This window comes from Salmo salar, chromosome 11 (genome assembly GCF_965601325.2).
Source record: "Salmo salar chromosome 11, fSalSal1, whole genome shotgun sequence".
NCBI lineage: Eukaryota > Metazoa > Chordata > Actinopteri > Salmoniformes > Salmonidae > Salmo > Salmo salar.
Window position 1 is genome coordinate 105,849,482 of NC_138301.1, and position 71,687 is coordinate 105,921,168.

The window sequence follows — 71,687 nt, forward strand, 5'->3', positions numbered from 1 at the left end:
CTGAACAGTTTTACTGCATGTGAAACTAAAGTCACAACGTGCTGTAATGACAGTAGGACTAAATAAAGGAAGGGAAGTGTTTACTTAATGGAATTGACTATATATTGCCTCCTCATGCATGTGCACACGCATGTACATACACACAGAGTGAACTCTACAGAAAACTAAGGCCTGTTTGACTATGTTAAATGTCTTCACAAGTGCATACAGTAAAGAAAGGCAAATACATTTTCCAAATCTCATTCCACAAAAGTGTGATTCGTAACACACCAAGACAACATAACAAAAACACTTCCCTGGACTTTGTCCTCTGGAAAGCTTTCCTAAACACCAGCCACGGTGAAGCTCTTTATCTTCCCTGGCCTGACACCTGGAGAAGGGCTGATGACAACAATACCAGGTCTTATGTCTTTATTTGGGGTTGGTGCTGCAGGCAGAATCTTCACTAGGGGCCAGAGCAAAACGTGTCACACATAGCTCAAGGGCTTAATTTTAATGCAGGTTTGACTCACCGATGTTCTGTAAACATAGACAGCATGCACTGGTGTGTGTGTGTCTGTGTGTGTCAGATTAGTAGAGAGAGAGTGTGTGTTTCAGGTGATGTGTAGCAATGTGTGTGTGTGTGGGGGGCTCACTCCTTTTCAGATATAATGTCTGTGAAATGTTAAAACCAGGCCAATTTTGCACGTTGCCAAACACATCACTCTTGTTGTTTGACTACAGTAACACAGTAGTAGCCTTGGCCTAAAATTGTCTCTTGTAAATTCATAGCTCATGAAGAATTTCTATCACTATGTTCAGATGACAAATTGCCACACTGGTTGCTTGAGGATATAGGCTATCTTAGAAAATTGGCTCAGCACAGTGTTAGGATTTTGTTTTGTTGCACTCTATGCATTGAATGACGCCGAGCATGTCGCCGCCTAGTGGCGCACACGAACACAGCGCACAACACGACGACCGACACGACTTCACAACCAGAGTGGTAATAGTGTCAAGGCAGAAAGACCGTACCGCTACCCAGCGCCTAAACTCTCGTGTTTGAACCGGATTCTGCTGTCGCCGACCTTTCAATCTGTCCACCGATCTGAAGGCTGTAAGTGCTGTCATCGCTTCTGCATCCACCCCTCCTCTTGTGTAATCTTGTGTGATCTCAAGGCATGGATGTCACGGTGCGCCTTGGCAGAATAAAATATTGTAATCCGAATTGAGTAGTCTACAGTCTGCGACGATTTAGCACTGGTTTACACAATCAACTAACTTGACATTCAAGTTGCAGAGGAAAGTGTAGCCTAGTGCAATTAAGCTGTGAAAAGTGGAAACCGACCTGACCGTAACCGCAACGGATATGTTTTGACTGGTGAGGGTCCGACTTCGGAATGAAGGCGGCGGTACAGACAGGGAGACGGCGGCCCTTCCAGCGGTTCTGCTGCTGTGGAGTTGGGCTTCTCGCGGTCATTTGGCTCGCACAGGTCGCGCACGTGACAGGTGAGTTTTTCCACAAGGAATAATGATGGGTACATTTTGCATAATGTAAATTAACGTATATTATTGCTTGTAAATGTGGGGTGTTTTTTAGCATCACATATTTTTTACTATTCCTTTTAAAGTTGATAACATTTTAGGACATTTTCATATCTTCACAGATTGTATTATAATACCTAAGGGTGGAAATGATCGATCTGTCAGCTCATTCACATTCTTCATTCACTAAATGTACAATTAAATACTGCCATCGGCTAAATATGCAAGATTATTTAATTTCTCGCAAGATAATCATTATGTAACCATATTGATAATAGGCTGTATGGGATGAAAGAGAGAGATTTGGAACCAACAGATTGGATGATCCCCTCCCCTGTCCCATCCCCCAATATTCTGCACCTAGACTGTGCGTCACATTGAATCTTCAGCATAATTTTTTTGTTAACCCTTATTTTACCAGGTAGATTGACTGAGAACACGTTCTCATTTACAGCAATGACCTGGTGAATAATTACAGGGGATGAATGAGCCAGTTGGAAGCTGGGGATGATTAGGTGGCCATGATGGTCAGATTGTGAATTTAGCCAGGACACCAGGGTTAACATCACTACTCTGATGATAAGTGCCATGGGATCTTTAGTGAGCACAGAAGTCAGGACACCAATTTAACATCACATCCAATAAACAACACCCTACACCAGGCGATGTCCCCAATCACCGCTCTGGGATCTTTTTCTTGTCTGTTTGACCAAAGGAAAGAGTGCCTCCTACTGGCCCTCCAACTCTACTTCCAGCAGCATTTGGTCTCCCATCCAGGACTGACCCTGCTTAGCTTCAGAGGCAAGCAGTGGGATGCAGGGTGGTATGCTGCTGGCATCACCCCCCTGCTCCAGCCTGGTATCCTCTCAGAACCTCTCATCTCAGGCAATCACCTGCACAGAACCTCTTAGAGTCTAACCAATTACTCTGAAGGGAACCCAGAGAATACATATCCCTATCAAGCATTGCATTAAGTAACATGAAGACGGATGATTGGAATTGCACCACAGTGAGAAAATAGATAAGCATATAAACTGTGTGTAAAGGGATGAGTGTATGAACTAAAGAGAACATTGATGGCATGCAGTTATTCATATCCTTTGTATGAACAGTGCATGGTCAACATCTAGCTCAACTCTTACACTACGAGGTCCGGAGACTGCTGGTTTTCTGTTCTTCCTGATGATGAATTGCACACACCTGGTGTTCCAGGTCTAATTCAGTCCCTGATTAGAGGGGAACAATGAAAAAATGCAGTGGAACTGGCTTCGAGGTCCAGAGTTGAGTTTGAGGGATCTAGCCTATAGGGGCCCTATTCTCTACAGACCTGGTTCTACTGCTCTAGGTCTCCTGGTTTCCTCTTGGAGGATGGGTTAAAATACTCAGCTATGAAACAACAGATGGTCAGGTAAAATTATTTAATCAAGAGGTGTGTGTGTGTGTGTGTGTGTGTGTGTGTGTGTGTGTGTGTGTGTGTGTGTGTGTGTGTGTGTGTGTGTGTGTGTGTGTGTGTGTGTGTGTGTGTGTGTGTGTGTGTGTGTGTGTGTGTGTGTGTATGTGTGTGTGTGTGTGTGTGTGTGTGAGATTGTATGTGTGTGAGATTGTGTGGGCCAGTCCTGTGATTTTCAGGTTGAGAGAGTATGAGTTCATGTAATGATTCATAGATTAAGCTATGACACAAACCTTCTGACAACCAGTGTTCTGATGTTTTTCATATTCTCCTTTATTAGCTGTCATATTCTTCAGTTTTCCCGACTAAACTTTCACTATCTCATAACTACCATCACTGTTGGTTAAGGGCTTTTAAGTAAGCATTTCACGGTAAGGTCTACACATGTTGTATTTGGCGCATGTGACAAATAAAGTTTGATTTGATGCATTTAACCCATATATTAATTAATAGGCCTAATCTTGAGAAAAAATATGAGAAATTATTTAAGGTATCTTTCTAATGGCAAATGGCAAGATGTGTATTACTGTATAAATGTATTCATTTGCCATGTTCACCATACAGCATCATTCTAGTGGCAGGCCTACTAGTTGCTATAGTAGAGCAATTGTTCTTGAAGGCTTTTTCATTGATTGCCAGTTCCAGCTTAGTTCGAGGCTTGACCATGCAGATGCAGGAACTTAATTTGAGCCAGTTTGATAAAACAGGAAAATCATCCTGCAGAACTAGGAAATGTGAACTGTTATGTGGATTATAATGAATTAAGATTTTTTGTAGGGGTTGATACAGTTTTCCTTAGGGCAAATAAAGTCTGCAATTGTAAAGTGGAAATTATAAACTTTTGAAGCCTTTTTAAACCTTGAATACACTACAAGTTTAGATTTCCTACTGTGCAAGAAAATTCTCAACAACAATGCCTACAATGCACCAGACAGCTGATCTTGAGGAGTGAATCCCACATCTTCTATAGAAAGAGACGAGACTCAGGCCAAAGTCTTCGTCTGGGTCTGGGTTGGAGCCCTGTGTTCTGTGATGTGTGGTCGTGGTGTGAGTGTGATAATGGCGGCACCATCTGTGACAGAGGCCCATTTGAATTTCATATTACCCAGGTTCCTCTTGACAGCTCCACATGAAAGCCTCCGCATCCCCACTCTCAGACCTAGTGCAACACGTTGATTGGACTGTAGAGTAAAACAAAGCGGAGAGTGATCATGAAACAGACTGGACACAGAGAGCGATCAAGCAATCTCTTAAACAACCGGAGTAGAGGGTAATGGCCCCCACCTGGCTGGCTGGCTCTGGTCTGGTCTGCTCTACTCTGGTCTGCTCTACTCTGGTCTGCTCTACTCTGGTCTGCTCGGGCTCTGGTCTGGTCTGCTCTGCTCGGGCTCTGGTCTGGTCTGCTCTGCTCGGGCTCTGGTCTGCTCGGGCTCTGGTTTGCTCGGGCTTGGACTCTGGTCTGCTCTAATCTGCTCTGGTCTGGTCTACTTGGGCTCTGGTCTGCTTGGGCTCTGGTTTCCTCGGGCTTGGACTCTGGTCTGCTCTAATCTGCTCTGGTCTGGTCTACTTGGGCTCTGGTCTGCTCTGCTCGGGCTCTGGTCTGCTTGGGCTCGGGCTCTGGTTTGCTCGGGCTCGGACTCTGGTCTGCTCTAATCTGCTCTGGTCTGGTCTACTCGGGCTCTGGTCTGCACTGGTCTGCTCTGGTCTACTCGGGCTCTGGACATAGATCTCAGTGAGTGGCAGCAGTTATCTCTGTGTTTCAGGTGACAATGACACAGATACAGTACATCAGTGGAGGTCTTCACTGTTGATGCTGTCCTTCCATATATAGTGGTTAATAGCTGAAGTCCAAATAAAGAGATAGGCTATCAACAGAGAGATACAGAACAGGGATTTACTCCGTGAGGAGATTGCAGTGCTGACATGATGAATGGCTTATGAGTGTGCTCATAAAAGATGACATGATCTCCTCTGCTGACTCTCTCCGGTTGCTTCCTCCAGCCTGTATTTTTATTATCTGTCACATCTGCACTAAAACACAAAGCCTTTCAATGTTGTGTCCAATAAGATAGTGTTTTGACTTTGGACTGGTCTTTTGATGAGTCTCAGTGCAATAAAATACTCAAATTACAAATCAGTTGACTAACATTTCAACAGAGCCGGAGTCGTCCGGGTCTCAGCCAGAAGAGGGGGGTGTTCCAGTTCGTTCTAGACGCAGGCTGATGCAGGAGGAGTGGACAGAAGACAACCAGACACTGGACCTTCCTAGACCAGGTGAGTCAGCCTCACAGCCCCAAACCTCTCTCCCACCTCAACCTCCACTGATCCCCATTCTAGACAAAAGTGTATGTTCCCTACCATGTCCTCTGGCACACAGCGTTATATGATTGTCTCCTCAGAGAATAACAGCTGACAGGGACCATTCAAACTGTATAGTATCTCTGTACTCAATAGTCTCCTTAGCATTAGCTGATTATGTACAGATTCCATAGGAGGCCTACAAGTCCTGAAGACACATCGATGCACAAACTGTCTGTTGACTAAATATTTATTTCCCAAACTGTGTGGAACACTTGAGGGGCTCCAGGAGTGTCTAAGCTGTGTAGATGTGACTTAGTGTGTTAATGTGTGTGTGTGTGTGTTTTGGGAAGGCGGTTAGTGAGGGTATGCTGTGTGTATGCTGGTGAACCTTGGCTCTCCCCTGCGGGTTAACTGAAAAGGTAATGTGGGCTGAGGCAGCAGTGCAGTGGTTGTCAGGAATCTGTGCTCTGTAAACTGTGCGTCTCAAACTTGGCTGCCAGACCAGAGGAAAGGTTCTGTATGGAGGGGTTAGAGCGCCATGCCAGACTTGTGCAATGGAAGAATCAAGGAAATATATAAACAGTAAGTAAACACAGTGGAGGACATGGGGTTGAAGACAGATAGGGAGATCTCTGCAGCAGGACAACAGGACTGAGCAATGCACAGTGTAGTGATTTCAGTCTGCGATATGAAAATGTATGAACTGCATTAGATACCACTTTCTCCCTGAGGACACCTGCCACAATCGTTCTAGATTTCCACTTGGCAGAAGAGAACTATTAATGCAATATGTGCACCTGCAACACCAATAAAGCAAGCACTTGATGTGTGGTCTTTCTGTTACAAACAGACCTCCCTCAGTATCTTTGACAAGGACACAACTCCCTTATGGGTCATAGGGTAAATGCAGGTCATAGAACAAGAGGCTGATGGATCTGTGGGCAGGTAGATGACATTAGGTCTTTCAGGGCTGCACTACTCCTAGGTTACAGAGCACAGGGCAGGCTACTCATCTTTATCTTCACATAAATCCCCTATTCTCTGTTTACTCTAACTGCTAATGATTACATAATCCAAACGGCCAGCTCAGACAGACCTCTAGGAATATTATCTTGGGGATAGCGGAAGTGAGGTTTCAGTACCCCCTACCCCTTATCTCCCGCGGTTTCCCCGTCTATTGCTATATCTTACTTTATTTCTCCCTCTCTCAATCGCTCCCTCTCTTTCTCTCTCCATCCCCCCGCTGTGTAACAAGACGGAGATGGCAGCGTCTGCCTTCAGTCGACAACCCTTTGAGGCCAGCGTTGCTAAGCAACTGAATGCTACATTTTGAAACCCAGATAATTCTGTCTTTCAAGCATTCAAAGTGCCGAGGCAGAATGAACAACCAGATCGAGCTAAAAATAAACCGGGGGGAGAAGATAAGCCCATGCATTTTAATAAGGGCTCTATTCAATCCGTATCGTGGAAGTTCAGCGTTACAGCGTGATTGACATATACAGACAATGTTCCCGTATCAGCGGAGACTGCATTCATGGTAAATGCTGCAGATGTCGGCTCAGTCGGAAATGACCTTTACATTTTTATTGTGCTCGAATAAATAACGATGGCACGTGTTTTTTATGCATTCGTTTTTTTCGGCAAGCAACAGAGCCAGTCGGTTTGAGGATTCTTTTTCCTCAGAGATATTTTAGTGGTTGCAGGAGAGAACTGAAAAAGAGAATCTGATAGATACTCTAATGATATTTCCTTTCAAAAGACCTTGAGTTTTGTCAGGGGAGTAATTTATTATGGCTGTCAAATAAAGCAAATGGTCACTAATGCAACCATTAAACATGGGAGTAGTTGTGTTTTTTTCTGAAGTCTTTGTAAATTGGGGAGAATATCCTTAGCTCCCGTCCCGTCTCTCTGGAATCCTTGTTCTCTCTGAGTTCACATTGGTTCCTGATGATGACTTAAAGGTCCTAGGTTAAGGGTGGAGATCACTCACCGACAGCTCTGTGTGTGGTTGAACATAAAATGTGGCTCACAGCTACCCGTCTTCATTTCAGATAGGGTATTAGTGGTGGCATTCTAATTGTTTTACTGCAGTAGTGTCCTTTGTTTCCCAGGCCACCAACATAACATTGAGACTTGACGCTTTAAGACGATGGATAGTTGCATGTGATGTGTATGAACAGGTGGAGTAATCTCCTGTGAGGGACTAAAGTTTATTGATTGTTCTCCCACTGTAGGTCTCCGGTGGATTTCTCAAATTATTTCAGCCAGTGTTTTGTCCGATGAAGGAGGGGTTATTGAGGTTTGGTGAGATTTGTGTGGTTGGATTAACTTTGACTATTTTTGCTCTTGTCGGCCTTTCGTGACTATGTCATAAAATCAAAGAAATGTTTTGATTCGGGATAAAAAATGCAAGGTTGTTGTAGTGAGAGCCTCCCAAGTGGTGCAGCGGTCTAAGGCACTGCATCGCAGTGCTTGAGGCATCACTACAGCCCCGGGTTCGATCCCAGGCTGTGTTACAGCCGGCCGTGACCTGTAGACACATGAGGCGGCACACAATTGGCCCAGTGTCATCCGGGTTAGGGGAGGGTTTGGCCGGCTGGGATTTCCCATCGTGCTCTAGCGACTCCTTGTGGCGGGCCAGGCGCCTGCAAGCTGACAACAGTCACCAGTTGTACGGTGTTTCCTCCAACACATTGGTGCGGCTGGCTTCCGGGTTAATTGAGCAATGTGTCAACAAGCAGTGCAGATTGGCCCCTTTGCCTCTCCTGAGTCTGTATGTGAGTTGCAGCGATGGGACAAGACTGTAACTACCAATTGGATACCATGAAAAAGGGGTTAAAAAAAGGTTGTTGTAGTGGTTTCAGTCTATGTAGTGGTGCTGTTTCTGTTGGTGCGTGAGACTACTTTACTCTGTGTTTCACTCAATACCTTAGCTTGACTCCAAGAAAACCCTGCAGCTTTTTCAATCAATAACATCTCTTTCTTTCCTTCCCTCTGCCTGCCATTCGGTCACACTCTTAAGTCCCTTGCGGCAGAGTGACTCAAGTGGAGATCATCTCACAGCTTTAGCGGTTTAATTTAGTTGGGGGTTCACTTTTAATCCGGAATGATATGGCATTAAACACACACTCAAGCATACTTATGGGTTCGCACACACGCAGGAACACACACAGATTACATCACATGTCCATTTTGAACCCTTCTCTAGTTACTTGATTGGATCATCAATGAAATGAAATAAGATCAAGCCCATTCACAGTGTGAATAAAGATAAGATCTAGTGTCTCAGAGAGAGATCTATGCAGGTTTGCATTTATTGTCATTAATCTTGCTCTTGAGGCAGCTCTGCAGAGGGGTCACTAGCTGTCATAGCCACTAAGTCACAAAATCCGATGTAAACCTAACCCTAACCTTAACCACACTGCTAACCCTAATGCCTAACCCTAACTTTAAATTAAGACCAAAAAGCTCATTTTTTGTCTTCATGAATTTCTACGATAATATAGCCAATTTTGCAGAAATCTCTCAGTTCTTCCTCAAGGGTAAGATTAATGACAATAAACATCACCCTGTGAGATCTATAGGAGACCAGGCACACAGAGATGTAACACTAGTAGATGTAATGAGAGGGTGCGTGGTGCAGAGCGGAGCCTGTGATGCCAGAGAAGAAACACGTGAACGCTGCTGCAGCTCCACGCCCCGCCCTCGCCCCGCCCCCCAGGCTGTATATTTTATGAGAGGTGATTATGTCCTATGTCCAGTATTGGAAGCCAAGCTCAGATATAGTAAATCATCTTACGGCTGGTCTAGTCAATCAGTAGTCCCGTGACAAAAGCCTAGTAAATGGAACAGAGGATGAGCATCCTCACAAATACAATTCCTAGCCAACACTGTCTCGTATGCTTTCGCTCTCTCAGACCTCTCCTGAGGGTTGGCAAGGAAAAATACATATTTTTAGAAATTTCTCTCCAGAGCTGCCTGTCATTTCTCTTTTTTCATATTTCATAAGCCAATTCCATGGTAAACACACATTCCCCTCCCTCCCCCTTTCTCACCATTCGCGCAGCCGTCATTGGCTTCCCACTGCCGCCCGTCAAGAAACCACAGTCCCCAGGGAGAGGGTCTCCATGGCAACTGCTTTCACCGAAGCAACCCATCAAAACGTTCATCTGAGCCGCGTGTTTCAGCACGGCATTTGCATAGACACGTTCAACTGGGGCCTTGTGTATTGGGGCTAGATGTCCTGGGGACCTGGGGCAGGATCCAGATCTGGCCCGCTTTCCAAAACACAGCTATAGGATAAGGAACACAGAAAATGATAATAATACCACAACTACAGCACAGATGTCCTCACACTGATAAGATGCAGATGTGTACCCACGTTCTTTGGTGAGATGCTGCCTCACTCTTTCTCATGATAATCTGACAGACAGTTGACATGCTAAGCTGGGATGGTTTAGTGAACAGGTCCTGCCCCAGTGCAACAGCTGGCCAGAAAGCAAAATAAGCTCCTTTCCCCACAGTTCTCTGGGAGGTGGAAGTACAAGCCGAGTAGAGGCAGAGAAAGGGACCCTCACCCTCTGAGGCTCAGATTCAGAATGTTGATTACATCATTAGATGTACATTATTTAAAAAAAAAAAAATTATTTCACCATTATTTAACCAGGTGGGCTAGTTGAGAACAAGTTCTCATTTGCAATTGCGACCTGGCCAAGATAAAGCATAGCAATTTGACACGTACAACAATACAGAGTTACACATGGAATAAACAAAACATACAGTCAATAATACAGTAGAAAAAAAAAGTTTATGTACAGTGAGTGCAAATGAGGTAAGATAAGGGAGTTAAGGTAATAAATAGGCCATGGTGGCGAAATAATTACAATATAGCAATTAAACACTGGAAACATTAGATAACCATATGCTGTACACATACACACACAGTATAGAAGGACATTGTATAGAAGCACACTGTCATCCTACAGACCTCTAGACCATATGGTACCCTCTCCTCTCTGCTTCACACTACAGATTCAAGGATCAAAATCGAATAGCCTTGATCACATGAGAGGTGTGCTCTCCTAATCTACAGGGAGAAGCTTCAGAATGGCATGCTGTCATAGACTTACAGCACAGCTGATGGCATGTAGTGGGCATACTGTGTAGTATATGTCATGAAGCCTATGTTTGGTAGTGTGTGTCATACATCATGTGATGTGTAGCATGCATATTATAGGAAGTGTGTTTGGTGTAGAATGAGTTGTGCAGCATGCGTCAGACAGCGTGCATTGTGGGACTGGCTCTATAGGCTTCCCAGGGCTGCCTGCCTCAGAGCAGCAGGTCTATTAATAGGTTTGGGCTCCCCAGTTGTTAAAGTTCATTTTCCCCTACGTCTGAGTACTGATTTAGCTGCAGTGCCCTGTGCTCTCCAGGCTGCAGCCTCCTCTCCTCTGCTCGTCACGCTGGGGGGAACCAAGGGGAAGCTTTCACTAACACTCTCACATACACCTGAGGACTGGAGGAGCAGAAACCAGCTGTTCCACACACCTCCTCCTCAGAGCTCTGCTCCTCTGCTCCTCTCTCTCTACACGGCCCAGGGGGCAGCATCTGCTAGCCTGTACAGGTGTCTGGCTGCATGGAGGGAGCAATTCCATAGATCAGTTATAGGCTGCTGTGTGTCAGGCGGATAAGTATGATTTCTTGGAGTCTGAGCGAGATCCTGACGCTTAGCTGCAGCAATTCCTTTCGGACCGTGGAGGAACAAACCCTCAAGGTGCCTCCTTCAGCTATATACTGTCAAAGACTCCAGTTACCCAAGTCATAGACTTTGTTTTTACACTGCTGCTACTCACTGTTTATTATCTATGCATAGTCAATTTACCCCTACGACTAACATGTACCCCCACACATTGACTCGGTACCAGTGTCCCCTGTATATAGCCTCATTATTGTTATTTTATTGTGTTACCTTTTGGATTTTTTACTTTACTTTATTTAGTAAATATTTTCTTAACTATATTTTCTTAAAACTACATTGTTGGTTAAGGGCTTGTAAGTAAGCATTTCACAGTAAAGTCTAAAACTGTTGTATTCAGCACATGTGACAAATACAATTTAATTTGATATAGCATTGTATTCCTTCAGAAAGGATTGGACCTGGAAAGCAATTTGGTGAAATTGTCATCCATTCTTCCAGAAGGCCTGCTGTGCTATTACGGTGCTTGTATCTGTCCTTTACGATAAGAAGGATGATGATATAGGGACAGGAAAGCAATGTTATTACAAACCAATGTGCCAGTTTGATGACTGTTCTGCTTTTGGTCTTGAGCGGCATGACATCCATTTAGTCAGATTAGCGCAAGACTCTGATTTCCTTCCCCCTCTGCTGTTGTTGTTGACTATCCTTTTCCACCTCCATTCTCTCTCTCTCTCTCTCTCTCTCTGTGTCTGTGTCTAACTGTGTTGTACTGTTATCTCTCTCCCCGAGCCGTCCATGAGTTTCCAGAAGATATCTTCACCAAGGAGGAGCTGAAAGCAGGAGCAGTGCTGTTACATGTGCTGTGTGTGAGTGTCCCATAACACACAACGCAGAAAACACACCTGTTTAACACACCTCACAACAACAACCATGATACCATGATACTTTGCAGCCACACAGTGCAATACCATCTGTTCAGATGCTTCATAATATCATTTATCTGCCAATCACAGTGAAGTACACCTGCCTAAATGAACTGAATAACTTAAACACTTCCTTATCACATCCTGACGGATTGTATCTCTATTTTCATCTCTCGCTGTACCTTTTAGGCTATCTACATGTTCTACGCTCTTGCTATTGTCTGTGATGACTACTTTGTCCCTTCCCTGGAGAAAATATCAGAGGTGAGAAAACCAACAACACCAATTAACGTACAGGATACAGGAAGAAGGAGGCACCATGTGCTGCCTTTTATCACTACATTATTACTACTTTTAGTTGACACATTTAAAATCTAAACTTTGTGCAAGACAGGCTGAAGAGGATTTCTGTTATCATGTATTTCTACAAAGACATAGTGCTTCTTGATCATGTATTATGATTGTGTGAGAATGTTCCCCTTGTCTCTGTCCCTGTCAGAACCTGCAGCTCAGTGAGGATGTGGCTGGGGCAACCTTCATGGCTGCAGGAAGCTCAGCACCAGAGCTCTTCACCTCTCTCATTGGTCAGTTCTTAATCACTCTGTATTTCACCTTATATTTCCTGATATCAGTGGCCAATATTGTGTCAATGAACACTATACATTATGCCCAACACTGACTGATACAAATGGCCCATAACTTTCACCATCTTGCCATGGAGCTTCAATCCATCCAAATGAACATGTTTGTGTATCATGTAATGCTACAAATATCCATATGATGTCAGCAGATGTCAATATGAATAGTCTTTCATTCTACATCAACCTATAGAACACATTGGGATAACCGTCGGTTTCATCCACTAAAATGTAATTGTCACTACAGCCCCTCCCACACCTCTCTTTCCATCTCAGGTGTGTTCATCACTAAAGGAGACGTGGGGGTCGGCACCATCGTGGGATCAGCCGTCTTCAACATCCTGGTCATCATTGGTGTTTGTGGCATCTTTGCGGGCCAGGTAAAGACCTGTCAAAGACTACACACCTTTATGGTCTTAACAGTGTAGCTAGCTATGGCTGAAGAGCTTATGAATACATGGAAACGTATTTTAGAAATTATTCTACACATGCACTGGCTGAGTGAACCTGAGGACTTCACCTTGATTGAGCTGTGTGTTGGTTGTCTGTTAGTGGAATCTCTCTGTGTGGCTCCTCCCCCTCTGCAGACGGTGGTTCTGACATGGTGGTCTCTGTTCAGGGACTCCACCTACTACATCTTCTCTGTGCTGGCTCTCATCCTGGTGAGGCAGACAAGGGAGGGAGGAGGGGAAATTAAGACCACACAATCAAATGCATTTAGAGACCAGTATACAGTAGCTTACTTGTGCTCTACAATTACGGTGCTGTATAATCTGCCTGTACATAGTGAAATGATGGCATGAAATGCAGCTGTGACTATTTTAATGTGTTAACTTTCTCTTTGTAGGTTATATACGATGCAAAAGTTGTCTGGTGAGTTTTATCATGATTAATGCTGCCAAAAGTCTCAATGTTACACGTCAGAATTGTAAAAGTACAGTAAAATAGCAGTTTGCAGGTTTTAGGTGGTAGTTGAACTGTTTACTGGTTTTAAGTGGTAGTTGAACTGTGTATTTCTCTGATTGAGCTGTTTACTGGTTTTAGGTGGTAGTTGAACTGTTATCTAGTTTTAGGTGGTAGTTGAACTGTTATCTAGTTTTAGGTGGTAGTTGAACTGTGTATTTCTCTGATTGAACAGTTTACTGGTTTTAAGTGGTAGTTGAACTGTGTATTTCTCTGATTGAGCTGTTTATTGGTTTTAGGTGGTAGTTGAACTGTGTATTTCTCTGATTGAGCTGTTTACTGGTTTTAAGTGGTAGTTGAACTGTGTATTTCTCTGATTGACCAGTTTACTGGTTTTAAGTGGTAGTTGAACTGTGTATTTCTCTGATTGAGCTGTTTACTAGTTTTAGGTGGTAGTTGAACTGTTTACTAGTTTTAGGTGGTAGTTGAACTGTTTACTAGTTTTAGGTGGTAGTTGAACTGTTTACTAGTTTTAGGTGGTAGTTGAACTGTTTACTAGTTTTAGGTGGTAGTTGAATTGTGTATTTCTCTGATTGAGCTGTTTACTGGTTTTAGGTGGTAGTTGAACTGTGTATTTCTCTGATTGAGCTGTTTACTGGTTTTAGGTGGTAGTTGAACTGTGTATTTCTCTGATTGAACAGTTTACTGGTTTTAGGTGGTAGTTGAACTGTGTATTTCTCTGATTGAACAGTTTACTGGTTTTAGGTGGTAGTTGAACTGTGTATTTCTCTGATTGAACAGTTTACTGGTTTTAGGTGGTAGTTGAACTGTGTATTTCTCTGATTGTAGGTGGGAGGCCGTGCTCCTAATGACCATGTATGGAGTTTACATTGTTATCATGAAGTGAGTATGCTGAAACACCTCTCACAAGAGTCCTCAACCCACAGAGCATGTAACTAGTGTCTGCTTGTGCTGTGTTTCACATATGACAGCTGTTTTGTGGTTTCAGGTTCAACTCCCAGATCAGGGGATGTGTGCAACGTCGGTTTGGGGGCCCGGGTCAGTGCTGCCTTGTCAGTGAGGGACTCAGAGACGAGGAGATGGCAGAGGACGGACTCACCTGTAATACCAACATGGTGCTGCTCAGGAAAGGTCTGTATGGATTGGAGCTCCTTACAGCTCTCACTGTCTGAGTGTTAGAAGCTGTGGCTGTTATTGATTTGTTGTGCTCATTACAAGTCTCACATTATAACCGCATCATAATGCATTATACCTGCCTGTTGGCTTTAGGTAAAGTGTTACCCCTCTTCCCATCCCTCCCTCACCCTGCAGGACAACCCCAGGGTCAGGAGTCTCCTCCAGTGGTGATGGTGGACGAGCTCCTGATCCTCAACCCCCACCAGCTGTCCTTCTCCGAGGCCGGCCTGCGCATAATGATCAGCCCCCACTTCTCCCCTCGCACCAGGCTCACCATGGCAGGCCGTGTGCTCATCAGTGAGGTACTGGACTCAGACTGGAGGAACATCAACAAGGGGCTACATAAGCCACTATGGAGAACTAATGTGCACTCTCACTCGCTCTCACACTCTCTCTCTCTTTCCCACACAGAGACAGAGGTTGATCAGGAGTCCCAACAGCCAGCTGGACGGGGATGCCAGCCCAACGGCAGGGGGCACCCCTCTGAAAGGGTTGGGCTCTGGAGGTCTGGAGAATGGGGGCAGTGTGGAGAAGCAGACCCCTGACGAGGCCAGGGTAGGAGACGCAGGGGGGGAGAAGCCAGGAGCGGAGGGCTGTCACACTGAGGAAGAGGAGGAGGATGATGATGGGCCATTCAGGCCTCTGCATTGGCCAGGTGATATAACAAAATCTGAAAATACTCTGGATACATTCAGTAACATTATAAAATGTGGGGTAGTTGCAACATAAGACAAAACCAATTACAAGGGTTTGAAGTATCTCTAAGTGGCCACTCGCCTCTCCAAAGTGTGCACAGTTCCAACGCAATTTCAATGCACTTTTATGACTATAAGGTGCTTTTTTTTAGCTCTCCTAGCTGTGCCGTTGAGAAACTAGAACAAGCACACTTGTAGTAGTTGAATTTGGAACACAACCCTGCATCCCCACCAAAACACAATTACGGTTGTTCACAATACTGTTCAGAAAAACCACGGGTATGACGCCATGTAATCTTGTAACTCTACATCAAACATAGGGATCATAAACGTTGACACGGTATATGACATGAGTTTTAGGATTTGAAAATGTGAAGTACACATTTGGACTCACAGGTGTTTGGATTGCTTTTCTGCCATCAAAGCGGTATTTATTGTAATCCTCAATGCCTCATCTTTCAAAATACATTGCGTCATCTTAATATACAGCATTTCCCTCACTCAGACAACAAAACATTTGTAAAAGTTGCCCAATTAGCGGGAGGGATGGGAGCAACTTCTTGTCGTGCGCGGTGCTCAAGTTCAGAACAGCTGTCAGTCAAAACCCATTCAGAGCTGTGAAGCGCAGAACCAGACCTCTGACGTCATGTATAACAAGTTACTGTACAGCCACTGCTTTCCAATTTTAGGGCTTATTAGTGCCCAAATATGCCATTTTCAACCCGTATACGGGTACGGGTGTAAAGGGCTGCAGACAATTTCCCTGACATTCGCTGAAATTGCATTAGAGGAAAACAAAGTGGGTGTCAGCTCTGGTATGTTCTGGTCTGTGACCGACAGTATATTGTTGTTCATGTGTGTATGGCAGGGGGATGCTGTGCGCGGGTCAAGTGGCTGATCTCGTGGCCCCTGGGCCTGCTGCTGTACTGCACTGTGCCTAACTGTGTGTACCCACGCTGGCACCGCTGGTTCATGGTCACCTTCGTGGCCTCCACCCTGTGGATAGCCATCTTCTCCTACCTCATGGTGTGGATGGTAAGGACCCACAGCAGAGCCGTAAGGCCATATTGGAACTTCTCCTTGAAGTTTTCCAGGAGTTGTAGGATAATATTGAGAGGGTGAGTGTGTGTGGTGTCTCTGTCTCTGATCTAGCTGTGTGTGCCCACCAGGTCACAATCATCAGCTACACACTAGACATCCCAGACTACATCATGGGCATCACCTTCCTGGCAGCGGGCACCAGCGTGCCAGACTGCATGGCCAGCCTCATTGTAGCTCGGCAAGGTACCCGTCAACCTCTCTTTTCAACTTCCTCTCATCTTCAGACTCCTGACCAGCCTCTTGACGTCCTGGTGGTGTAGTGTAGACTGCTTTAGTTTGACTTTACTCCCTCTCTCCTCAGGTATGGGGGATATGGCGTTGTCTAACTCCTTTAGTTTGACTTTACTCCCTCTCTCCTCAGGTATGGGGGACATGGCGGTGTCTAACTCCTTTAGTTTGACTTTACTCCCTCTCTCCTCAGGTATGGGGGATATGGCGGTGTCTAACTCCTTTAGTTTGACTTTACTCTCCCTCTCTCCTCAGGTATGGGGGATATGGCGGTGTCTAACTCCTTTAGTTTGACTTTACTCTCCCTCTCTCCTCAGGTATGGGGGACATGGCGGTGTCTAACTCCTTTAGTTTGACTTTACTCCCTCTCTGCTCAGGTATGGGGGACATGGCGGTGTCTAACTCCTTTAGTTTGACTTTACTCTCCCTCTCTCCTCAGGTATGGGGGACATGGCGGTGTCTAACTCCTTTAGTTTGACTTTACTCCCTCTCTCCTCAGGTATGGGGGACATGGCGGTGCCTCCGGTGACACCTCCTCCTCGGTAGGGGGCTGGCGGTGCACCCGTTTGACTCTCCCTCTCTCCTCAGGTATGGGGGACATGGCGGTGTCTAACTCCTTTAGTTTGACTTTACTCCCTCTCTCCTCAGGTATGGGGGATATGGCGGTGTCTAACTCCTTTAGTTTGACTTTACTCCCTCTCTCCTCAGGTATGGGGGATATGGCGGTGTCTAACTCCTTTAGTTTGACTTTACTCCCTCTCTCCTCAGGTATGGGGGACATGGCGGTGTCTAACTCCTTTAGTTTGACTTTACTCTCCCTCTCTCCTCAGGTATGGCGGACATGGCGGTGTCTAACTCCTTTAGTTTGACTTTACTCCCTCTCTCCTCAGGTATGGGTATGGGGGATATGGCTGTGTCTAACTCCTTTAGTTTGACTTTACTCCCTCTCTCCTCAGGTATGGGGGACATGGCGGTGTCTAACTCCTTTAGTTTGACTTTACTCCCTCTCTCCTCAGGTATGGGGGACATGGCGGTGTCTAACTCCTTTAGTTTGACTTTACTCTCCCTCTCTCCTCAGGTATGGGGTATATGGCGGTGTCTAACTCCTTTAGTTTGACTTTACTCCCTCTCTCCTCAGGTATGGGGGACATGGCGGTGTCTAACTCCTTTAGTTTGACTTTACTCCCTCTCTCCTCAGGTATGGGGGACATGGCGGTGTCTAACTCCTTTAGTTTGACTTTACTCCCTCTCTCCTCAGGTATGGGGAACACGGCGGTGTCTAACTCCTTTAGTTTGACTTTACTCTCCCTCTCTCCTCAGGTATGGGGGACACGGCGGTGTCTAACTCCTTTAATTTGACTTTACTCCCTCTCTCCTCAGGTATGGGGGACATGGCGGTTTCTAACTCCTTTAGTTTGACTTTACTCCCTCTCTCCTCAGGTATGGGGGATATGGCGGTGTCTAACTCCATTAGTTTGACTTTACTCCCTCTCTCCACAGGTATGGGGGATATGGCGGTGTCTAACTCCTTTAGTTTGACTTTACTCTCCCTCTCTCCTCAGGTATGGGGGATATGGCGATGTCTAACTCCTTTAGTTTGACTTTACTCCCTCTCTCCTCAGGTATGGGGGATATGGCGGTGTCTAACTCCTTTAGTTTGACTTTACTCCCTCTCTCCTCAGGTATGGGTGACATGGCGGTGTCTAACTCCTTTAGTTTGACTTTACTCTCCCTCTCTCCTCAGGTATGGGGGACATGGCGGTGTCTAACTCCTCTAGTGTGACTTTACTCCCTCTCTCCTCAGTTATGGGGGACATGGCGGTGTCTAACTCCTTTAGTTTGACTTTACTCCCTCTCTCCTCAGGTATGGGGGACATGGCGGTGTCTAACTCCTTTAGTTTGACTTTACTCCCTCTCTCCTCAGGTATGGGGGATATGGCGGTGTCTAACTCCTTTAGTTTGACTTTACTCCCTCTCTCCTCAGGTATGGGGGATATGGCGGTGTCTAACTCCTTTAGTTTGACTTTACTCCCTCTCTCCTCAGGTATGGGGGACATGGCGGTGTCTAACTCCTTTAGTTTGACTTTACTCCCTCTCTCCTCAGGTATGGGGGACATGGCGGTGTCTAACTCCTTTAGTTTGACTTTACTCTCCCTCTCTCCTCAGGTATGGGGGATATGGCGGTGTCTAACTCCTTTAGTTTGACTTTACTCCCTCTCTCCTCAGGTATGGGGGACATGGCGGTGTCTAACTCCTTTAGTTTGACTTTACTCTCCCTCTCTCCTCAGGTATGGGGGACATGGCGGTGTCTAACTCCTTTAGTTTGACTTTACTCCCTCTCTCCTCAGGTATGGGTATGGGGGATATGGCTGTGTCTAACTCCTTTAATTTGACTTTACTCCCTCTCTCCTCAGGTATGGGGGACATGGCGGTGTCTAACTCCTTTAGTTTGACTTTACTCCCTCTCTCCTCAGGTATGGGGGACATGGCGGTGTCTAACTCCTTTAGTTTGACTTTACTCTCCCTCTCTCTTCAGGTATGGGGGATATGGCGGTGTCTAACTCCTTTAGTTTGACTTTACTCCCTCTCTCCTCAGGTATGGGGGACATGGCGGTGTCTAACTCCTTTAGTTTGACTTTACTCCCTCTCTCCTCAGGTATGGGGGACATGGCGGTGTCTAACTCCTTTAGTTTGACTTTACTCTCCCTCTCTCCTCAGGTATGGGGGACATGGCGGTGTCTAACTCCTTTAGTGTGACTTTATTCCCTCTCTCCTCAGGTATGGGGGACATGGCGGTGTCTAACTCCTTTAGTTTGACTTTACTCCCTCTCTCCTCAGGTATGGGGGACATGGCGGTGTCTAACTCCTTTAGTTTGACTTTACTCTCCCTCTCTCCTCAGGTATGGGGGACATGGCGGTGTCTAACTCCTTTAGTTTGACTTTACTCTCCCTCTCTCCTCAGGTATGGGGGATATGGCGGTGTCTAACTCCTTTAGTTTGACTTTACTCTCCCTCTCTCCTCAGGTATGGGGAACACGGCGGTGTCTAACTCCTTTAGTTTGACTTTACTCTCCCTCTCTCCTCAGGTATGGGGGACATGGCGGTGTCTAACTCCTTTAGTTTGACTTTACTCCCTCTCTCCTCAGGTATGGGGGACATGGCGGTGTCTAACTCCTTTAGTTTGACTTTACTCCCTCTCTCCTCAGGTATGGGGGATATGGCGGTGTCTAACTCCATTAGTTTGACTTTACTCCCTCTCTCCTCAGGTATGGGGGATATGGCGGTGTCTAACTCCTTTAGTTTGACTTTACTCCCTCTCTCCTCAGGTATGGGGGACATGGCGGTGTCTAACTCCTTTAGTTTGACTGTTCTCCCTCTCTCCTCAGGTATGGGGGACATGGCGGTGTCTAACTCCTTTAGTTTGACTTTACTCCCTCTCTCCTCAGGTATGGGGAACACGGCGGTGTCTAACTCCTTTAGTTTGACTTTACTCCCTCTCTTCTCAGGTATGGGGGATATGGCGGTGTCTAACTCCATTAGTTTGACTTTACTCCCTCTCTCCTCAGGTATGGGGAACACGGCGGTGTCTAACTCCTTTAGTTTGACTTTACTCCCTCTCTCCTCAGGTATGGGGGATATGGCGGTGTCTAACTCCTTTAGTTTGACTTTACTCCCTCTCTCCTCAGGTATGGGGGACATGGCGGTGTCTAACTCCTTTAGTTTGACTTTACTCTCCCTCTCTCCTCAGGTATGGGGGATATGGCGGTGTCTAACTCCTTTAGTTTGACTTTACTCCCTCTCTCCTCAGGTATGGGGGACATGGCGGTGTCTAACTCCTTTAGTTTGACTTTACTCCCTCTCTCCTCAGGTATGGGGGAACACGGCGGTGTCTAACTCCTTTAGTTTGACTTTACTCCCTCTCATCTCAGGTATGGGGGATATGGCGGTGTCTAACTCCCTTAGTTTGACTTTACTCCCTCTCTCCTCAGGTATGGGGAACACGGCGGTGTCTAACTCCTTTAGTTTGACTTACTCCCTCTCTCCTCAGGGTATGGGGGATATGGCGGTGTCTAACTCCTTTAGCTCTCTCCTCAGGTATGGGGGACATGGCGGTTCTAACTCCTTTAGTTTGACTTTACTCCCTCTCTCCTCAGGTATGGGTATGGGGGATATGGCTGTGTCTAACTCCTTTAATTTGACTTTACTCCCTCTCTCCTCAGGTATGGGGGACATGGCGGTGTCTAACTCCTTTAGTTTGACTTTACTCCCTCTCTCCTCAGGTATGGGGGACATGGCGGTGTCTAACTCCTTTAGTTTGACTTTACTCTCCCTCTCTCCTCAGGTATGGGGGATATGGCGGTGTCTAACTCCTTTAGTTTGACTTTACTCCCTCTCTCCTCAGGTATGGGGGACATGGCGGTGTCTAACTCCTTTAGTTTGACTTTACTCTCCCTCTCTCCTCAGGTATGGGGAACACGGCGGTGTCTAACTCCTTTAGTTTGACTTTACTCTCCCTCTCTCCTCAGGTATGGGGGACATGGCGGTGTCTAACTCCTTTAGTTTGACTTTACTCCCTCTCTCCTCAGGTATGGGGGACATGGCGGTGTCTAACTCCTTTAGTTTGACTTTACTCCCTCTCTCCTCAGGTATGGGGGATATGGCGGTGTCTAACTCCATTAGTTTGACTTTACTCCCTCTCTCCTCAGGTATGGGGGATATGGCGGTGTCTAACTCCTTTAGTTTGACTTTACTCTCCCTCTCTCCTCAGGTATGGGGGATATGGCGATGTCTAACTCCTTTAGTTTGACTTTACTCCCTCTCTCCTCAGGTATGGGGGATATGGCGGTGTCTAACTCCTTTAGTTTGACTTTACTCCCTCTCTCCTCAGGTATGGGGGATATGGCGGTGTCTAACTCCTTTAGTTTGACTTTACTCTCCCTCTCTCCTCAGGTATGGGGGACATGGCGGTGTCTAACTCCTTTAGTTTGACTTTACTCCCTCTCTCCTCAGGTATGGGGGACATGGCGGTGTCTAACTCCTTTAGTTTGACTTTACTCCCTTTCTCCTCAGGCATGGGGGACATGGCGGTGTCTAACTCCATTGGCAGTAATATCTTTGACATCCTGTTGGGGCTGGGTTTCCCCTGGGCTCTGCGCACTCTGGTGGTGGACAACGGATCATTGGTGGGTTCATTAAAACTCTCTCTCTATGGACATTTAACAATCATCGACATCAGACCCCTCTCATCCTCCTCTTCCTCACAGGTCTACATCAATAACAAGGGCCTGGTGTATTCTGTCGTCCTGCTGCTGGCCTCTGTCTTCCTCACAGTAAGTGTGTGTGCATGCGTTTGTGCCACCATCAGTTACTGTTTCACTAGACATCTGGTTCTGAGCATCATTTAACCACATACCAGGCCATGCCACACACGTATCACACTTCTATTGGTGTTTCACTTTTTACAAGTCTTTTCTTACACACCACAAACACAGTACGATCATAGTTTTACTGGTATTTAAGGTTTTTACAAGATATTTGTTATGGACCACAAGCAGGATGGCGGCAGACAAGACAGAGTATAGTACAGTCTTTCTGGAGCCAGTTGTGGTTCCGGTCTTATGATACTGATGGTTTGTACCATTGTGGCTACCACAGCTCCAACTAGTTGTCGGGGATTAAAGTTGTTGACAACTGTAGCATTTTAGCTAATCTAACTATAACCCTTTTCCTTACCTATACCTCCATCTCCTAACCTGCCACATTAGTTCTCCTAACCTGCCACATTAGTTCTCCTAACCTGCCACGTTAGTTCTCCTAACCTCCCACAGTTAGTTCTCCTAACCTGTCACATTAGTTCTCCTAACCTGCCACATTAGTTATCCTAACCTGCCACATTAGTTCTCCTAACCTGCCACGTTTGTTCTCCTAACCTCCCAAGTTAGTTCTCCTAACCTGTCACATTAGTTATCCTAACCTGCCACGTTTGTTCTCCTAACCTGCCACGTTAGTTCTAACCTGCCATGTTAGTTATCCTAACCTGCCACGTTTGTTCTCCTAACCTCCCAAGTTAGTTCTCCTAACCTGTCACATTAGTTATCCTAACCTGCCACGTTTGTTCTCCTAACCTGCCATTTAAACAAACCATCAGTATCACCATACCGGTGCTAGACAAGTTCATTGTGTGGCTCCATCTATTACGCAATCACCCAGTCATAGCCAAGCTATTCCTTTCTTTACCTCATGCAACTTTTCTTTCCCATTTCCATTAAACCCCTCTCCATCTGCCCATCCCCTGTTCTCTCTTCAAATCCCCCTCTTCCCTTCTTACCTCCCAGGTCATGAGTGTCCATCTGAACCACTGGAAGCTGGACCGCCGTCTGGGCCTGGGGCTGATATTACTCTATGCCGTCTTCCTGCTCTGCTCCATCTTCTTTGGGCAGATGTGAGGCTGACGCTGGGGTCGAAGGTCAACCCTGATTTGCCTTCCTGTCAGCTGCCACGTCTTGAAGTCCTCTGTCTCCCTGAGATACTCTGTCCTAAAGCCAAAAAAAACAGCCTCAGCTACATCGTGCTACAGTTAACATGTGATGTACCACAAACAGGATATCCTTGGGTGACATTGTACACAAATACACGTTTTACTATCCTTGTGGGGACCTAAAACCCTTGCCCTAACCCTAAATAGCCTTTGTCCACAAGGGAGAATTTTCCTTGTTTTACTATCCTTGTGAGGACTTCCGGATAGTCTCACACACACACACACACACACACACACACACACACACACACACACACACACACACACACCCACACACACACACACACACACACACACACACACACACACACACACACACACACACACACACACACACACACACACGTTGTGTTCTTCTATCCTTGTGGGGACCTAAAATGCATTTCCATTCAAAACACTACTTTCCCTAACTCCTAACCATAAACCACTAACCCCTTACCCTAATTCTAACCTTAATGGTAACCCTAAACCTAAATCCTAAACTTAAAATAACCTTTGTCCTCGTGGGGACGTGGGAAATGTCCCCACGAGGGACAACTTTCCTTGTTTCACTTGTGGTGACTCTTGGGGATTTTAAGGTCCCCTCAAGGATAGAAGAACCTACTCACATACACACACACGCGCACACACACGCACACACACACACACACAGCAGTCTTTTCTATAGCACAAACCTTTTTCTTCCGAAGTTTGTTGTTTTCATACTTAGCAACACCTAATGTTCAGCAGTGACCAATGGAAAAATAATACAGTAGACTAATCCTCGTTTCTTGACCTTACGTTTGGAACGCCCAGTGTTTGTTTTCAATGTATGCCCTAGCTGACATTACCTTGTTGTGTGGTGATACAGTGTGTACATTTGTGCAAATGTGTAGCAGTGCTGGGGTACAGTGGAGCATAGAACTGTCAGTAAGGTACTATGAACGAAGCAATAAGAAAAATGAACGCTGTTAATGTGTCATAGACTTATAATAGAAGAAGTATTCGTAAGAGATGCAGATTATGTGACTAGAATTTGTAAAGTGACTGACCGAGTTCCTCCAAAGAGGATTCATTAATAATTTTTTGCCTCACTGCTTTTGAACATGTACTGTTACAAACTAAGTAAATAATAGGCTAACGTGAAATCTACGATTTTAGCATTTTTAGAAGTGTTATTACTATTGACGACATGTTTCTATGAGTGTCACAACCTTTGATATCATGCGTACGGGTCTGTGGTAATAGTTCACTACGTTTAGGGACGATCATTGTTTGTATTACTGTACAATGATTATTAGGTCTACAAGACCATACTTTTTACTGTTTCTAAATGTTTACTAAATATTTTACATAGTTTTACAAAACATTTATGTCAGACAGACTAGATTTGTGGTGTTTTTGATATAAGCACTAAATAACATATTCTTCCCATGATATTTGTGAGAATATCATATACTGTAACTGAAAAATGAAGTATATTTTTGTCACTTTGGAAAGTGATACTAAATAAGACTGACACTTCAGATCAGCACAGTCCACCTATATCTGATGAAAGGAGAATAAGGTTATATTGAATTGTATCACTTTCTAAGCCACTATTCTATTTAAGCCAGCTAAGATCCTTTTTAGCACTGAACCGCCTTGATTTAGAATCTTTATTTATTATTTCCAAGAGATTTTATATATTTCTTTTGTCAAGTGCTTGTGATTACAATACTTAATGGTTTGCTCTGCAAAATAGTATATTCTCAAAAACGTATAGGTATTTATTTACAGGGTAGATATGATTTCCTGAAATCATTTAGATTTCAGATCAGATCAAATGACTCAAACTTTTTGCCAAATGAAAGGACTGCAGAATACATTCTTTATGTGATCGAACTATTGCACTGAACGAAAACATAAATGCAACATGCAACAATTTCAAAGAATGTACTGAGTTACAGTTTATATAAGGAAATGGAAATAAATTCATTAGGCCCTAATCAATGGATTTCACATGACTGGGCAGGGGCACAGCCATGTGTGGGCCTGGGGGGCATAGGCCCAACCACTTGGCAGTCTGGCCCACCGACTGGGCAGCCAGGCCCAGCCAATCAGTATATGCTTTTCCCCACAAAAGGGATTTATTACAGACAGGAGTACTCCTCAGTTTCATCAGTTGTCTTGGTGGCTGGTCTCAGACGATCCTACAGGTGAAGAAGCCGGATGTGGAGATCCTGGGCTGGCGGGGTTACACGTGCTCTGCGGTTGTGAGGCCGGTTGGATGTACTGCCAAATTCTCTAAAGGGACGATAGAGGTGGCTTATGGTAGAGAAATTAACATTCAATTCTCTGGCAACAGCTCTGGTGGACATTCCTGCAGTCAGCATGCCAATTGCACGCTCCCTCAAAACTTGAGACATCTGTGGCATTGTGTTGTGTGACAAAACTGCACATTTTACAGTGGCCTTTTATTGTCGCCAGCACAAGGTGCACATGTCTAATGATCGTGCTGTTTAATCAGCTTCTTGATATGCCACACCTGTTAGGTGGATGGATTATCTTCGCAAAGCAGAAATGCTCACTAATAGGGATGTCATGAAATTTGTTTACAAAATTTGAGAGAAATACGCTTTTTGTGTGTATGGAACATTTCTGAGATCTTTTATTTTAGCTCATGAAACATGAGACCAACACTTAACATGTTGCGTTTATATTTTTGTTCGGTATAGTTCTGCTCTTTGATTTCAGCCACTCAACATTTTTTACATTTCAAATTAAGGAGTAGAGGAGTAGAGACTGTTGAGTTGTACAGGCTGGTTGCTGGTGCTGCTAAGTATCCCAGGTTTAGTCACCTGTCGTATGTCCAGTGTAGTCCTTTATTAAGTACCTACTGAGATAGGAAGACCACCAAGGAGTCCCCACTACCAACCAACCAGTCATAAATCCTGCCTCTGTTAGCAGTTCAGGTCAGAGCACCAAATAAAACCCTGATTTAGTTCTCACATGGAAGATCTGTGTTTGTAGTGTGTTGTTCCTCAGTGTTTTATTCTGTTAGGTTGGAGCCGCCAGATATTCCAGCACTGAGATTCGTTACTTTAGACATGATCTCTGATCATTGAGAACTTTTGTATGTTGTTGAGTGCAATAAATAAAATCTGTGCAATAACAATCCATGTCTCTCTCCTTAAGTCCTTAAGTTACTGTACATACAACTGTTAAGCTCTGAGAAGTGATGGGTGGGGCCCACTGGGCACAGACTGCAATTCAATGTCTATTCCACGTTGGTTCGACATAATTTCATTGAAATGACGTGGAAAGAACGTTGATTCAACCAGGGTGTGCCCAGTGGGAAGACAACAGGGGAAACAGTCCCAGTGTCTAGCTCTACCTTTCACTGATTCCAGACCTGTCGTTTACTCATTAACCCCTGAGGAGCTGCAGTAAGCTGTTACTAGCCTGTTAGTCTCTCAAAGCAAATACATCCTTCTGATAAGAGTCCAGAGGGAGCCATGCAGACAGAAACCCATCTCTGCTTACCATATGCTGCACACACTGCCATCCACTCATATACAGTACATGCACACATGCTGCAAGTACGTACGCACACACATGTTTCCCATTGCAGTCCTAATGATGAACAAACATATTGGGGACTGAAACCCCCATTTCCTTATCATCATTTGGATCCACAGATGAGAGGCTGGTAAATTGAAAATAACAAGGTAATTAAGTTTTCCCAGTTATAACAACAGATCATTTTCACAACATATCCAGTGTGATATGGCATCATCCAATATGATACATTGTTCCTGGTGCTGTCAGGCACCAAACACAGCAGATGAAAGGGTTGTAAAAGTCATTTCATCCTTGTCATTGGACCAGCCCTAGTTGGGGATGTTAAATATAACAGCCAATCCATTCCCACTGCCAGCACTCTGAGCTCACAACAATATACAACTGTATGAATATTGTGTTGCAAATCACACGGCAGAAAACAAGTACAGAAAAAATATTAATTGAAAGATGATCTAGGGTTCAGATTTGAAATTCTGAAATACAGACATGCAAACTGGTGGAAAGACTGTGTGTGTGTGTGTGTGTGTGTGTGTGTGTGTGTGTGTGTGTGTGTGTGTGTGTGTGTGTGTGTGTGTGTGTGTGTGTGTGTGTGTGTGTGTGTGTGTGTGTGTGTGTGTGTGTGTGTGCATGCGTGTGAATTAGTGAGAACAGAACTATGTAGACCTACAGTTTAACCCAACTATATTAAATATAATAATATATTCTAGATATCGTGCTCTTATTTATCATCATGTGTATGAGCCCAATCAAGATTTCCAGGGTGATTACTTTGCCATGCACTTTAATAAACGCTTTATTGACATCTGTAAACATTGAGAAGTGTTTATCTAAATGTGCTCATTTACTGGAGTACAGGAAGTAAGTTGAAGGAAATTATTTGTGAGGTAGTAGCTGGATGTCAGCTGCTTGAGTTTGCATAGTAGCCTGCCTAACACATTATGTAGGCTACACATGTTGTGGCAGGAACCTCTCGATACATCTGTTTCTTCTGTACTCTTCATGTTTTATCTTCTAACACACCATGCCTCACCTTATCTTCTAAGAACACACCATGCCTCACCTTATCTTCTAAGAACACACCATGCCTCAGCTTATCTTCTAACACACCATGCCTCACCTTATCTTCTAAGAACACACCATGCCTCACTTTATCTTCTAAGAACACACCATGCCTCACCTTATCTTCTAAGAACACACCATGCCTCACTTTATCTTCTAAGAACACACCATGCCTTACCTTATCTTCTAAGAACACACCATGTTTCACCTTAACTTGTAAGAACACATCATGCCTCACCTTATCTTCCAAGATCACACCATGCCTCACCTTATCTTCCAAGAACACACCATGCCTCACCTTATCTTCTAAGAACACACCATGCCTCACTTTATCTTCTAAGAACACATCATGCCTCACCTTATCTTCCAAGAACACACCATGCCTCACCTTATCTTCTAAGAACACACCATGCTTCACCTTATCTTCAAAGAACACACCATGCCTCACTTTATCTTCTAAGAACACACCATGCTTCACCTTATCTTCTAAGAACACATCATGCCTCACCTTATCTTCCAAGAACACACCATGCTTCACCTTATCTTCTAAGAACACACCATGCCTTACCTTATCTTCTAAGAACACACCATGCTTCACCTTAACTTGTAAGAACACATCATGCCTCACCTTATCTTCCAAGAACACACCATGCTTCACCTTATCTTCTAAGAACACACCATGCCTCACCTTATCTTCTAAGAACACATCATGCCTCACCTTATCTTCCAAGAACACACCATGCCTCACCTTATCTTCTAAGAACACACCATGCCTCACTTTATCTTCTAAGAACACATCATGCCTCACCTTATCTTCCAAGAACACACCATACCTCACCTTATCTTCTAAGAACACACCATGCTTCACCTTATCTTCTAAGAACACGCCATGCCTCACTTTATCTTCTAAGAACACACCATGCTTCACCTTATCTTCCAAGAACACACCATGCCTCACCTTAGGACCAAGCCATTTGAGGAGCAATAATTCATATGCATAATAAAATCTACACACACAAACAGCAAGGTTGACCAAAATAGACACCGGCGGTAAAGTTTCTGTCAATGGATGGCCCATGACTAGTAACTCCTTTTTAATACTGTACCTTTACGACTTCAACCACAAGGGATCGACCATCGCATGAACCTTTTGTCTTAATATGGGTATATGGACACCATCCAATACAAGTGTAAGTGTTGATGCCACAGGAGGTTGGTGGCACCTTAATTGGGGAGGATGGACTCATTGTAATGCCTGGAGCGAAATAAGTGGAAGGGTATGAAATACATTAAACACATGGTTTCCATGTGTTTGATGCCATTCCATTTGCTCTGTTCCAGCCATTATTATGAGCCGTCCTCCCCTCAGCAGCCTCCACTGGTTGATGCATAATATAAACACTTGTTTAAAGCAGTCGTAAATTTAATTAATTATTGTGGCAGTAATTGTGACCATAAATAGTTTATTTTCAAGGTTTATTTTTGCATAAAGGGATACATTATTAGAGCGTGTAATTGAGCGGTAGTTTTCTCACTATGGAGTTTACCGTTCAGTATCAGTAGTCCTACAAGAACTACAACTAAGTTCATATCCCAAAGTATTCACAATTATCACAATTGCCATTTACCACCATATACCAGTACTGCTTATTTAAATTCTGTATGTAAACTAATTCTCCATCAGGAACATTATTGACTGACACATTTCTCTCCCTTTAAATCATATGCTCTTGTTAGCATACAGCAGTAAACTCATCAAACACTAACAGTTATGAAAAATAAAATGTATCTTAGTAACAACATGTTACCTAGTCAGAGTCAACAGAAAGGCAGGACTTCAAACATGGTGTGTAAACTGAAGGGTTTATATACACTGCTCAAAAAAATAAAGGGAACACTTAAACAACACTTCCTAGATCTGAATGAATGAAATAATCTTATTAAATACTTTTTTCTTTACATAGTTGAATGTGCTGACAACAAAATCACACAAAAATAATAAATGGAAATCCAATTTATCAACCCATGGAGGTCTGGATTTGGAGTCACACTCAAAATTAAAGTGGAAAACCACACTACAGGCTGATCCAACTTTGATGTAATGTCCTTAAAACAAGTCAAAATGAGGCTCAGTAGTGTGTGTGGCCTCCACGTGCCTGTATGACCTCCCTACAACGCCTGGGCATGCTCCTGATGAGGTGGCAGATGGTCTCCTGAGGGATCTCCTCCCAGACCTGGACTAAAGCATCCGCCAACTCCTGGACAGTCTGTGGTGCAATGTGGCGTTGGTGGATGGAGCGAGACATGATGTCCCAGATGTGCTCAATTGGGTTCAGGTCTGGGGAACGGGCGGGCCAGTCCATAGCATCAATGCCTTCCTCTTGCAGGAACTGCTGACACACTCCAGCCACATGAGGTCTAGCATTGTCTTGCATTAGGAGGAACCCAGGGCCAACCGCACCAGCATATGGTCTCACAAGGGGTCTGAGGATCTCATCTCGGTACCTAATGGCAGTCAGGCTACCGCTGGCGAGCACATGGAGGTGCGGCCCCCCAAAGAAATGCCACCCCACACCATGACTGACCCACCGCCAAACCGGTGTCACGACTCCCGCCGAAGTCGGCCCCTCTCCTTGTTCGGGCGGCGTTCGGCGGTCGACGTCACCAGCTTACTAGTTGCCACCGATCGATGTTTCACTGTTTGTTTGGTTTTGTCTTTATTGTGTACACCTGTTTTTGATTTTCCCTAATTATGTTCATTATTTAAACCTCTGCATTTCCTGTTTGTCTTGTCGGTGATTGTTTCCTGTTTTGTGTGGTTGGAGGTGTTTCTCCGCACTATGTATTTTCCGATGAGAAGATTTATTGATTTTTCAAGTACACACGTTTGTTTACATTGATCCCTGTGTCCTGCGCCTGACTCCTCTACTTCTCTAAAATAAAACCATTACAGAATCACCGACCAGCTATGGAGTCAGCAGGAGCAGCCAGCCCTCCGATTCATATAGAGGAGCGCGTTCAGCAGCATCCAGCGTCTCATGACTTCCATGGATTGCGTGCTGCAGACCATGGAGAGAGTGGAGAGAACAAGATGTCCCGTCAACCCAGCAACACCACCACCAGTCGCACCAACACCAGTTGCACCTCCTGATAAACACATTTCTACCCATCCTCCGTCTGTATCCAGTGGGATTCGGCTCTCGCTCCCAGGAGCGTATGATGGAACAGCTGCCGGGTGCCAGGGGTTCCTACTCCAGCTGGAGCTCTACCTGGCGGCTGTCCAGCCGGCACCATCGGGAAGCGAGAGAGTGAGCGCTCTCATCTCCTGTCTGACTGGTAAAGCCCTGGAGTGGGCCACCGCCATCTGGGAAGAGAAAGGCCCGACTCTGGAGGACTACGAGGACTTCTCCCGCCGCTTTCGGGCAGTATTTGATCATCCACCAGAAGGGAGAGCGGCGGGAGAGCACTTGTTACATTTAAGACAGGAGATGAGGAGCGCTCAGGAGTTTGCACTGGACTTTAGGACTCTGGCGGCTGGTGCGGGATGGAATGAACGGGCCCTGATCGATCACTACAGGTGTAGTTTGTGAGAGGACGTTCGTAGGGAGCTAGCCTGCAGGGACAGCACCATCCACCTGGACCAGCTGGTGGACTTATCGATCCAGCTGGATAATCGGCTGGCCTCCTGCGGACGTCCGGATCGGGGTCCGTTGGTTCCATCCCCCAATCCCTTAGATCCAACTCCTATGGAGTTGGGAGGGGCTGGTACTAGGGAGACCGGAGGGGAAACCATTCCAGGCACTAGAGGTGACCGCAGAGGGCACACTGCTGGTCAGTGCTGGGGAGGTTTTCCAGGGAGTCGAGGTGGTAGGCGGAACACTGGTGGTTCATCTCAGGTGAGTAGGCACACGACTCACCCAGACCCCCCTGTTGCTCACATGTGGTTATCTATAGGATTTCCGGGGTTTTCCCCGCATTCCCAGCATAAGGCGCTAGTAGATTCAGGCGCAGCTGGGAACTTTATTGATCGGTCCTTAGCCCATAGATTAGGGATTCCTATTGTTCCTGTTGATGTTCCCTTCCCTGTACATGCCCTAGATAGTCGTCCGTTGGGGTCGTGGCTAATTAGGGAGGTCACAGCTCCCATTGCTATGGTAATGCAGGGGAGTTATGAAGAGAGTATTAGTCTCTTTCTGATTGACGCTCCTGCGTTTCCCGTTGTGTTGGGTCTTCCCTGGTTGGCTTCTCATGATCCTATTATTTCGTGGCAACAGAGGGTTCTCAAGGGATGGTCCAGTCAGTGTTCGGGGAGGTGTTTAGGTGTTTCCTTAGGTGCCACTACGGTGGAAAGTCCAAACCAGGTTTCCACCATGCACATTCCTCCCGAATATGCCGATTTGGTAATCGCCTTCTGTAAAAGGAAGGCGACTCAATTACCACCCCATCGACCGGGGGATTGTGCGATAAATCTCCTGGAGGGCGCTGCACTTCCCAGGAGTCACGTGTATCCTCTGTCACAGGAGGAGACGGCGGCTATGGAAACATATGTCGCTGAATCTCTGGGACAGGGATACATTCGGCCCTCCATTTCAACTGTCTCCTCGAGTTTCTTTTTTGTGAAGAAAAAGGATGGTGGTTTACGCCCGTGCATTGACTATCGAGGTTTGAACCAGATCACTGTTAAATACAGTTACCCACTGCCTCTGATCGCCAGTATGACAGAGTCATTGCTCGGGGCGCGATTCTTCACAAAATTGGACCTCAGGAGCGCGTACAACCTGGTGCGTATCAAGGGGAGGGGATGAGTGGAAGACGGCATTTAGCACCACTTCTGGGCACTATGAGTACCTCGTCATGCCGTATGGGTTAATGAATGCTCCATCTGTCTTCCAATCATTTGTGGATGAGATCTTCAGATAATATACTCCACTACCCGCGCTGAGCATGTGTCTCTTGTACGAATGGTGCTTGGTCAACTGTTGGAGCATGACCTTTACGTCAAGGCAGAGAAATGTCTGTTCTTTCAACAGTCCGTCTCCTTCCTTGGGTACCGTTTGTCCGCGTCAGGGGTGGAGATGGAGACTGACCGTATTTCAGCAGTGCGTAGTTGGCTGACTCCAACCACGGTAAAGGAGGTGCAGCGGTTTTTAGGGTTTGCCAACTACTACCGGAGGTTTATCCGTGGTTTTGGTCAGTTGGCGGCTCCCATTACCTCCTTAATGAAGGGGGGACCGGTGCGATTGCGGTGGTCGGCTGAGGCGGACAGAGCTTTTGGTAACCTGAAGGCTCCGTTTACCACGGCTCCAGTGCTAGCGCATCCTGATCCCTCCTTAGCGTTCATAGTTGAGGTGGACGCATCCGAGGCTGGAATAGGGGCTGTGCTATCTCAGCGCTTGGGTAAACCACCAAAACTCTGCCCCTGTGCTTTCTTCTCGAAGAAGCTCAGCCCGGCGGAACAAAACTATGATGTGGGGGATAGGGAGTTGTTAGCTGTTGTCAGGGCTCTGAAAGCGTGGAGACATTGGCTCGAGGGGGCTAGACACCCTTTCCTCATTTGGACTGACCACCGAAATCTGGAGTACATTCGGGCAGCGAGGAGACTGAACCCTCGCCAGGCTACGTGGGCTATGTTTTTCACACGCTTTAATTTCACTCTTTCTTACAAACCAGGTTCCCAGAACGTCAAGGCAGACGCACTGTCCTGGCTGTATGATACAGAGGAGCGGTCCACAGAGCCCACTCCCATAATCCCAGCTTCATGCCTGGTAGCACCGGTGGTATGGGAGGTGGACGCGGACATCGAACAGGCGTCACGTGCTGAACCCACCCCCTCCCAGTGCCCCGTTGGGCGCGTGTACGTGCCGTTTGATGTTCGCGATCGTTTGATCTGTTGGGCCCACACATCACCCTCCTCTGGTCATCCTGGTATCGGTCGGACGGTGCGCTGCCTTACGGGGAAGTACTGGTGGCCCACGTTAGCCAAGGACGTGAGGGTTTATGTATCCTCCTGTTCGGTATGCGCACAGTGCAAGGCACCTAGACATCTACCCAGAGGGAAATTACAACCCCTTCCCGTTCCGCAACGACCGTGGTCACACCTATCGGTGGATTTCGTGACGGATCTTCCCCCGTCACGGGGTAACACTACGATCCTGGTCGTTGTGGATCGGTTTTCTAAGTCCTGCCGTCTCCTTCCTTTGCCCGGTCTCCCTACGGCTCTACAGACTGCGGAGGCCCTGTTTACCCATGTATTCCGGCACTACGGGGTGCCTGAGGATATAGTGTCTGATCGGGGTCCCCAATTTACGTCTAGATTCTGGAGGACGTTTATGGAACGCCTGGGGGTCTCGGTCAGTCTTACCTCAGGGTTCCACCCCGAAAGTAACGGGCAGGTGGAAAGAGTCAACCAAGAGGTGGGTAGGTTTCTGCGGTCCTATTGCCAGGACCGGCCGGGAGAGTGGGCATCATTTATCCCCTGGGCGGAGATGGCCCAAAATTCCCTGCGCCACTCTTCCACTAACCTTACCCCTTTTCAGTATGTGCTAGGGTATCAGCCGGTCCTGGCACCATGGCATCAGAGCCAGATCGAGGCTCCTGCGGTGGATGAATGGTTTCGGCACTCGGAGGAGACGTGGAACGCTGCCCATGTACGTCTTCAACGAGCCATCAGGCGGCAAAAGGCGAGTGCCAACAGCCACCGCAGTGAGGCCCCGGTTTATGCACCGGGGGATCGAGTCTGGCTCTCGACCCGAAACCTGCCCCTTCACCTGCCCTGCCGGAAGCTGGGTCCGCGGTTTGTGGGGCCATTTAAAGTCCTGAGGAGATTGAACGAGGTTTGTTATAGGTTACAACTCCCCCGATTATCATATTAACCCCTCGTTCCATGTTTCTCTCCTCAGGCCGGTGGTGGCTGGTCCACTCCAGCAGTCGGAGGTGCGGGAGGTTCGAGGGGGCCCCGGCGTATACAGTACGAGCCCTTATGGACTCTAGACGTCGGGCGAGGGGCCTTCAGTACCTCGTGGAGTGGGAGGGGTACGGCCCGGAGGAGCGAAGCTGGGTACTGGCGGAGGACATCCTGGACCCATCATTAATCCAGGATTTTCACTGCTTCCGTCCGGATCGCCCTGCTCCCCGTCTTCCGGGTCGTCCCCGAGGCCGGTGTCGGCGCGCTGCTGGAGCCGCGCATCAGGAGGGGGGTACTGTCACGACTCCTGCCGAAGTCGGCCCCTCTCCTTGTTCGGGCGGCGTTCGGCGGTCGACGTCACCGGCTTACTAGTTGCCACCGATCGATGTTTCACTGTTTGTTTGGTTTTGTCTTTATTGTGTACACCTGTTTTTGATTTTCCCTAATTATGTTCATTATTTAAACCTCTGCATTTCCTGTTTGTCTTGGCGGTGATTGTTTCCTGTTTTGTGTGGTTGGAGGTGTTTCTCCGCACTATGTATTTTCCGATGAGAAGATTTATTGATTTTTCAAGTAAACATGTTTGTTTACATTGATCCCTGTGTCCTGCGCCTGACTCCTCTACTTCTCTAAAAGAAAACCATTACAACTGGTCATGCTGGAGGATGTTGCAGGCAGCAGAACGTTCTCCACGGCGTCTCCAGACTCTGTCACGTCTGTCACATGCTCAGTGTGAACCTGCTTTCATCTGTGAAAAGCACAGGACGCCAGTGGTGAATTTGCCAATCTTGGTGTTCTCTGGCAAATGCCAAACGTCCTGCACGGTGTTGGGCTGTAAGCACAACCCCCACCTGTGGACGTCGGGCCCTCATACCACCCTCATGGAGTCTGTTTCTGACCGTTTGAGCAGACACATGCACATTTGTGGCCTGCTGGAGGTCATTTTGCAGGGCTCTGGCAGTGCTCCTCCTGCTCCTCCTTGCACAAAGGCGGAGGTAGCGGTCCTGCTGCTGGGTTGTTGCCCTCCTACGGCCTCCTCCACGTCTCCTGATGTACTGGCCTGTCTCCTGGTAGCGCCTCCATGCTCTGGACACTACGCTGACAGACACAGCAAACCTTCTTGCCACAGCTCGCATTGATGTGCCATCCTGGATGAGCTGCACTACCTGAGCCACTTGTGTGGGTTGTAGACTCCGTCTCATGCTACCACTAGAGTGAAAGCACCGCCAGCATTCAAAAGTGACCAAAACATCAGCCAGGAAGCATAGGAACTGAGAAGTGGTCTGTGGTCTCCACCTGCAGAACCACTCCTTTATTGGGGGTGTCTTGCTTATTGCCTATAATTTCCACCTGTGGTCTATTCCATTTGCACAACAGCATGTGAAATTTATTGTCAATCAGTGTTGCTTCCTAAGTGGACAGTTTGATTTCACAGAAGTGTGATTGACTTGGAGTTACATTGTGTTGTTTAAGTGTTCCCTTTATTTTTTTGAGCAGTATATTTAATGAGTTTCACAGAACTGTCCTTGCTGGAGAAATGATCATGGGATTTACTACAATGACATTTCTCTAATTATACCAACTGACCAGTTTAAAACAAATTATCTAAATTCATGAGAAAACGTGTATAAAAGTCATGGTTGTTGGAAACGTGTTCCAGCTCACACCTATTCTCTTGTTCTGCAGTTGGCCCTGAGATGATAGCTTCAGGCCAGATGTCCTCATCAGCGATTCCCTGTCATGAAGAAAAATGACTTTTGCTCCACCACTTCACTCAGCATCGCTTTGTGAAGGATGAACCACTCCTGTGTCTCCCAGACTAGTGAGATCACCAATGTGACAGCAGATCTATCGGGGGGCCATGAGATATGAGAGGTGGTGGTGATTGTACTCATCACAGGACCTCTCTCTTTGGTCACTATTATGATCTCCTTCCAGGTCAACAGTGAACTACGCACCGTCAGCAACTATTTCCTGCTGATCCTGGGGATGGCTTCTATGAAACTCTATGCTGTTTACATCATCATGGGACACTGGGGCCTGGGCCAGTTACATCTGGCTGGCTGTGGACTATGTGGCTCTGTCATGAACCTGCTGGTCATCAGCTTCGACCGCTTCTACTCCGTCATCAGACCTCTCAGCTACATGGCCGGGCAGCCGGCCTGGGCAGCGTCCTTCATCCTGTGAGGGCCAGCCATCCTGTTCTGGCCCCAAGTGGTGGGCAGGTCCTCGCAGGACAAGGGTGACTGCTCTATCCCGTTCCTGACCGAGCTTGCTCTCACATTCGGTATGGCCATCGCTGCCTTCTAGCTTCCTGTCACTATCATGGGCATCCTGTACTGGAAGACCTACTAGGAGATTGAGAAGCAAGCCCAGGGTCTGGAGGGGCTGCTGGGGTCTGGGAGCATTGGAGGGGCCTCCCATGGAGGGGCTGTTTACTCCAGCAGCACCAAGAGCAGTGCGAGCAGGTCCAGAGAGGTGTCTGCTGGCAGGGAACAGAGCAGTGAGGGGTCTCAGGGCTGCTTCCCTGTGAGAGAGGAGCCTAAGCAGAGCAGGGAGAGGAGAATAGCAACACCAGGGGTAGCTAGAGGGAGGGCTGCAGAGACAGCACCTGTAATGTAGATGAGGAAGAACCTACTGTCTCTTCCTCAGAGGAAGAACCAGTTCAAAAGCAGCAGGGGGCAAGCGCTAATACAAGCCCTAAAACCATGATCCCTCTAAGAGACGTCCAGAGCAGGGACACTGGAGGGACCCACAAACCCCTAACGTCTAGGGCAAGGGACAGTGCAGCTGGCCCACAGGGCAGGCAGTCCTCCCTGAGAGGCTCCATATCTTCAGACTCCAGACACCGCAAGCAGACCAAAGCCAAGAGGAACATGACCATCTGGAAGGAGGCGGCAGTGAGGACCCTGAGTGCTGTCCTTCTGGCCTTCATCCTGACCTGGACACCCTACAACACTATGGTGCTGGTGTCCATCTCCTACTGTGTGCCTGAGAAGCTGTGGCAGCTGGGCTATTGGTTCTGCTACATCAACAGCACCATCAACCCAGTCTGCTACACCCTTTGCAACGAGCACTTCTGTCACCTTCAAGACACTGCTGCTGTGCGGCCCCGAACAGAAGAACTGGGGAAGGGCTTATCACAGCAATCATGCCTCCTTCGGGACACACAAGATCAGCAGCACTGTCTGAACTTTTTCAAAGCTAGACTTTACCTGCTGGCTTAGGAAGAGTCAGATCTGCCCTAGTAAAAGACACCATGCAAGCAAGGCGATGCTTTTGTAGAATCGCTTTTTTGACTGTTAAAAACAACTAAATAAACCGACTTCGTAAATGTGATGTGCATTGACATCTAGAACAGGCAATGGCAGAAAACCAACATAGATACTACTTTTAGGCAGTACCCTATCTTAAGAACATTACATTGCCTACATATATGGTAATCATGTAGTCTGTTTTTTCCCTGGACTATCTTCAATCCCTCCCCTGCAGTTCCTCTCTATGGGTAAATTGGTCCATCCACGGCCTGAGGAAATGGCTTGTGTTTATGACATGGTGTTTATTGAAACAGCAGGGTTATGAATTGGTCCATGTGCCTTAATGTTACATATGATCACCAAGACCAGGCTTTGTACTTTCCAATATAAGGCAGAGAATTAATTTCCAATGTTTTGGTTTCACAGACACAAAGCTCCATCACTGATACAACAGTGCTTCAGCAATCCTGAATGGCAACTGCTGTAATAGAGAAAATAGGACATGGCTCCAAATACAGTCAGCGGCAAATCTTTTATTTTCCTGAAAAAAAGACAAAACCTTGTACCCTAAAGGAAACGTTCAATTACAATCCAAATAAAGTCCCAAAACTGTTTTACATCAACTAAGTAAATATCATTGATGAATCTTTTTTTTTTTTTTTTTAATGAACCAAAACCGTAATATTCCAAATGGCAACTGCCTCTAAACAAACAGATCAACAAATGAAATGGGAAATACTTGTTTAATGCTTTAGTATTTGTTAGTTTGCTATTAATATAACATGATAGTATAGCTAAATGATATTACACAACTTCCTTACACCTTGATCAATCAAAATCTCAGTAGACCACGAGCACCCGTGTTTAGGGCACACATTATCATGCACTTGGTTAACTGTCTGTAGAGAACGCAATGTCTACTGTTACTCCTTTTGACCATGTCTGAGAATGAATCCAATGGTTTAAAAAAAATACTTTCACTAGTTTGAGGTAAAGTAATTGTAGCTAATTGTAACCATAGCCAAACCGGTGGAGAGCATTGCACCCGGCTTTGGGGGAAAAGCAGAGAAAATCCAAGGAAAAAAAACAGGTGTTCCCTTTTCATGAGACGACGAGAATAATTTGGATGAAGGGGAGGACAGGTTAAAGAAGGATTTTTAAGCCTTGAGACATGGATGGTGTGTGTGCCATTCAGAGGGTAAATCAGTTATAGAAAAGATTGAAGTGCCTTTGAACAGGGTATGGTAGTAGGTACCAGGATCAACGGTTTGAGTGTGTCAACAACTGCAACGCTACTGTGTTTTTCACGCTCGACAGTTTCCCACGTGTATCAAGAATAGTCCTCCACCCAAAAAATATCCAGCCAACTTGACACAACTGTGGGAAGCAATGGAGTCAACATGGGCCAGCATCCCTGTGGAATGCTTTCGACACCTTGTAGAGTCCACACCCTGACGAATCGAGGCTGTTCTGAGGGCAAAGAGGGGGGTGGGGGTTGAACTCAATATTAAGATGGCGTTCTTAATGTTTTGTACACTCACTGTATTTACAGTGCATTCACAAAGTATTCAGACACCTCGACTTTTCCCACATTTTGTTACGTTACAGCCTTATTCTAAAACGGATTGTTTTTACCCCCCTCATCAATCTACACACACACACAATACCCCATAATGACAAATGTATCTGAATACTTTCTGAATGCACTGTATAGACCTATACATGAAAAAGTAAAATAATGTTGCCTCCAAGGACAACACTACAGTATAGGAAGTGCAGATACACCAGTCTGCAGTTTGTGGTAACACACCACTTTCTGACTAGACCCTCTGATGGCTCCACATCATCCCCTCTCCCCACAGTCCCTGTAGCTCTTCAATGGCTCCTTACTGCCCTCCTCTGGCTATAAATGAAGGGAATCATAGACCATGACAGTCTGAGACATGAGACAGTGGAGCAGGGTGGGATGAGACTTCAGAGCTGATATGGGCAGGTAAACACAAAGTCCTGTGCTTGGTAGTTGTCTGTTTTTAAATGATCTCCCAACACATAACAACAAGGAGTCAAAAAGAGGTCCAGATTAGGACTGCTGCAAATCAACGTTTATTGGTCGCATACACAGTTTGGCAGATGTTATAGCAGGTGCAGCGAAATGCTTACGTTACTAGCAGTAAAATGTCAAACTGCTCTCCAGGACCAGTGTTGTCTACCAATGGATTAGGTAACTGTTTTTGGTAAAAGGCTGGTTGTGGACATAGGATACACTAAAATTCACTCAATCACCCACCACACCAACCAGCATCCATTCTGACTCCCTTTCCTCAACAGCATCAAACACCCAATCTTGAATTCCTCAACAACAACAAAAGAGTTACGCCAAAGTCCTCTTTCTCGCTTCGAGATATAGAGAGATTGATGTAATAATAAGGCCCTCCTAACTCTCAATGTTGTCTCCACATCAGGTAGTCTGACTACCAGTCTTTTTGGCTAGCATTCCACTCCTTGTCACTCCAGTCTTTTAGGCTAGCATTCCACTCCTTGTCACTCCAGTCTTTTAGGCTAGCATTCCACTCCTTGTCACTCCAGTCTTTTAGGCTAGCATTCCACTCCTTGTCACTCCAGTCTTTTAGGCTAGCATTCCACTCCTTGTCACTCCAGTCTTTTAGGCTAGCATTCCACTCCTTGTCACTCCAGTCTTTTAGGCTAGCATTCCACTCCTTGTCACTCCAGTCTTTTAGGCTAGCGTTCCACTCCTTGTCACTCCAGTCTTTTAGGCTAGCATTCCACTCCTTGTCACTCCAGTCTTTTAGGCTAGCATTCCACTCCTTGTCACTCCAGTCTTTTAGGCTAGCATTCCACTCCTTGTCACTCCAGTCTTTTAGGCTAGCATTCCACTCCTTGTCACTCCAGTCTTTTAGGCTAGCATTCCACTCCTTGTCACTCCAGTCTTTTAGGCTAGCATTCCACTCCTTGTCACTCCAGTCTTTTAGGCTAGCATTCCACTCCTTGTCACTCCAGTCTTTTAGCTAGCGTTCCACTCCTTGTCACTCCAGTCTTTTAGCTAGCGTTCCACTCCTTGTCACTCCAGTCTTTTGCAAATGACATGAATGTCAAGGAGTGGAATGTAATGGCTGAACAGAGGGCAGCTTTTAAATAATTCCCACCTTTATATTCTATACAAATATATAAATATACAAAACCTTTGAACATGTTCTTATTATGAACAAGCGTTGGCATGCTAATTGACTCAAACTATTTGTCTCCTTTACATGCAAAACTGATATTTTGCCGAATAAAAGTAGGATCTGAGCAGTCGTGTGCATGAACTGTATGTGAGACTGTGTGTTCAGGTATTTTGGCTGGCAAAATCTGTTTGTGGTTTAAGCCACTCAAACAAACTTCATGTATTGTCAAGTTCAGGATATTGATACATTGGGTTTGATATATTGACAAATAGTTGAAAACAAAAGCCTATGAGTCACTTGAGCTTGGAACTGTGTAACAGCCATATAAGAACCAAACCAAGACCCGTTTCAACACGGGCTTGGTAAGGTGTTTCCCTTCCAAACCAAGGCCTTTTTCAGCAAGGGGCTGGTAAGGTATGCTTCCCCGAGGCCTACTACAGAAGGGGGTTGGTAAGGTATGCTTCCCCGAGGCCTACTACAGAAGGGGGTTGGTAAGGTATGCTTCCCCGAGGCCTACTACAGAAGGGGGTTGGTAAGGTATGCTTCCCCGAGGCCTATTTCAGAAGGGGGGTTGGTAAGGTATGCTTCCCCGAGGCCTATTTCATAAGGGGGGTTGGTAAGGTATGCTTCCCCGAGGCCTACTACAGAAGGGGGTTGGTAAGGTATGCTTCCCCGAGGCCTACTACAGAAGGGGGTTGGTAAGGTATGCTTCCCCGAGGCCTACTACAGAAGGGGGGTTGGTAAGGTATGCTTCCCCGAGGCCTACTACAGAAGGGGGTTGGTAAGGTATGCTTCCCCGAGGCCTATTTCAGAAGGGGGGTTGGTAAGGTATGCTTCCCCGAGGCCTATTTCATAAGGGGGGTTGGTAAGGTATGCTTCCCCGAGGGCCTGTTTCATAAGGGGGGTTGGTAAGGTATGCTTCCCCGAGGGCCTGTTTCAGAAGGGGGGTTGGTAAGGTATGCTTCCCCGAGGGCCTGTTTCAGAAGGGGGGTTGGTAAGGTATGCTTCCCCGAGGCCTATTTCATAAGGGGGGTTGGTAAGGTATGCTTCCCCGAGGGCCTGTTTCAGAAGGGGGGTTGGTACGGTATGCTTCCCCGAGGGCCTGTTTCAGAAGGAGGGTTGGTACGGTATGCTTCCCCGAGGGCCTGTTTCAGAAGGGGGTTGGTACGGTATGCTTCCCCGAGGGCCTGTTTCAGAAGGGGGGTTGGTACGGTATGCTTCCCCGAGGGCCTGTTTCAGAAGGGGGTTGGTACGGTATGCTTCCCCGAGGGCCTGTTTCAGAAGGGGGGTTGGTACGGTATGCTTCCCCGAGGGCCTGTTTCAGAAGGAGGGTTGGTGACGGTATGCTTCCCTTTTCACAATTCATCTGTCCCACCCACTCCTCTCTGCTGACCAGTGATGGAGAACCTGTGAGAGGGTGGGGGTCCATCACGATGGAGGGGCATTAGGTGTCTGGTATATTGACGCCTTGTCTTTCAACAGGTCCAGACACAGATGGCAGCTCCAGCTCCCTGTTAAGAGGACACAAGGAAACAGAGTGGTGAGTGACTCACACAGACTTGCTATAAATATCCTGTCTTCCATGGATCCACATCTGGTCATTAGCCCAGTTGAAGTCACTGGGTTTAAAGGTACAGGCTATTTTGTGCTCTAATACCTTGCATTGACTAAGCATTTCAAGATTTCAAGGCTAGTTAACTGCTGAAAGCGGTGTTTCATCAGTAAAACACCCGGCCATGCTATCGTTGTCTGGCTACGCAGCCTGAGCGCTCGACTTGGACATTCTGCTCTGCCAAATGTACTCAGATAAATCTGTCTCCCTACGGAGATAAAACCACAACAGTCATCATCAAAAACTTTGACTCAAATATCCCCTATTAGACAGGCAAATGGTCCCCAGTGGTATATCATGAACAGATAGATCCATTATCCTGCTCTCACCTTCTGGAGGTTCAGCCATAGCAGGGCTGAGACAGTACATGTGATAGCCTCTATCACAGTCATCACAGAAGAGAAGCTGGTCCTGGACAAAAGACAACAGGCTCATTATACAACACCATTTTTCAGCGCACCACTTCATTTTAAATATACAGTATACTTCATTTGTCCCACAGTAATACGTATGAAGCCTGCAGGTGAACTCACGTCGTTCTCTGAGGTGCCACAGATGTTGCAGCACTTGCACTCGATGCACTGCCAACGGTAGGTCTTCACTGCAGCCATCATCACAGGGGTGAACTGCAGGCAGGACGGGTGGCCTGGGTTGGACACAGAGAATGGGTGAACAAACTGTCTGCCGACATCATACTACTACTGTTCTTTGTAACTACGCCATCATGCATCCGACTCTGAACACACTCAACACCATCCTAAAGTAAAGTCTACCACTCACACATGCATTAATTTGCATGCTCATACAAATATACACAAATGGTCTCAAAGGCCTAGGTTAGCCATGTCTCTCAGGGTAAAGGCCAGGGTTGGAAGGCTTACCTGAACGTCCACAGTCTGAGCAGGACTGCAGCTCCTCTGACTGGCCCGTCTTCTGGTTGAGGGCTGAGTCTCCCAGGCAGAAGTCACAGTAGTTATTGGGTATCGCTAAACCATCTGGACCTTTCTTGGGTGCTGTAAGGGAGAAACACAGAATTAAATGATAAATATGGGTCTGCATTCAAAGGTTTCAAATGCATTCAAATGGCCACTTACTCTTGGGCTCCTCAGGCTGGGGCGGGGTGGGGGTGTGGACCTCAGGCTCCTCCTTGTCCCCGCCCTCCTCCTCAGCCAGGTGGGAGTGGGCGTAGTGGTAGCTCAGGCCCGGACGGTTCTTGTAACGCTTCCCACAGACTGCCAGAGAAACCCCCAAACACAACACTTGTTAAAACGAAACATACGTAAACCATTAAGTAGCATTCATACTAGAACGGAGTACATTTTTCTCCACTGAAAAATATCGCCTCGATCTGATCTTTATTTACTGATGAGGAAAATCATATTGATGCATTAGTGTCCACGTGCCTGGTCTAGAGCAATGACATGCTCACCCAGACATCCATCCATCCACTCAATCACCCTCTCTTATTTCTTCATCTGATACCTAGAGGGGCAAGATTACTGACTGGGTCAGCTCCCAGCCCCCATTACACCCCCTCCATTTCCAACCCTAGCCCCAGATGCAACACAATCTCCAACCCCAGTTCTCTTTTTTCCCCCTCTGCATTGTTGGGAAGCACCCGTAAGTAAGCATTTCACTGTCAGTCTACACTGGTTGTTTACAAAGCATGTGACAAATAACATTTGATTTGAACCTCAGGCCGCCTGTCTCTATGTGAGTCAGACCGCCAGTTCCAGGCCATTGTGCAGCATGGTCCATGGTGCAGAACCCAGGTTAGGCATTCCTCAACAATCTCTCCCCCTATGAGCACTCACATCAGGATCCACACAGCCAGCCCAGACATCAAGCTGGTTCAACACAAAAGCAGAGGCACTATTTCACTCTAAAGAAGCAGGTGAGGAGGACAAGACGAGTTAAGAAAAAAAGAAATGGAGCAAAGAAATGCAAATGAGACATTCAGTTAAGAGACAGATTATGACATGAAAGAAAACACAGACTACAGTTGATTGGCTGTAGTGTGTGCAATATGTGATATATGCCATTTAGCAGACGCTTTAACCAAACCAACACAGTCATGCGTTCATACATTTTACATATGGGTGTTCCCGGGAATCGAACCCACAACCCTGGCGTTGCAAGTGACATGCTCTAGCAACTAAGCCAAGATGTTCCTGAATACAACTACCTTTGAGTAGCCTAAATGTCATTTAGGATAAAATAATACAAAAGTACACTGCTTCTTAAACCGTGAGGTGGAACTCATGCACAGAGAAGGCATCTCCACACTACACATTCACAATCCACCCTCAAGCATATCAAGTTACTTATACTCTGAGTCAATTGAATTATACCTTGAAAATGAGACCTTATTCAGTGGACGAGGGGGAGGCAGCAACACTAACCTCAAAGCATTCTACATGTTATCTAACACACACCGAGAGAAAGACAAACAGGCAGTAAGCAGACTGGACGCAGAGGAAAAAGAATGAGAGAAATATACCTCGTCCAGAAGGTTGTGAAATATGCTTTTGTTTGAAAGTGTCTGAAAGAGAGAAAAGAGAGAAAAAGGAGAGAGAGACTCAGAGAAGTACGCTCAAAGACTGACAGCATAGAGAGAGAGACTCAGAGAAGTACGCTCAAAGACTGACAGCATAGAGAGAGAGACTCAGAGAAGTACGCTCAAAGACTGACAGCATAGAGAGAGAGACTCAGAGAAGTACGCTCAAAGACTGACAGCATAGAGAGAGAGACTCAGAGAAGTACGCTCAAAGACTGACAGCATAGAGAGACTCAGAGAAGTACGCTCACAAACTGACAATCAGAAAGACATCAACAACACCGAGTTTCATCTGCAAGGGAAGACAATTTCAGGAGTGAAAAACAACCGACTGTCCGCTTCCCAACAAGAGAGTTCCTAGGGAGTAAAGAGAGTAGGCCCCTCCTCCAAAGCCCATCTCCACTCCCACTGATCTCCTCGAAAGCCCATCTCCACTCCCACTGATCTCCTCCAAAGCCCATCTCCACTCCCCACTGATCTCATCCAAAGCCCATCTCCACTCCCACTGATCTCCTCCAAAGCCCACCTGCACTCCCACTGATCTCCTCCAAAGCCCACCTCCACTCCCACTGATCTCCTCCAAAGCCCACCTCCACTCCCACTGATCTCCTCCAAAGCCCACCTGCACTCCCACTGATCTCCTCCAAAGCCATCTGCACTCCCACTGATCTCCTCCAAAGCCCACTGATCTCCTCCAAAGCCATCTGCACTCCCACTGATCTCCTCCAAAGCCATCTGCACTCCCACTGATCTCCTCCAAAGCCATCTGCACTCCCACTGATCTCCTCCAAAGCCATCTGCACTCCCACTGATCTCCTCCAAAGCCATCTGCACTAGAGGTTGACCGATTAATCGGAATGGCCGATTAATTAGGGCCGATTTCAAGTTTTCATAACAATCGGAAATCGGTATTTTTGGACACCGATTTGGCGATTCTTTTTGTATTTTTTATTTTTTTTTAACCTTTATTTAACTAGGCAAGTCAGTTAATAACACATTCTTATTTTCAATGACGGCCTAGGAACGGTGGGTTAACTGCCTTGTTCAGGGGCAGAACGACAGATTTTTACCTTGTCAGCTCAGGGATTCAATCTTGCAACCTTACGGTTAACTAGTCCAACGCTCTAACCACCTGCTTTACATTGCAATCCACGAGGTTACGCGAATGCAGTAAGAAGCCAAGGTAAATTGCTAGCTAGCATTAAACTTATCTTATAAAAAACAATCAATCATAAATCACTAGTTAACTACACATGGTTGCTGATATTACTAGTTTATCTAGCCTGTCCTGCGTTGCATATAATCGCTTAGGTATACGTTGCTCCAAACATAAACATCAATGCCTTTCTTAAAATCAATACACAGAAGTATATATTTTAAACCTGCATATTTAGCTAAAAGAAATCCAGGTTAGCAGGCAATATTAACCAGGTCAAATTGTGTCATTTTGCGTTCATTGCACGCAGAGTCAGGGTATATGCAACAGTTTGGGCCGCCTGGCTCGTTGCGAACTAATTTGCCCGAATTTTACGTAATTATGACATAACATTGAAGGTTGTGCAATGTAACAGGAATATTTAGACTTAGGGATGCCACCCATTAGATAAAATACATAACGGTTCCGTATTTCACTGAAAGGAAAAACATTTTGTTTTCGAGATGATAGTTTCCGGATTTGACCATATTAATGACCAAAGGCTCGTATTTCTGTGTGTTATTATGTTATAATTAAGTCTATGATTTAATAGCGCAGTCTGACTGAGCGGTGGTAGGCTGCAGCAGGCTCGTAAGCATTCATTCAAACAGCCCTTTACTGTGTTTGCCAGCAGCTCTTCGCTCTGCTTCAAGCATTGTGCTGTTTATGACTTCAAGCCTATCAACTCCCAAGATTAGGCTGGTGTAATCGATGTGAAATGGCTAGCTAGTTAGCGGGGTGCGCGCTAATAGCGCTTCAAACGTCACTCGCTCTGCATGGGTAACGCTGCTTCGAGGGTGGCTGTTGTCGATGTGTTCCTGGTTCGAGTCCAGATAGGAGCGAGGAGAGGGATGGAAGCTATACTGTTACACTGGTAATACTAAAGTGCCTATAAGAACGTCCAATAGTCAAAGGTATATGAAATACAAATCGTATAGAGAGAAAATAGTGCTATAATTCCTATAATAACTACAACCTAAAACTTCTTACCTGGGAATATTGAAGACTCATGTTAAAAGGAACCACCAGCTTTCATATGTTCTCATGTTCTGAGCAAGGAACTTAAACGTTAGCTTTCTTACATGGCACATATTGCACTTTTACTTTTTTCTCCAACACTTTGTTTTTGCATTATTTAAACCAAATTGAACATGTTTCATTTTGTTTGAGGCTAAATAGATTTTATTGATGTATTATATTAAGTTAAAATAAGTGTTCATTCAGTATGTTGTAATTGTCATGATAAAAAAAAATATCTATATATATATATATATATATATATATATATATATAAAAATAAAATTGGCCGATTAATCGGTAGCGGCTTTTTTTTTGGGTCCTCCAATAATCGGTATCGGCGTTGAAAAATCATAATTGGTCGACCTCTAATCTGCACTCCCACTGTTCTCCAAAGCCATCTGCACTCCCACTGTTCTCTTCCAAGGCCCTGCTGGGACTCACTGTCACAGGAGTAAGGCTTGTCCTTGTCCTCCATTGCAGCCGCCGCAGCATCCAGCTTCTTCTTGGCACTGCTCACTCCACGACCCTAAGGACAAACACACCATCATACTCAATATCATAGGTACAGACATGGTGTCACACTGGACACATCCACCATTTCAGATCACATGCCCGTAACATTGAGTAAAGTGAGTTTCTCTTTGCTGTAAGTGGCTCTGGATAAGAGCGTCTGCTAAATGACTATGCTAAATGTAATGCAAAATGTACCATTAACAACAATTATTGGTTTAGAATAGCTTCACTCACCTTTCCCTTTCCTTTGCCTCTTCTTTTGGGGGTGTCCTCCTCATAGTCCTCATCCTCCAAGTCATCCAGGAAGTCATCTGGCTCCAGGACTCTCTGTATAGACAGAAGAATCCATGTTGCTGTAGTATCTAATGTCATTGGAGGAGTAATAAACTGTAAACCATGCTAGGTATCACACGATCCCTCCAACCACAGCAGGCTAAGGTACCTTTCTGACGCGTGCTGCAGGGGTGACTCCCCCACAAGTGTAGTCTGCCAGACTGGACTCCTCTTCTGGCCCTTGGAGCTCCGGAGGACCCCGCTTGTCCAGGGGTTCCCCCTTCAGCAGGGCTTCCAGACTGCTGCCATCAGATGATGACAGGGCATCCTTCTTAAAACCCAAGTCCAGTTCTACAGACAGGGAGAACCACAAACAACCTTTACAAAGGAGTGAAGAACCAACAGAAAACTCTGGCACAGAGGGGCACACAAACATGTCAACACAGTTATAGTGTTATTGAGTTGACCAGTATCCCATGATTAGGACGTACCTGACTTTAGAGGGGGGAAGACCAGCCGGGGATCCTCTGGGGGGAGGGCTCTTCGTTTCTTCCTCCACCTGCGGGATGGGTAGGTGTACAGCTGTCCTGGGGCCACTCCTAAGAGAGGACAGATGAGATGCACACTAACGTACCTAGACATTTATGTGGACCTATAAAACAGACATTAACTTTCACTTTATGGCCTCTCGAGTGGCGCAGCGGTCTAAGGCACTGCATCTCAGTGTTTGAGGCGTCACTACAGATCCGGGTTCGATCTCGGGCTGTGTTGCAGCCGGCCGCGACCGGGAGACCCATGAGCCGGCGCACAATTGGCCCAGCGTCGTCCGGGTTAGGGGAGGGTTTGGCTGGCTGGGATGTTCTTGTCCCATCGTGCTCTAGCGACTCCTTGTGGCTGGAGCTGTATGGTGTTTCCTCCTACACATTGGTGCCGTTGGTTTACAGTTTGACCAGTGTGGCTTGGCGGGGTCGTGTTTCAGAGGACGCATTGCTCTCAACCTTTACCTCACCTGAGTCCGTACGATAGTTGCTGCAATGGGATTGTAATTACCAATTTGAAATTGAATAAAAATATAAAATGTTACAAAAAAATTGAAAATTAGAAATTAGAAAAAGTGACTTAAATAGCTTAAATAGGTGAACACAATTTCTCCCGAGTGCTTGAACTACAGTGATCTCTTGTTTTCATCTCCAGATCATGAGAAGATGATGAATGATACTGCCAAGTGTTTAACAACTCCGATCCTCCAATACCCCCCAACAGTACACATTTATGTTATAGCCCTGGACACACCTCATTCAACCTGTCAGGGGCTTGATGATTACTAGAATCAGGTGTGCTTGTCTGGGCCACAACGAAAACGTGTACTGTTGGGGTTACTGGAGGACTGGAGTTGGGAAACACTCATATAGCCTACTACTCCAGGGTGTGAACTCAGTAGTTGAAATACTATATGTGACTTCAATTTGTGTAGATGTGTAATGTATTTACCTGGTGCCCTGTGTCTCTTCTCCATCCAAATGTAACAGTTGCTCTGCGCCACTCCAGTCTGAGAGTCCAGGAAGGGCATTCGGACACTCCTCTCGGCACATAGCCGGGCGTTGTAGTTATGGCACTGCTCCATGGCATCTCTGTAGCACTGCTCTCCCAGCCTTCACCCACACACCGATAGAGGAACAGGGACATGTTAGCACCAGGAAACACACTGCCTGTGTATACTGTTATAAGAATGATACATTTTTGTGGACCCCAGGAAGAGTAACTGCTGCTTCTGCAAAAGGATCTAAATAAATAAACCTTCATGCATCAGTTCAACAACTGACAGTACCTGGAATGTATCTCTACCATAAGAGGTTGGTATGGTATGTGTCCTACCACCTCTAAGACAAATCATGTTGTCTGAATTCTACTGCTCTAGCGCGCTGTAAAAGAGGCTTAAAATTGTTCAAACTTCAAAGCCTTTATCTATCACAGCCACAGCTAAAAACCTTTTGGTCCTGTTTAAGCTGGCACCTCGGAGAGGCAGGCAAGCAGACTACATCATCGTGTCCCTGAACTCAGTCACTGCTGAGAATGTCAGCAGTTGCTCTTTTGTTGGCTTGGCAACCGCTGTCTGCGTGGTTGGGAGTAGCAGCCTCTGCTGGCTCAGCTTTTCAACACGAATCAGCTTGAGTGAAACCTATTTTTTTACTTACATAAATCTGTCTTCAAAGCGTCGTAGCACTAAGACAATCTTAAATCCATTTTAGGCAAATGGATACAAAAGATTTCAGGAAAGTGGGTATGGAAAGAGGTCTATGATGGAGACAACAGGGGTGTATTAATTGTATTATTTGGGGAAGCAGGTAGCCTAGTGGTTAGAGCATTGGGCCAGTAACCGAAAGGTTGCTTGATCAAATCCCAGAGCTGATAAGATAAAAATCTGTTGTTCTGCCCCTGAACAAGGCAGTTAACCCACTAGACCGTCATTGTAAATAAGAATTTGTTAACTGACTTGCCCAGTTAAATAATGGTTAAATAAAAAATTACACAGGTGTTGTTGCGAAACGGTTTACTCAGAACTAAAATATTTTACAACGAAAACGAGATTTCTATTGGACAAATTCTGGTAGGTCCCTCCCCGCTGTTTGCTTCCATTTGGTTCTTAAACGGTAAATGGTTTCCGTGATTAACACACCGCAGTTCACGAGTTTGAAACATTTGTTGCATTGCATGACAGTCATTTATTTATTTATTTTTTGGTAGAATTTGTCTTGAAGAACATCTGATTCATATTACTCATCTTTTGGCAAAAGCTAGTTTTAACAATGCCTCAAGGACGTTCGTCATAGTGACTAATGCATTGCGGTGACATGGGTTTTCTGTTGGAAAGCTAAAAAAAAGAAAAACATGCATTCCATTTCCACATGAAAGCACCCCAGGACCACGAATACAGACAGTGTCAGCAGATATATTCATAATACTGATTGAACACCAGGACTTGAACTAATATCTAGCTTGAAGGACTACATTGTAAAACAACAGTAGCTATACGCACTGCAGCTAACTAAACTTAATAACCAAGTTGCCAGCTAACGTTAATGATTGTAAACTAACATGTCACCATCCCATCTCTCTCACCGTGGGTGTTTTCAAACTCGCGTGGAATTAGGATTATGGATGGAGTTGCGGATATGCAGTTCCTCGTGTACATTTGCTAACTAGTGCCCAACGTTTGGTTATATAATGATGACACTTGGTTATTTTCAAAGTGTTCAGTAACTAGTCTTCATACAAAAACACTTGACATATCAGGTCAGTTAAGCTATGTGTACTGACACAGTTTGAAACTGAGTTAGTTATTCGGTTCCTTTACCAAACATCTTAGACAATTTGCTATACCATTTAAATGTTTGTTACCACCGACCTTTACATTTAAACGTAAAACACATGTGCATACTTTAAGTAGCTAGGGGGAAAGAACATAGCTACTTACAGTTTTACAACATTTTCAACAACAGCCGCCATCTTGGTTCGCTTTTCCGTGAAAGTTGCGCCTGCGCAAGAAATCAGGAGGAAACCACTGAGGATTTTTTAGCACAATGTTATAGTGTTGCAATCATGCATCAAATTGAGTTCACAAAAAAAGCTAACAATCACTCATAGCTTAGGGCAGAGTACATTAGCCAGCGATGCAATTTCAGTAAATATGATTAATCATGTTTTCATTATTTTATTGGAAAATATGATACATGTATGACATGTCATTTAGACTTCAGTGTTGCTATTAAAACTGATTAAATGTACTACTTTTAGTGATATACAAAAATGTCCAGCAGATGGAGATGTAAACACATGGAAGGAAGGAATCATTCTGGGCATGGATTTCAAGGAGCTTTTCTGACATGTAAACTGTCAAACTCACTGAATGCTATCCACTTTCAGCCTGTCAGTGGCCCAATATTACTTATTACACCCAAGCAGAGGTCCAAACTCAGACCAGGGAGAAAGAGGCTGGCATTGGTCACTCTGCTCTAGGCAGGCCTTTCCATTCCGACTATGCCCTCTTACATCTGTGCATGCCATGCTTTTAGACCAAGACACACAGCTGGTGTTCCCAGCCAATGAGGGAGACAGTGAAGTACAACACACTTATTTGATTGTGAAACTCACAAGGGGTCTCCTTCGAATGTCATTAGTGTTTTAGATTAGGAGTTACATAATTTATCCAGGCCAGCGGGGACACGTTCCACTTACAGCGTGAGGTTTTGAGTATGATTAAATAAGAGAGGAATAGACTGGGTGGTCCCATAATCAACACAAATATATTCTGGAGGTCACCTAGGAAATCTTCAACCAGTGTGTGCCCAGTGGGATCTTGCTATCTCTGAAGTTCCTTGAAGACTCTAAAGCTCAAAGAGGCAGAACAAAATCTCAACAGCAAATCAAATTGAAAACACAGTTGAAACCGAAAGAAGTGATGTTTTTAACTTGTTTGCTTCAACTATTTGCTCTGATCAGAGATACAATAATTAAGAGAAAAAAGGATAAAAAATATATATTTGGTCTCTCCCTCTCCTCATCCGCCCGGCTTTTTCACCTGCCTGTCTAACTCCCCTCTGAGAGCCTTCCCCTGCAGGGCCCCTCTCAGTGGTGTTTCCAGACCACCCCTGCTCTCAGGGTCACTGGCTGTGTGTGTCGAGGGCCCTGTGTTAACAAAGCAAGTTGGAGCCATTCCCAGGGCTATTCAAAAACTGGAGGGACCATGGCAAACAAGAGAATGCGAGCGTGCGCACACACACACAGAGAGAATAACTAAACAAGGATGTCTTTCTTCTTCTATCCATAACATTGCATTTATTCATAATCATTTACAGCTTGTAATTGTGTGATGCAAGTAAACAATTTGTCCAAACATGTAAAATATGCCAATTGATAGCAGCACGATAAGAGTCATAATCATACATAAAGATCAGCAAAGGTTATGATGTAATAGAGATATCTAGAAAACCTTGAAGTTTGGTAAATATTAAACTGTCTATTTATTTGGACAGTGAAGCTCAAATCTTTAATTTGGCTCTATACTCAAGCATTTTGGATTTGAGAGCAAATGTTTCAAATGAGGCGACGGAACAGAATTGCACCTTTTAATTTGAAGGTATTTTCATACATATCGGTGTTACCGTTTAGAAATGAAAGCACTTTATGCATCTAGTCCCCTCATTTGAAGGCGTCATTAGTACACTGAACAAAAATATTAACGCAACATGTAAAGTGTTGGTCCCATGTTTCATGAGCTGAAATAAAAGATCCCAGAAATGTTCCATATGCACAAAAAGCTTATTTCATTCAGATTTTGTGCACAAATTTGTTTACATCCCTGTTAGTGAACATTTCTCCTTCACCAAGATAATCCATCCACCTGACAGGTGTGGCATTTCAAGAAGCTGATTAAACAGCATGATCATTACATAAGTGCACCTTGTGCTGGGAAGATAATAATGGAGCTGGGGGAGATGGCTTCCGTTTTACGGGCTCCTAACCAATTGTGCTATTGTGTGTGTTTTTTTGCATTATTTGTAACTTATTTGTAAATAATGTTTCTGGCACTGTATAGTACGACAGAAAATAGCATCTGGATATCAGAACAGTGAATTCTCACCTCGTACTGGATGAAGATTTTTTTTCTTTAACGAGTCGGACGCGAAGGATTTACTTCAGACACCGGACAAGGCCCAAATCCTTGTCATTCGCATAAAGAAGAGACGGAGATATAGCGGTTGTAGGTCTGGAGAATCCGACGGTGAGTGAGTAACACGCCTCTACCATCAGTCCTATTAGCCAACATGCAATCACTGGATAATAAACTGAATGAGCTCCGATAAAGACTATCTTACCAACGGGACATTAAAAACTCGAATATCTTATGTTTCACGGAGTCGTGGGTGAACGAAGACATGGATAATATACAGCTGGCTGGGTTTTCCGTGCATCGGCAAGATAGAACAGCTGCCTCCTGTAAGATAAGGGGTGGCGGTCTGTGTCTATTTGTCAATAACACCTGGTGCATGAAATCTAATATTAAGGAAGTCTCGAGGTTTTGCTCGCCTGAGGTAGAGTATCTCATGATAAGCTGTAGACCACACTATTTACAAAGAGAGTTTTCATTTATATTTTTCGTAGCTGTCTATTTATCACCACAAGCCGATGCTGGCACTAAGACCGCACTCAACGAGCTGTATAAGGCATTAAGCAAACAAGAAAATGCTCATCCAGAGGCAGCGCTCCTTTTGCCCGGAGACTTTAATGCAGGAAAACTTAAATCTGTTTTACCTCATTTCTACCAGCATGTTACATGTGCAACCAGAGGGGAAAAAAACTCTAGACCACCTTTACTCCACACACAGAGACGCGTACAAAGCTCTCCCTCGCTCTCCATTTGGCAAATCTGACCATAACGCTATCCTCCTGATTCCTGCTTACAAGTAAAAACTAAAGCAGGAAGTACCAATGACTTTCTCAATACGGAAGTGGTCAGATGATGCAGATGCTAAGCTACAGGACTGTTTTGCTACTGTATCACAGACTGGAATATGTTCCGGGATTCTTCCGATGGCATTGAGGAGTACATCAGTCACTGGCTTCATCAATAAGTACATCGATGACGTTGTCCCCACAGTGAACGTACATACATACCCCAACCAGAAGCCATGGATTACAGGTAACATTTGGACTAAGCTAAAGGGTAGAGCTGCCACTTTCAAGGAGTGGGACTCTAACCCTTATAAGAAATCCCGCTATGCCATCCGAAGAACCATCAAACAGGCAAAGCGTCAATACAGGACAGATTGAATCCTACTGGCAAGATATGCAAACTTAGGGATGACATTCCAGCAACAAATGCTGACACTACACATCCAAGTATATCGGACCAAATTATGATAGACAAGAATTGTACTTTTGAATTCTGTAAAGTCAGTGTGGAAGAGGTGAAAAAATGAGTTGTCTATCAACAATGACAAGCCACCAGGGTCTAACAATCTAGATGGAAAATTACTGTGGGATAATAGCAGACGATATTGCCACTCCTATTTGCCACGTCTTTAATTTAAGCCTACTAGAGAGTGTGCCCTCAGGCCTGGAGGGAAGCTAAAGTCATTCCGCTACCCAAGAATAGTAAAGCCCCCTTTACTGGTTCAAATAGCCGACCAATCAGCCTGTTACCAACCCTTAGTAAACTTCTGGAAAAAATTGTGTTTGACCAGATACAATGCTATTTTACAGTAAACAAATTTACAACAGAATTTCAGCATGCTTATAGGGAAGGACACTCAACAAGCACAGCACTTACAGAAATGACTGATGATTGGCTGAGAGAAATTGATGATTAAATTATTGTGGGGGCTGTCTTGTTAGACTTCAGTGCAGCTTTTGACATTACTGAGCATAGTATGCTGCTGGAAAAACGTATGTGTTATGGCATTACACCCCCTGCTATAATGTGGATAAAGAGTTACTTGTTTAACAGAACACAGAGGGTGTTCTTTAATGGAAGCCTATCAAATATAATCCAGTTAGAATCAAGAATTCCCCAGGGTAGCTGTTTAGGCCCCTTGCTTTTTAAAATTTTTACTAACGACATGCCACTGACTTTGAGTAAAGCCAGAGTTTCTATGTATGCGGATGACTCAACACTATACACGTCAGCTACTACAGCAACTGAAATGACTGCAACTCTCAATAAAGAGCTGCAGTTAGTTTCAGAGTGGGTGGCAAGGAATAAGTTAGCCCTAAATATTTCTTAAAACTTAAAGCATTGTATTTGGAACACTCACTAAACTCTAAACCTCAACTAAATCTTGTAATAAATAATGTGGAAATTGAGCAAGTTGATATGACTAAATTGCTTGGAGTAACATGAGATTCTAAACTGTCATGATCAAAACATATTGATGCAGTAGTAGCTAAGATGGGGAGAAGTCTGTCTATAATAAAGCGATGCTCTGCCTTCTTAACAACACTATCAACAAAGCAGGTCCTACAGTTGTGTGGTCAGGTGCCACAAAAAAGGACGGTACACAGAGAGCTAATATTAATAATATGCATGTCAATCTCTCCTGGCTGAAAGTGGAGGAGAGATTGACTGCATCACTACTTTATTTATGAGAGGCATTGACATGTTGAATGCACCGAGCTGTCTGTCTAAACTACTGGCACACAGCTCAGACACCCATGCATACCCCACAAGACATGCCACAAGAGGCCCAAGCTTCTCTTCACAGTCCCCAAGTCCAGAACAGACTATGGGAGGCACACAGTACTACATAGAGCCATGACTACATGGAACTCTATTCCACATCAAGTAACTGACGCAAGCAGTAAAATTAGATTAAAAAAAACCTGATTAATAAACACCTTATGGAACAGCGGGGACTGTGAAGCAACACAAACATTGGCACAGACACACACTCACACGCACATGCACACACACACACGATAACATACGCACTATACATACACATGGATTTAGTACTGTAGATCTATGGTAGTGGTGGAGTAGGGGCCTGAGGGCACACAGTGTGTTGTGAAATCTGTGAATGTATTGTAATGTTTTAATATTGTATAAACTGCCTTAATTCTGCTGGACCCCAGGAAGAGTAGCTGCTGCTTTGGCAGCAGCTAATGGGGATCCATAATAAATACAAATACTACAGTTCTCCGACACTCGTCGGATGTGGCAGGGGTTGCAATCTATTACGGACTACAAAGGGAAGCACAGCCGTTAGTTGCCCAGTGACACGAGCCTACAAGACGAGCTAAATTACTTCTATGCGCGCTTTGAGGCAAGCAACGCTGAATCATGCATGAGAGCACCAGGTGTTCCGGACGGCTGTGTGATCAACCTCTCCGTAGCTGATGTGAGGAAGACCTTTAAACAGGTCAACATTCACAAGGCCACAGGGCCAGATGGATTACCAGGATGTGTAAGCCAAGCCTGCGCAGACCAACTGGCAAGTGTTTTCACTGACATTTTCAACCTGTCCCTGACCGAGTCTGTAATACCAATATGTTTCAAGCAGACCACCATAGTCCGAGTGCCCAAAAACACCAAGGTAACCTGCCTAAATTACTACAGACCCATAGCACTCACGTCTGTAGTCATGAAGTGCTTTGAAAGGCTGGTCATAGGTCACATTAACACCATTATCACAAATTGCAGTGGGTCCATTATCACTGGACCCACTGCAATTTGCATACCACCCCAACAGCTCCACAGATGACACAATCTCTATTGCACTCCACACTGTCCTTTCCCACCTGGACAAAAGGAACACCTAGGTGAGAATGCTATTCACTGACTACAGCTCAGCATTCAACACCATAGTGCCCTCAAAGCTCACCACTAAGCTAAAGACCCTGGGACCTCCCTCTGAAACTGAATCCTGGACTTCCTGACGGGCCACCCACAGGTGGTAAGGGTAGGTAACAACACATCTGCCACGCTGATCCTCAACAAGGGGGCCCCTCAGGGGTGTGTGCTCAGTCCCCTCCAGAACTCTCAGTTCACATCACTGGGCCCAAGCTTCCTGCCATCCAGGACCTCTTTACCAGGCGGTGTCAGAGGAAGGTCTTAAAAAGGCCAGACACATTTTTACATTTCTGCTACTCTCTGTTTATTATCTATGCATAGTCACTTTACCTCTACATATATGTACATATCAACTCAATTACCTTGACTAACCTATGCCCCCGCACATTGACTCTGTACCGGTACCCCTGTATATAGCCTTGTTACTTTTATTTTATTGTTGCTCTTTAATTAATTTACTATTTTCTTATTTTTTTTCATTTTTGTATTTATTTATTGTTTACTTCAGTTTTTTTTGTTGTAAATAATTTCTTAACACTTATTTTTTCTTAAGAGCATTGTTGGTTAAGGGCTTGTAAGTAAGCATTTCACTGTAAGGTTGTATTCGGCGCATGTGACAAATAACAATTGATTTGAATAAAAGGCCACTCTAAAATGTGCAGTTTTCTCACACAAAACAATGCCACAGATTACTGCAGGAATATCCACCAGAGCTGTTGCCAGAGAAATTCATGTTCATTTCTCTACCATAAGCCGCCTCCAATGTCATTTTAGAGGATTTGGCAGTACGTCCAACCGGCCTCACAACCGCAGACCACGTGTAACCACGCCAGCCCAGGACCTCCACATCCGCCTTCTTCATCTGTGGGATCGTCTGAGACCAGGCACCCGGACACCTGATGAAACTGAGGAGTATTTCTGTCTGTAATAAATTCCTTTTGTAGGGGAAAAAAATCATTCTATGCCTTCCCAGGCCCACCCATGGCTGCCCCCTGCCCAGTTATGTGAAACCCATAGATTAGGGCCTAATTAATGAATTTAAATTGACTAATTTCCTTATATAAACTGTAACTCAGTAAAATCTTTGAAATTGTTGCATGTTGCGTTTAGATTTTTGTTCAGTATATTTTGACAAATTAACTTAGTCAAAACCCACTGGGCAAAAGCTGGCTAAATCAATTTTGTTTCCATGTCATTTCAACCCAAAAAATTCAATGTGATAACATTGAATCAAATGACATGGTGAAATGTCTTGTTGATTTCACATTGGTTGACTTTTCAACCAAATATAAATCAAAACTAGATGTTGAACTGACGTCTGTGCCCAGTGGGAATTTTAGTATTAGGTCCCATATTTCTAGCACGCAATGACTACATCAAGCTTGTGACTCTGCAAACTTGTTGTATGCATTTGCAGTTTGTTTTAGATTATGTTGTGCCCAATAGAAATGAATTGTAAATAATGTATTTTTGGAGTCACTTTTATTGTAAATAAAATATGTTTCTGAGCACTTGTACATTAATTTGGAAGCTACCATGATTACGGATAATCATGAATGAATCGTGAATAATGATGAGTGAGAAAGTTACAGAGTAGAGTTGTACTTTTGACTACTTTAATACACTAACTGAATTTGTCCAAATGCTTATGATACCTTCAAAATGGGGGGACTACATACATAAAGTTCTTTCATTTTTAAACGGTAAAACATACAGTATGTATATGAAATAAAAAGGTGGCATTTTGTTCCATCGCCTCATATAAAACATTTGATCTCAAATGCAAAATGGTGGAGTATAGAACCAAAAGTTTTAGCTTCACTGTCCAAATAAATATGTAGGGGAGTGGAGCCTCATATCTGGCGATTCAGGTATTATCAGAAGTCAGTGCCATAGCGACTATGATAAACGGAGTCAGGACGACAAAGGGTTTTGGCTCCGTATGCTGCAGCCACTTTCTAAAACAACCAGCACTTACTTGGAGGTCTAAACTAGTAGCTAGATACAATAGGAAACATGCCAAAATAACTTGAGTTCAGTTGTTGTAGGAGGCATACCATGCATATCACAACTTAAAAAGTAACACCAAAGTATGTTACCATGGTCATTAGGTGCAGCATATGACTGGCTAGATTGTAAAAATCGGAATTTATAGCAGTTGGAGGAGCCAGTGAAGGTTAGTAGTGTTGATGTCAGTCTGTCAACAGGTGCTGTCCCAAACGCTGCAGGGGAGCCTGACGTACTGTACTGCACCGTACAGCTCCCCTCTCACTGAGGGGCTGGCTGCAGATCTGACTGTCAGCAGAGCTCCAGAGTAAACAGACACAGGCTTACGTAACACCATTCTGGCCTGGCCACGGTCAGCAGACCAGACTGCACTGCAGCACATCCTCTCTCTCTCTCTCTCTGAGTTCGGACAGACTGCACTGCAGCACATCTTACCATATCCCCTCTCTCTCTCTCTCTCTCTCTCTCTCAGAGTCCAAACAGACTGCACAGCAGTACATCTAATCACACCCTCTCTCTCTCTCTGCAACATGTCTATTAATACAGTCCTCTTCTCAACATGTCAGTTATTGAGCCCAAGTTCTTTTCCATCTAATTTAGTAATCACTTGAGCATGCACAGGGTGCACAGGAGGCTGCTGAGTGGAGGATGGCTCATAATAATGGCTGGAACGGAGTGAATAGAATTGTATCAAACACGTGGAAACCATTTATTTGATGTGTTCGATACAATTCCATTTATTCCGTTCCAGCCATTACTATGATTTACTCCTGAGTGGTGCAGCGGTCTAAGGCACTGCATCTCAGTGCTAGAGGCGTCACTACAGACCCTGGTTTGATCCCGGGCTGTATCACAACAGGCCATGATCGGGAGTCCCATAGGGTGGCACACAATTGGCCCAGCATTGTCTGGGTTAGGGGAGGGTTTGGCCATGATTGTAAATAACAATTTGTTCTTAACTGACTTGCCTAGTTAAAAAAAAAAATTGTACCTTTGTTTTTTTAAATGAGCCCATTCTCCTCAATTAAGGTGCCACTAGAAGCTTATCAGTGAGGCAGTCACTTGAGTTCAGCTGTTTTGTATTTGTTTTCCTAAGGTCCCCACCTAAACTGTCTGGAAAGGGATTGATGTTATCTGGTGTAATTCTTTCTCAACCAGCAGGGGGCGCAAGTCAACCAGCAGGGGGCGCAAGTCCGCCTGTGACAGGGTGGATATGTATGGAGTGAGAATATTCTATTTTGATAGATTTGATCTGATGAGTTGATATCCAAAAGTAAACAGAAATTATAGAGCAGTTTAAAAGCTGTAATTAATGTAGTTATATGCAGTTACAATGCCGACAGGTTTAAGTGCTTTAGTATGTGTGAAAGTATCAAGACATTTGATCTAATATGAGATTAATCAAATATAATACTATAATGATATTGTTTAGCGTTATGCATAAATGTAGTGTATGTTAGCCTACAGTAGGACATGTAATGTATAGAACCCCTGTTGGGTACATTATAAATGGGTTAACGGGTATCCAGCGTTTTGTGGAATTCTTAAGGCAGACCTGCACATCATTGGTCCACTGTTATCAAAGAACCAACGTATGTTCTAAATTGTATTATCTATCATTTCACTTTTGAAATCATTTGTACAATGTTGAAGTGAATCAGTGCACCTCTGGGTGCAAATCATAAAGCATTTCTTATTGGGTTTGTGAAGAATCATTAACCGTTATCATTATCCAGTTGATTGCTACATTGTTATTGATGTAATACTGAAATAGAAAAATATATACCCCATGCAGCAATTGGTGTTCCAGCAACTCTACGCTGTATTGTACTGCAAACACTGAAGTATCTTTTAACTAGAATTCCAAATAACATTGGTAATAGTCTGATTGTGAACTTTTCTGTGTTGGTACAGAGATAGTTGGAGCAACACAAGGACTTGGATGGCTACAGCGGTGAGATAATCTCTTTATGAGCAGTCTCAGGTTGTGAATCAAAACGTAACAGTACTCCAAGCGTGTCCAACATCTCAATGACCAGAGCCTGAGAGCCAGTAAAAACAGAGAGCTTTGCTCTGTAGATCTGCTGAAAGGACGACAGATATGGAACTGCACTCTCCAACACTCAGTGTCTCTCCTGATACAAAGTTACAGCTTTCACAATCTTGCAGTAAAAATGAACACAATCTGAAAACTGAGACAGAGACTCAGGGAGGTGACCTCCTCTCCCACTCTGGCTCTCTGTCCTTGCAGAGATTACGTCATCCCTGTCGTACAGTTCATCTTTCCGTAAGTGTGTGTCTTTGAGAACAATATCCCCAAAGTCTGAATAGAATGTCTGTTCCAGAATAGCTTCATAAGCTGGATAAATCTGTATGACACACGCAGCAAACTGTGATCTTCGGAGTACATACAGTAGTCTACAGCTCAGGTGCAGTAGAAAAATGATCTAACACCGACCTTCAGGTTTTACCATACCCTTCCCACTGACATATTAGCCCAAACAGATAGATATATGCTGACCTCAGTTCCTGACCAGCAGTGTATTCTTTCCCCAGTCTCTTCATGTCCTCTTTGGAGGAAGGGCAGAGGAGATTTAACAGTCAGCTTTTGGCTCATGTCACCTCATTAGACAACACTTCCTACATTAAGTAATTCAAATATGGAAAAGTGTAGAAAGATATTCAATATCAATTAAAACACTAACAGAAATTGATGTTATGTTCCAGAAAAAAAGCACTTAATATGAGCAAACTACTGTACAAACCCAGCCTTGTGATCAAGCAAGGCCTGGTTGAGGTCAGAACCTCCTGTGTTACACTACGAAAGACAGTAAAGGGACAGAGGACCGAGGGAGGAGGACTTCTCATGGTCAGGTGTAGAGCTCTTGCCGTCCTCCCTGCAGACAGGTTCCGTTGAGGCCGTTGAGGCGCTGACGGTCCATGATCTGCAGCACGTCATCCAGGATGGAGGGGCCCAGGTCCAGGTGCAGGGAGAGCAGGGAGCCTGCGTTGGACAAGTAGGGACGCTCCTGAACCCGGTCATCCAGATAGGGGTCCTGGATACACACATCCTCGTCTGATGAAAACCTGGGAGAGGGTGGGCAGAACTGGGAAGTCCTGCTGGGGGAGTCCAGGCCTGGGTGATGGGACATCAGGATCTTGTCATCCAGGTGCAGTCGGGGAGGTTTGGGTGGGGGGGCTGCGTTCTGAGGTGGGTGGGGAACAGTGGGGGGTGCAGAGGTGACAGGCAGAGTGATGGCCTGCAACCCTCCAATGACGGGCAGAGAGAGGGCGTTCTTCAGAAGGGGGGAGCTCTCTGAGGAGGCTGTGTGTCCGCTGATGCTGGCAGTACGGCTGAACTGGAAGGGCTCTGCGTACATGGAAGAGCGCTGGGATAGGCTGTCGCCCTGCTGCCCAGGGAGCAGGTGGAACTTCCCCTCCAGGAAGGACAGGTCCCCAAATAGGTCGTCCTCCCCCCCGCCGCTGCCGATGTGGATGGTGTGGCGGAAGTCCCCAAGTGGAGGACTGATCATGTCCGAGGAGAGGATGTCCCGCAGCTTTTCTTTCTTACCCTTCCTGCTCCGCCGCTTCAGGTATATGGGTGCCTTGGTGGACATGTCTGGAGCCCTCCCTGGGCAGCAGAGACTCAACTCCTGCAACAACGTGGGGGGTGGTGGGGGGGAGAGGAGAGGAGGCTGGGAAGAGCTTCTCTCTGAATCAGACAGGAAGAAGGAGAGGGAACCAGGCTGGCTGGCTGAGCTGAGCTGAGCTATTAACAGTCAGGCCTGGTGCTCAGGGAAGACTGCTACTTCTGCAGCCAGCTTTACTGATGAATAGTCCCAAATAAAGTCCACATCACTCTCTTGTAACAGCGCTTCACAGTGAGTAAGAAGTGAGGTTGGCACGACGACTGTTGGAGAGGTTTTTTAGAGAGGTCCGCTCACTGTGTCCACGGTGTCAATCACCTCCCACTGCGGAAACAAGCAGAAGAAAGCCATTAGAATATAAAACTATCATAGAACTGTTGCTCTAAAATGCATGCTATATAAACATGGAGGAGCAATACTCTCATGATATTACATGACGTCTGATGTTCAGAAACTTAATTTGTAAGGAAAATAAACACTCAATTGTAGAAAAACAACCATGACACATAAGAACCCAGAGACCCCTTAGATCTAGTTTGATAGAGTTGAGATGAAAGAAAGTAATTCAATAAATATTTCCATCGTATCATATCAACAACAGGACATGAAATAATCACTCAGTCTATTGTTGTTGGCAATGCAGCATGGGAAAAGGTTCTTATATGGTGAATGCCAGATTGAATGAATCAGGATCCACTGCTGAGGAGTGAAGAGGCGATATGTGAGTGTGAAGGTGTAAATAAGAGAGGACACTTTCAGTAGCATGCCTTGTGGACGAGAGAGAGGTTAGCCTGGTTTAAACCTATTTAGGGAGCTTTAGTGAGGCAGGTGTGTGTCAGGCTGGCAGACAGTAGTTCTGAAGGAGGCAGAGTAAAGTGCTGCTGCTGCTCAGTGAGGGCCTTGGCCAGGCAGAGCAGGAAAACCTGGGTATGAGAGAGAGAGCATGACTTGACATTAACTCATGCTTCTTAGGTTACAGCTATGAGATAGGGATAGCTTTACAGTAGCACCACTGAGTGCACAGGAGGAGCTTGAGCCTCAGGCACTCACAGAATATTTACTTTAATCAGCTACTGTGCACATAGATCACTCAATAACAAAAACAAAACAGCGTCTCCCTTCTACCAGCATACGAAACACAATACCTGACCTCAACTTGTATGTCAAGTAAACAATGGTACTACTGAATAAAAGCCCCCAAAGGGTACCAGAAGTAACAATATGATGTCACATGATGTCACGGCTGTAGAGCGAGAGAAACTGGTCGAACCAACTTGATCGAAGCTCTGCTGAACCAGAACAGAGTGCATTCTGGGTGGTGACAGATAGCACAGACACACATTGTTAACTAACAGAGAGAATGAGAGTGAGTTTATTTTCCCTTTGTACTTAAACTATTTGCACATTGTTAAAACACAGTACATACAGTTGAAGTTGGAAGTTTACATACACTTATGTTGGAGTCATTAACACTAGTTTTTCAACCACTCCACAAATGTATTATTAACAAACTATAGTTTTGGGTAAGTCGGTTAGGACATCTACTTTGTGCATGACACAAGTAATTTGTCCAACAATTGTTTACAGACAGATTATTTCACTTATAATTCACTGTATCAAAATTCCAGTGGGTCAGAAGTTTACATTCACTAAGTTGACTGTTCCTTTAAACAGTTTGGAAAATTCCAGAAAATTATGTCATGGCTTTAGAAGCTTCTGATAGGCTAATTGACACAATTTGAGTCAATTGGAGGTGTACCTGTGAATGTATTTCAAGGCCTACCTTCAAACTCTGTGCCTCTTTGCTTGACATCATGGGAAAATCAAAAGAAATCAGCCAAGACCTCAGAAGAAATATTATAGACCTCCAAAAGTCTGGTTCATCCTTCGGATGTCAGGTCCTGACCATAGTAAGAGGTTATTTTCAATGGTAGAGTAGGTCAGGGCGTGACAGGGGGTGTTTTGTGTTTTTCTATGTTTTGTATTTCTATGTTTAAGTTCTAGTTTTTCTATTTCTATGTTGTTTTTTGGGGTTGATCTCCAATTGGAGGCAGCTGGTCCTCGTCTCTAATTGGAGATCATATTTAAGTAGGGGCTTTTCTTCCTGGGTTTTGTGGGTTATTATATTTTGTGTAGTGTTTGTTTCTCTCTGCGTCACGGTTTGTTGTTTTGTCTATTCAGTTATTTATGTATTGCAAAATTGCACGGATTAAATAAAATGTGGAACTACAACCACGCTGCACTTTGATCTACTCCTTTCGACAGCCGTGACATGGGAGCAATTTCCGAACGCCTGAAGGTACCACGTTCATCTGTACAAACAATAGTACGCAAGTATAAACACCATGGGACCACGCAGCCGTCATACCACTCAGGAAGGAGGCGCGTTCTGTCTCCTAGAGATGAACGGACTTTGATGTGAAAAGTGCAAATCAATCCCAGAACAACAGCAAAGTACCTTGTGAAGATGCTGGAGGAAACAGGTACAAAAGTATCTATATCTGTAACGCCTTGGCCATATAGGGGTTTTTTGTTCTTTATTTTGGTTAGGCCAGGGTGTTACATTGGGTGGGCGTTCTATGTTCTGTTTCTATGTTTTTGTATTTCTTTGTTTTGGGCCGTGTGTGGCTCCCAATCAGGCACAGCTGAAGTTTGTTGTTGTTGATTGGGAGTCACACATAAGTGCATGTTTTTCCGTTGGAGTTTTGTGCGTAATTGTTTCTGTCATTGTGTTTCACCTGGCAGGACTGTTTGACTGTCAGTTTCTTGTTTTGTTTTTGTATAATGTTCTTTCTCAATTAAATATGACGAACACTAACTCCGCTGCGTTTTGGTCCACTCTCTCTTCAGACAGCCGTTACAGAATTACCCACCACAAAAGGACCAAGCAGCGGAGGAAGGAGCAGCACCAGGAGAGCAGCATGATGGACTCATGGACATGGGAACAGATACTGGACGGAGAGGGACCATGGACTCAGGCTGGGGAGTATTGCCTCCCGCAGTGGGAGATCGAAGCGGCGAGAGCGGAGAGGCGATGGTATGAGGAGTGAGAGCGCAACAGGCACGAGAGGCAGCCCCAAGATTTTTTTTTGGGGGGGGCACACGGGACAGTCGGCGGTGCCGAGGTCGGAACCAGAGCCAGTCGGGTTGACGTTGGAGGTGAGCGAAGGGTGGAAAGCAGAGACAGTGAAGGAGTTGATAGGGAGATTGGAGGAGAGAGAGATGAGAGACCTGCTGGTTTGGTGCATAAGGCACGGCATTCGCCCTACGGAGCGTGTCAGTGAATTGATGTCACCTGAGTCAGTTCTCCATACTCGTCCTGAGGTGCGTGCTGGCCGTCTGTTGAAGACTGTGCCTGCGCCCAGAAACAGGCCTCCTGCATGTCTTCCCAGCCCTGCACGTCCTGTGCCTACGCCCAGAAACAGGCCTCCTGCATGTCTTCCCAGCCCTGCACGTCCTGTGCCTACGCCCAGAACCAGGCCTCCTGCAAGTCTTCCCATCCTGGTCAGTCCTGTGCCTCCTCCTAGGACCAGTCCACCAGTGGGTCTCCCCATCCTGGTCTGTCCTGTGCCTGCTCCACGGACCAGGCCTCCATTGGGTCTCCCCATCCTGGTTAAGCCTGTGCCTCCTCCTCGGACCAGGCCTCCAGTGTGTCTCCCCATCCTGGTGCGTCCTGTGCCACCTCCCAGGACTAGACCTCCAGTGGGTCTCGCCTGTCCGGATCTGCCAGAGTGGCCCGCCTGTCCGGATCTGCCAGAATGGCCCGCCTGTCCGGATCTGCCAGAGTGGCCCGCCTGTCCGGATCTGCCAGAGTGGCCCGCCTGTCCCGATCTGCCAGAGTGGCCCGCCTGTCCCGATCTGCCAGAGTGGCCCGCCTGTCCCGATCTGCCAGAGTGGCCCGCCTGTCCGGATCTGCCAGAGTGGCCCGCCTGTCCGGATCTGCCAGAGTGGCCCGCCGTGCCGGATCTGCCATCGCCGCCCGCCAGTCCGGATCTGCCATCGCCGCCCGCCAGCCGGGCGCAGCCAGGGTCATCCGCCAGTCGGGCGCAGCAAGGGTCGCCCGCCAGCCGGGCACAGCCATCCCCACCCGCCAGCCGGGCGCAGCCAGGGTCGTCCGCCAGCCGGGCGCAACAAGGGTCGCCCGCCAGCCAGGCAAAGTCAGGGTCGCCCACCAGACCTTCGGCGTGGCCAGGTGCACCACCTAAGAGGGCGACGCCAAGGGTGGGGCAGAGGCCACGTCCCGCACCTGAGCCGCCGCCATAAGAAGGCCCACCCAGACCCTCCCCTTCAGTGTCAGGTTTTGCGGCCGGAGTCCGCACCTTGGGGGGGAGGGGGGGGTACTGTAACGCCCTGGCCATAGAGGGGGTTTTTGTTCTTTATTTTGGATAGGCCAGGGTGTTACATTGGGTGGGCGTTCTATGTTCTGTTTCTATGTTTTTGTATTTCTTTGTTTTGGGCCGTGTGTGGCTCCCAATCAGGCACAGCTGAAGTTCGTTGTTGTTGATTGGGAGTCACACATAAGTGCATGTTTTTCCGTTGGGGTTTTGTGGGTAATTGTTTCTGTCATTGTGTTTCACCTGGCAGGACTGTTTGGCTGTCAGTTTCTTGTTTTGTATAGTGTTCTTTCTCAATTAAATATGACGAACACTAACTCCGCTGCGTTTTGGTCCACTCTCTCTTCAGACAGCCGTTACAATATCCACAGTAAAACGAGTCCTATATCGACATAACCTGAAAGGCAGCTCTGCAAATAAGAAGCCACTGCTCCAAAACTGCCAGACTACGGTTTGCAACTGCACATGGGGACAAAGATTGTACTTTTTGGAGAAATGTCCTCTGGTCTGATGAAACAAAAATAGAACTGTTTGACCATAATGACCATTGTTATGTTTGGAGGAAAAAGGGGGAGACTTGCAAGCCGAAGAACCCCATCCCAACCGTGAAGCACGGGGGTGGCAGCATCATGTTGTGGGGGTGCTTTGCTGCAGGAGGGACTGTTGCACTTCACAAAGTAGATGGCATCATGAGGAAGGACAATTATGTGGACATATTGAAGCAACATCTCAAGACATCAGTCAGGAAGTTAAAGCTTGGTCGCAAATGGGTCTTTCAAATGGACAATGACCCCAAGCATACTTCCAAAGTTGTGCCAAAATGGCTTAAGGACAACAAAGTCAAGGTATTGGAGTGGCCATCACAAATCCCTAACCTCAATCCTATAGAAAATGTGTGGACAGAACTGAAAAAGCGTGTGCGATCAAGGAGGCCTACAAACCTGACTCAGTTACACCAGCTCTGTCAGGAGGAATGGGCCAAAATTCACCCAATTTATTGTGGGAAGCTTGTAGAAGGCTACCCGAAACGTTTGACCCAAGTTAAACAATTTAAAGGCAATGCTACCAAATACTAATTGAGTGTATGTAAACTTCTGACCCACTGGGAATGTGATGAAAGAAATAAAAGCTGAAATAAATCACTCTCTACTATTATTCTGACATTTCACATTCTTAAAATAAAGTAGTGATCCTAACTGACCTAAGACAGGGAATTTTTACTAGGATTAAATGTCAGGAATTGTGAAAAACTGAGTTTAAATGTATTTGGCTAAGGTGTATGTAAACTTCCGACTTCAACTGTAGCTAATAATATAACATTTAAAAAGCCTTTATTACTTTGCGATAGACAGAAGGTAGCAGTGCTAACTGAATCACTGGTCTGTGGAGATAATGACAGACAGAGAGAGAAGTGCCTCATCTCTAGCTGCATTCTGTTTGGCCACAGTGAAGGAGTCTCTCTCAGACATGCCATTGGGGACCCAGACTGTGTACGTGAATACTTTGCAATGGTCTAAAGCACACAATCTATCTGTTTCATTCAAACGAGCAGGGTAGAAGACCCATCAGGATGATTAGAATTGAATAATACATTAGGATACTTCACTGAAAAGGTTTGGACAAAACAACATTGTAATGAGATTCTAGCCTTGTCGCAGATCCCTTGTCTTGTTCGTATGGAAAAGCTATACATCTGCTGACCAGACTAATGAAATTCCTTTGCCTCCATAAAATGTATTTGTCAGAGTTAATGATCACTCTAATCAAAGGTCAATAGTATTCAAACCTGGTAACAATGGGTTTGAAAAGACTTATACACATACTGTGTTTAAATATCATGTATGTTTAACACAATAAAACACACTCCCTTTCACATAGGCCTACTCACTCAAACACTCAGAGTGAGCACTTCTCTTGCACATACTGTAGTAAGCAGTTTCCAAGGCCTGTCAGGCACATTTGAAAGAATGCTTCAGTGCTTTGTCAACATAAAGCAGCCAAGATCTTGGCAGACCTGTGGGATTAAAGACTGGTTGTGGTCACATGATATTAATAATGGCTTTTTTTTTGCACCGGTTCAGGAACAAAGACAGACGACTACTCAAGTGCAACCGTCTCGGAGGCCAAGGTGACCACCAGGGTTGAAATTATAAACCCCAGCCGCAGATACAGCCACTGGCACAGCCCAGCCAAGAGCCAAAGCTGAGGGACATCTTACCTGAGCCGTTACTTCAGACACATTGGCCATCTGAGTTGTGTGTGACACCACTGCTCCCCTTATCCAAGGTGATGAAGGAGCCAATGTTGTGGAGACAGTCTTGTGACATGCCCTGCTTTTCTCCGAAAAGCAACCAGAACTTGACCATCAAGGAACCACAGCAAGAAGCCACAGCAAGAAGCCACAGCAAAGAGCCACAGCAAAGAGCCATAGTGGAATAAATACAATGCAGACAAACGCGGGGTTTCCATTCCAGACATTACAATGAGTGCGTCCTCCTATAACTCTTCCTCACCAGCCGCCACATAGCTCTTTGTTTCCAGACATTTTATCATGCATGGTATTTTCCTATTTTTAGTCATTCAGTTCCAGTTTTCACAAAAAGTGGGGAAAACACAGGCAGAATAAGATTGAACTGAGAACCTCACTGAAGCACTTTCAACACAATTTCAAGGAGGTAAAAAAATATATATAATACACTGGAAAAATAAAGATAGGATTCTGAAGGGTCTGTTTTGACATGCCCTTTTTATATTTGTACAGCTTCCAAAAATGTACAGCTTCTTGTGTGTCAACGTTTCCAACAAGCAAGACGAGAGCTGAATCCATGAAATGACCAGGCTTTGTAAGCCAGCTCTTAACTGCCACAGCTGAGATAGAACAATGCTTGGTGAAGCCCTTGAAAAGCTTGTTCATTTGTTAGATATTGTATGGGACATACTGTCACAACATGTTTGTCCCAGGCTGCCATTGACAGAAATCACACAAAGAGAACTCTCAGAGGTCTAAGGAGGACATTGTTCACCCAGAACATACTGTTGACTGCAACCGAGTGCTTTTTTGAACAATGCTCGCAGTGTCACCATTCAAATGACTCTGTCACAGGAGGCCAGTGAGAGACAACAGGCCTCAACGGCTGAAGGGATGATCATGTCATTCAGAGTTTGAAAGAATTTCACTGCTGCAGGGCTGGAGAATTATGGTCTGTTTGAAAGAAGTCAGGTGGTAGAAAAAAAAACATCCCTCACAAGCCACACCTGAAAGTGATTAGGAGATCTGGAGCTGAACGTTTTTTGGATGGTATTTTAGATTCCTTTCTCATGATACAAACAGAACCAGACAGACAATTCTTTCAAAAATCCTTACCTATTAAGGATCATTTGGGAATGCTCAGCTAGGGTAGGAAAGGGTTGTGAATGTGGGATGTTTGGTCAACAATAATAGAACAGTATAATTTGCATAAACATATCAACTAATGAATTTGAGGATTGTAGCGCACTACCCCAAATCCACCTCTGTCCCAAGAAGAGGACACGTTTCTATCAACACATACTTCGTCAACAAATACAGGACAAATGAAGAGTAAATTCAGATGAGCAGAAGGGAACAGGTCATTCCCAATGATGATGAATATTTTTTTATATTGTTAGAAATGTTCCCTAGTATCTAGAATATCATTTAAGAGGTGTGCTGCAAAAGGGTTGACTAATGGGCTAACATAAATATGGAATCCTCAAAATAAGATGAGTCCAATTTGGTCACATTAAACATTGTCTGTAAAACTCTGACGTTTGATGAGGCAGATAATGTCGGAGGACGGTTTTCCTCAGTACCTCTCCTATTCATCTATTTCTAGGATACCTAGGTTATATTTTATATAATGTCTACTCGTTACACGCATCTTAGCTGCTGTACGCAGCATTCAAGAAGGTAGAATAGATTAGATCTGCTTACCTCACCGATGCCAGTTGTCCGAAATGACAGCCCTGACTTTTACCAATAAGACCGGTCTCCTCTGCGCCCTGCATAGAGCGGGGG

The 71,687-nt window shown here is 45.4% G+C and overlaps 3 protein-coding genes and 1 pseudogene across 5 annotated transcripts in view; 2 read left to right on the forward strand and 2 right to left on the reverse strand.

The window, feature by feature from the left end:
* Positions 1–370: 370 nt before the first annotated feature.
* Positions 371–26,332, forward strand: LOC123725195 (sodium/potassium/calcium exchanger 3). Its single transcript, XM_082958232.1, has 17 exons — positions 371–1,488; positions 5,132–5,248; positions 11,763–11,839; positions 12,086–12,160; positions 12,396–12,480; positions 12,811–12,914; positions 13,122–13,196; positions 13,382–13,407; positions 14,287–14,340; positions 14,447–14,589; positions 14,770–14,936; positions 15,046–15,289; positions 16,198–16,364; positions 16,499–16,613; positions 21,729–21,841; positions 21,923–21,988; positions 22,994–26,332. The coding sequence occupies exons 1-17, from the start codon at positions 1,380–1,382 to the stop codon at positions 23,102–23,104; spliced, it is 1,848 nt and encodes a 615-aa protein (XP_082814358.1). The 5' UTR covers positions 371–1,379; the 3' UTR covers positions 23,105–26,332.
* A 10,164-nt stretch (positions 26,333–36,496) lies between these two features.
* Positions 36,497–37,324, forward strand: LOC123725106 (muscarinic acetylcholine receptor M3-like; annotated as a pseudogene).
* A 2,709-nt stretch (positions 37,325–40,033) lies between these two features.
* Positions 40,034–51,893, reverse strand: requ (Zinc finger protein ubi-d4). 2 transcript variants are annotated; one of them, NM_001173576.1, is given in 13 exon segments: positions 40,034–40,770; positions 40,952–41,698; positions 41,783–42,655; positions 43,086–43,167; positions 43,290–43,402; positions 43,638–43,769; positions 43,851–43,988; positions 47,970–48,054; positions 48,276–48,368; positions 48,484–48,665; positions 48,806–48,913; positions 49,806–49,966; positions 51,790–51,826. In NM_001173576.1, coding segments are annotated over 11 exon segments (1,209 nt in total). In that variant the 5' UTR covers positions 51,822–51,826; the 3' UTR covers positions 40,034–40,770; positions 40,952–41,698; positions 41,783–42,572.
* Positions 51,894–53,123: 1,230 nt separating this feature from the next.
* Positions 53,124–71,687, reverse strand: part of LOC106563449 (cdc42 effector protein 2) — a 24,946-nt gene continuing 6,382 nt past the window's right edge. The window contains exons 1-2 of one of the 2 annotated variants that reach the window (XM_014129039.3): positions 71,604–71,687; positions 53,124–63,641 (exon numbers count right to left, since the gene is read on the reverse strand). The exon at positions 71,604–71,687 is cut by the window's right edge and continues 482 nt beyond it. In XM_014129039.3, coding sequence (XP_013984514.1) covers positions 62,541–63,287 — 747 coding nt within the window. In that variant the 5' untranslated portion in view covers positions 63,288–63,641; positions 71,604–71,687 and the 3' untranslated portion in view covers positions 53,124–62,540. The remainder of the gene's footprint in view (positions 63,642–71,603) is intronic. The other variant, XM_014129040.3, reaches the window with a different exon arrangement.

Excerpts from the sequence above, each read along its gene's own strand:
- requ (XM_045688844.2), bottom strand. The coding sequence starts at position 51,821 with ATGGCGGCTGTTGTTGAAAATGTTGTAAAACT. Across the intron at positions 45,299-47,969 it reads CAAGCCTTACTCCTGTGACA|ACACTTTCAAACAAAAGCAT; the intron begins GTGAGTCCCAGC and ends TCTCTCTTTCAG. Across the intron at positions 43,989-45,256 it reads TTCACAACCTTCTGGACGAG|TCTGTGGGAAGCGTTACAAG; the intron begins GTATATTTCTCT and ends TTTCTCTGGCAG.
- LOC123725195 (XM_082958232.1), top strand. The coding sequence starts at position 1,380 with ATGAAGGCGGCGGTACAGACAGGGAGACGGCGGCCCTTCCAGCGGTTC. Across the intron at positions 12,915-13,121 it reads GTGGCATCTTTGCGGGCCAG|ACGGTGGTTCTGACATGGTG; the intron begins GTAAAGACCTGT and ends CCCCCTCTGCAG. Across the intron at positions 14,590-14,769 it reads CATGGTGCTGCTCAGGAAAG|GACAACCCCAGGGTCAGGAG; the intron begins GTCTGTATGGAT and ends CTCACCCTGCAG.